The 53,033-nt window shown below is 32.0% G+C and overlaps 3 protein-coding genes across 4 annotated transcripts; 1 reads left to right on the top strand and 2 right to left on the bottom strand.

Moving 5' to 3' along the window:
- Positions 1-338: 338 nt before the first annotated feature.
- LOC130444648 (sorting nexin-16) lies at positions 339-12,388 on the bottom strand. 2 transcript variants are annotated; one of them, XM_056779900.1, is made up of 6 exons: positions 12,249-12,388; positions 11,932-12,186; positions 11,673-11,856; positions 4,371-4,679; positions 3,189-3,325; positions 339-526 (listed from the first exon to the last, which is right to left on the bottom strand). In XM_056779900.1, exons 2-6 carry the CDS (start codon positions 12,066-12,068, stop codon positions 460-462), a joined length of 834 nt encoding a protein of 277 aa, XP_056635878.1. In that variant the 5' UTR covers positions 12,069-12,186; positions 12,249-12,388; the 3' UTR covers positions 339-459. The 2 variants fall into 2 exon arrangements, with proteins under 2 accessions (XP_056635878.1, XP_056635879.1); XM_056779901.1 differs by having other exon boundaries at positions 12,244-12,371.
- Positions 12,389-13,452: 1,064 nt separating this feature from the next.
- Positions 13,453-15,914, top strand: LOC130444647 (negative elongation factor E). Its single transcript, XM_056779899.1, has 6 exons — positions 13,453-13,634; positions 13,687-13,948; positions 14,008-14,236; positions 14,289-14,343; positions 14,767-14,878; positions 15,578-15,914. Exons 1-6 carry the CDS (start codon positions 13,554-13,556, stop codon positions 15,649-15,651), a joined length of 813 nt encoding a protein of 270 aa, XP_056635877.1. The 5' UTR covers positions 13,453-13,553; the 3' UTR covers positions 15,652-15,914.
- Positions 15,915-17,582: 1,668 nt separating this feature from the next.
- LOC130444646 (uncharacterized) lies at positions 17,583-52,696 on the bottom strand. The gene is made up of 4 exons (XM_056779898.1): positions 52,431-52,696; positions 40,692-43,353; positions 28,872-30,954; positions 17,583-20,138 (listed from the first exon to the last, which is right to left on the bottom strand). Exons 1-4 carry the CDS (start codon positions 52,459-52,461, stop codon positions 17,706-17,708), a joined length of 7,209 nt encoding a protein of 2,402 aa, XP_056635876.1. The 5' UTR covers positions 52,462-52,696; the 3' UTR covers positions 17,583-17,705.
- Between the last annotated feature and the right edge of the window lie 337 nt (positions 52,697-53,033).

Here is a 53,033-nt window from a genome sequence, read left to right as displayed (position 1 = left end):
CGAATTTGAGTAAGCTTTTTTTCTTGTTTCTCTAACTAGACGTTTCGAAAAACGTGCGGACTCCACATTGATTTTTCGCCGCCTTGTCGCGAGTGGAATGCAAAAAATTATGACTCAATGTTTATCGAAAATTTTTCTTTAGATTCGAGGTTGAGAAGGTTCTTCCAAATTTAATTAAAAACAAACTTCATATGCGGATTCAGGACCTCGAAAACATGTGTATCCATCAATATTAGCCTTCAGTATGAATCTGGTTACTACTATGCTTTTTTGAGGGTGGTTGGCCACTCGCCTATATAGAATGGGGAATAAGACGGGGAAACAAAAACAGTCAAATATATAAATAAATTCGCATATATTAATATTATTTTTTATATATATAAAAATCTCATAAAAATATTTGATTTAGTCAACATATAATCACATACAAATTTTTATTAACGATGAAAGAATTAAACTTTATTTTGATATTTTTTGAAAATTCTCGCATTCTTTTTGACATTTTTGACAGCTCATCATCGAATTACTGAAAATAAAAAAAATTAAATGTTGAAATCGTTTCTAAAAAGCAGTGACTCGAAGTGCAATTTGATTTTGAAATAGTTATATACGTAACCAGGTATGAAAAGAGCGATACCTATTGATAAACAAGCGTAATTTTTGCCAAAACGAGTGTCAGCGGCAAATTATACAAGTTGAACAATAGTTGAACAATTCAAATCAAATTAATCCGAAAATGGTGCACAGTATAGAATTTTATCAAGAGTGCCATTTTGGTGTAAAATTAAATGTTTTCAAGTTCACTTGCAATTTTACTCAATAAAACTAATGTTGAATAAGTAATGTCCAATACTACTTGATACGAACCGTGTAACTAGTGCCCTTATGAGAGTCAGTCATCTTTTTAATTCCTTATTTCTTAGACCTTTTATTTAGGTGTATATTTTTAAATCGTCTTGATTTTAGGTCTCTTCTGTTATAAAATTATATAAATATGAGGGCCTTTTTTTTCAACCTACCGACGGTATGCGACGGCGAGGCTCTCGCAATACACACTCTGCTATTGTTGACATTCAGGCAGCAGTCGGCGTTGTGTTACAACCACATCAACATGTCCTTCACTATTGATGCTCCCGCCAAGTGTGATTCGTTTCCTACAGACTGAAGGCCATAGTACTGCAGAAAGCCATCGGAGAATGAGTCGTTTGTAAAGGGAAAACTTTATGAGTGATGGTGTTGTTCGTGAATGGTGTCAAAAGTTTAAAGATGGTCGTAATGTTGAAGGTGGCCAAGGACGCAAATATGTCATTTCAGATTACCTGGTTCAACGTTGACAGTATGGTTAAATAAAACCGCAGATTCACCATTACTGCTTTGTCTACAGAATTTCTAGAAGTTTCAAGGTCTGTTTTGTAATCTATTGTTACTAAACTGTTAGGCTACATTGGCGAAAACTTTCTTTGAAGAGGGTATTGAAAAGCTTGTCCACTGATATGATAAATGTCTCAATCTCTTCGTCGATTATGTCGAAAGGTAACCGTAAGGGTGCCAATCTTTTGGTGATAAAATTATTGTTTTATATGAACTTGTCTTTTATTCATAGCCATATTAATTATTCCCCAGACGATGAATACATAAGTATTCGAAAATCGGAAAATATATAAGTTGGTCCACTTTGATGTTTCATTGCCACGTTCCCAATAAGATATCTCTCATACTATAGCTGGCAAAGCAAAGACTTCGTTACAATTCATATATATATATATATATATATATATATATATATATATATATATATATATATATATATAAGTACAATTTTATAATATCATTATCTATGTTAAACAAATATGACAGTTATTAATTCATATAATGAAAAAATCTATACATAAAAAATTCGGTGCTATTAAAAATAATAAACATTCCATTTGTGCTGATTGGTGCAAACCAATTGTGTCTGAAAACATTGCAAATCTGACATATTCACTAATGATACTAAGAACAGACAATAATAAACAAATCTTTTATTTTTAACAATCTGTAAAACAGTTGTAGACAATTGAACATTTTCTATTCATATACACAATACTATAAAAACTGGCACCAATTTACGACACGTAGTTAATAATACAGGACATTAGTAAAAATTTTGTACAAATACATATCAACCATCCTATTTTTATATTTTTCAATCTATTTTGGTTCGACCTGTTGATAATACCAATAAAAACAAATGGCTAAATATCTGGGTTTAAAACTGTACATCAATCTTAGATGAAAAAAAAATACTTATGTATTGGTAGACAGGTAGGTACTCATAGCTTTTCTCTGAGAACAAATGATTTGAAACTGTTTTGATAGAATGTCCTATAACTATAAGTTTATTAAAAAAAAGCAATTCTAGATGCCTAGAAACGCCTTAAACCCTAATATTGCAGCGCCCGTCCGCTTCGTTTCGCTCGTGTCACATGATTGTTTTCGAAGCTTCGTTGCGACGGAAGAGGCAGAAACAAATGAATCACTAGTCACTGGAAATCTGTTTGTTTTACACGTGATTTTTGCTCAATGTTGAAAAATGTTTTCTCGCCGAAGCTATACGGAAGAAAAAAGTTAGAATGAAGAATATGGTTCATCACTACATAAAAGATGTTCCAGAAATTGACGACTGTGGAAAGTTGAAGAAGAAACAGAGAAACGAAAAATTGGTAACGATTTCGAAACAACGGCCCTGTATATATATATATATATATATATATATATATATATATATATATATATATATATATATATATATATATTTAAAGGGTACAAAAAAGTTGGGAGCCACTGAATTAGTGTCCATTAGGTAAATATGATAGTTGTTGAACATAAGTTAATGGTATTCTTATGAGATGGTTCATCACTAGGATACAATTGATTAAATATAAAGGATATTCTTAGTCCTTTTTCATTTAATTAAAAGATATTTAATTGAAGACATCATATCTTGATCTCTTTTGAATTCCTCTCCTATCCATGAGATTTTTGTTTGTGTTGAAATTCTATGTGGAATGCAACACGAGCGTGTTGACCTTAAAGTTTTAAGTAAATAATTTTCTAATATAAAAGAAATTATTTTCATTTTTCACTAATATCTGAAGTAATGAGTAATATTGAATTAAAGAAGGGATTTCGAAATGATATCGTACCTGATTAGTTTTCTTAAATTGTCATTTTCAGTCACTAGGGAATGTAACTTCATTTCTAAGGAATCAATAGAAGTATCTTTCTCACGAATTTGTTGTTTGAGTTCACTAATAGTATCTTCTAAGGCTTCGAATATTGCCTGAAAAAAACGACTATGTAAGAGAGTTGGCATGTTTTAACAAAATAATACAGAATTTGAAAAGCAGACCAAAAGTAAACATTTGTCCTAACTTTTTAGCACACTCACCTCTCTAACCGAATCAATATAAGTTTTCATTTTTTTATTCCCATATTTTTTTCATAAATCCGCCGTAAAAACGAAGATTTAAGAAAAAATTCATCGAAATCGGATGATTGTTCGATTTTCTAGAGCCAAATTGTTTAAAACACAAAAGAAAACAGTTTTAAACAAAAAGAACATGTTTATTGTTTCTTTTTCCAGGAAAAACACATTTTACCTACCTAACTTCAAGTTATTATTGTATTCGTTAAGATTTATCGTACACTGACCGCTCATAATGGGAACCAACGTTAAGCAAATCCAAGTGTCTCTCAGACAATTGAAGTTCAATTAACGTATCAAATTACTGACTTCTATTTTATATTGATGTGAATATAACGACCACAAATATAATTATTTATAACTTTTGTGTAAAATACGATTTTGGTACTACTATTGGGCAGCAATTTGGTACAAAGTAATTTATAATCATTAATTTTCTTGTTTGACTGAATTAAACATTATTTAAACTCGTTTTTTTGCAAATAATTTTAAACTGGTTAAAACACAAAAAAGCAGTTTTTAAGAGAAAAATATGTTTCTTGTTGTTTTTTTTTATGAAAAACATGTTTTTTTCCAACCCTGCAATAGAATAATTAAAGAATTATCAATTTTACTTCATACTTAGACAATATATATTGTTATAAGATAAATTAATATTTTAGCAGTTGGCAATTTTCCAAGAAAAGTATCAATTTTTAGTCACCATTTTTTTTTAAACTATGCAAGTCCCCTACAGATTGTATGACATAGAATTTGTATGTGATGCCAAGTGACAGCTGGTTACTGATGAATCAGTGTACCTCAATGACCCACAATGTTTTCATAAAATGAATCCATGGTCTTTAAAATAAAATGTTGCCAAGTATTTAGTGATAAAAATGTTAATTATCTAAATACTTACTTTGGTTTCTTCACTAGTTTCAGAGTATACAGGAGGTTCATTTAAACAAAAAAAGTCTTGAATTTCTTGTGATCCAATCAGTTCAGGTACATTTAAAATAGCATTCACTAAAGTTTGTAAGCCATTTACTCTTTCTTCTAAAAAAATGGGATCGAAATTATTCTTCAGCCATCTTTTTCTAGGTAAATGTTGTACTATATCCTGGTATCTGTTTTTTAGCCTGTTGCACAAACGGACGAAGTCTGTATAACGCCGGAAGACATACCAGAAACCACCCGTCAATTTATTCTCAACTTTCAACTTGTAGACCTTAAAAATGGTAACCAGGTGTGTAATATATAAAAAAGGTAGAACATTATAGATTTAAATGTTAGAATGAAATACGTATAAACAGCCTCTCTTCGCACGCTTACAAGGGCATATTTTATCTACATGTTCAATCTATGATAAGTTCACATCAACTACATATGTCGACTATGTGAATTAAATTTAAATGTAATATAATATCTATACCATTTAAAATATTTGAATGTATTTATTGTGTTGATATTGCAAACCTTGAAACAAACTAAAATATTTCTTTATAAAGGATGTTTCTAAATTCAGGAAGTGATTGCTCGTATAAAATTAAGATGAGTCAAGGAGGACCCCAACATTGGCCTCCTCGATTTTCAGAGATAAATCCTTGTGATTTCTGTTTATGGGGTTACCTTGAATCATTATTCTACATGACATCCATTGTTGATATCAACGATTTCAAGAATCGTATTCAAATAGCGTGTGGCACCAAAAGAAATATACATCAAATCTTTGAACGATGGCACATAGGATATGTTCATATATTTTGGCTCGAGGTTGTTATTCCTAGCATTTATTATGAATCGTATTACATTTCAAATCTTTACTGTTTTCTACTCATTTTATTAAAAAAAAACATAAATTATGGTTTTTATTTTTTTCACTGCAGCTATTGGTTTTGGGAAAAAAGTTAAGAATAAAAAATATTTTAGAATAAGACAAGGATTTTAAATTATAATTTTATAGCAAATGGTTCTTTTCGATGGGGAAGAGTCTGGATCACACTTTTGAAGGCATTGCTGGGCTTGTACAGTAGTTTTTTTTTTCATCAAGAAGCAATGATAAATTAACATACGAAATTGTTTTGAAACCTTTGTTTTGAAAATCACAAATGTAGCTTCACTTTAACGGATGCCACTTTTTTCTGACTTATCGAAATGTCATGAACTTTTACACATAGTCTTTTGAAAGTTGGTGCTTCATAAACATCATATGGATTTGATAATGGCAGCGCCATCTGTATGTCAGTCACACGACTTATTGAGTGATGTAATATTTAAGTCTTTGAAATAAATAACTACCACTAGAGGGTTGTAAAAAGAATTAAAGTTTTCCGTGGATATATTTGCGAGATCTTTTGATAAGTGTTCCAGTGTTTAACTCTTGGGTGCATTTACAGAAATATTCTGATTATTTAATTTTTAGGGATCGACGGGTTTTAGCTATCACTTTCTTAGAATTGATTAAATTACGGTTTTATTAATATTTGGACTGCGATTGCGCATTTGTAAGTCATCATTTATAATTTAAAGATCTTCATGAAATTCTAAATAGTAAAACTAAGTTGATTTATTGCAGAGGTCCTAATTTTGACTATATAGATCAGCCATAAGGATGAATTTCTTATGTTTTATTTTATTTAGAAGTTAATTGAACATTCTGAAAGGAAATGGAATAGGTGATGAAAAACAAATCTCATAGTTTTTCAAATATAGGTATATATTTAAAGGAACAACGATTTAGTGATCAAAAATTTTGCAGGGAATCAAGTTATTTATGAGAGTGGCTACTTCTTCTAGCCATCGTATTGATCATTTCCAAACCGACTAAGTTTTTAATTTGGGCAGATTCTCCTGCTTTTGTTTAGATAAGTTGGGTCAGTTGAGACAATTTTGAACTTTATGCGTGTATTAAAAAGAAACTGTTCAAGCTAAATCATCCAAATCAACGTCATATTTTGGGTCTGTTACTATACTATGATACCCTCTACATAAAAAATCAGAAATATAATTTCTTCTTTTGGTGTCTCAAGTCACTTCCACAGGGGCAGTGACTTGAGACACAGACTAAATTGTGTTGAAACTCAAGTATGTCAATCGTGTTTCTGACTTGAAACATCAAAAATCATTTTTAAAAAATATATCCAGCAATTTGAATAATTTTGAATAGTGTCTTTAAATATTTAAATAATACTGGTTTATTATGTAACAAAAGTACAGAACTTTTGAAAAAAGATAAACAAAAAACATTTTTTGTCAACCTCTCAGTAGGTAGATATAAAAAACTAAATAAAAAAGAAACTTTCCAAGGCACTAAAAAAAATCTAACTACTAAAATTCTACTCAAAAAGTATATCTGGCACAATGAATAGATACAGGAACTAACTTTGACAATATTTTTGTTGCCTCTGTACAACATTACAACTGTAATGTCTTCAACCTCAGTAAAATAAATATATTTTTGTAATTTGCTGACTGGCGTATACAGCACGTGAACACAGAATTTGGATCTGTTATTTTTTTATTTTTCCTATAACCTTCTTGAGAATCTTTGGCTTGGTATGAAAATTCCAACAAAACAAAGTCTCCGGTCTTTTGTTCTGCTGAATTTGCCTCATCAACATCACTGTCAGAAGAATCTTAGTTAAATTCGAGATCTTCATTATGTGACGAATCATCAGAATCTTTGTAAGTCCTGACTCTTTTAGAAGTCTTTTTTTTTCTCTTTGAATGTTGATGATGCTGAGTATACATTCTGACTTAGATCGGGTAATTCTTCTTCAAAGTTTTCTTAGATTGTATCGCCAATATTAACATTTTCAATGCTTTTTCCTGGTTCTACTTGAATTTGTTTTCTTCTTGCAGTGGTGGAGTTCTCTTTAGAATAAAGGTGTTTAGACATATTTTGAAAGCATTATTAATCGTAATATGTTTTCAACTTCCATTGGTTCTTCTAAATTGGGTGGCATCTTTTTCAGCACTTTTTGTCTGTTTATTAGGTAAATTCCAGAGGCGCAAAACACCGATATTATGTTGTTTTATGTTCTATTATTCTCGTCCAATTTTTCTAAACATTGTTTCAATAATCTGGGAAATCTATCTTTTGGCACTACACCTCTATTTTTTAACTTCCAATTTAAAACCGTTGTGGTGTTTGGTCAGGAACAGTAATAATAAATATATCTTCACATACAAAAATCACTGGGCGTTTATTACGTTAACATAGTACTTACGGCTAAGCCTTCTGACACTAAATGCACTTTTCTATAATATACGTAAAACCGACCTAATTTACTAAGTCGACGAACTACCATGTCGAGAAATCATGTTTCGATTAATACTCTCTCTTCCATATGAAGTGTCAGCAATATATATGTGTTTTCATTGCTATTATCTACTCGACAAGGCTGGTATTGTTTACCTCTAATGAAAGTGAACATGATCTGTATTTGTTTCTAAACATATACTGTTTTTAAATTCCTTTGAGTAATTTTAATAATTTAAAACATAATTCTTGTTATGACCTTTTCGAGTCACGTTAGTTCGTTTAATAATATCTAAATTATTTTATGAAATTGTTAAATTACTTATCAATTATGTAATTAATTAAAAATATATATAATCAGATATGGATTCAGTACACCGTATCTCTCCAAACTCCTTTTAAAGTACTAAAATAAGCCTCATCTAATAGTTAATATATGTGTGTGCTATTGGGGGCAGTAAGATCAATTTTATCTTATATTCTTTGCATAATTCTATAACAGAGTATGAAGTATGACTGGCTAAATTACAAGTGAGAGGTGCATTCATACTATTGAAACATTAATCCATGACAATATGGAAGGCTTCTTATAAATTATTATCACGTATCTTTCACGTTAACTACTCAAAAGTTACTTAAATAAATATTCTTTAAACCAAATATTTAATATACCGTGCATTTACTAAATTTTATTCTAAACTCAGTTTAAAAATAAATCAAACAGGCCATATACACCGAATATACCAGTTCTCGTTCGATCACTGCAGTAAATAACATTGAAATATTTGAAAATGATGATCAATAGATCCAAATATAGTTTTGGAACAATAAAAATTCTAGATATGTTCCATTCATTAATTGCCATGTTCATTTGCATAAGTCTATCTTAGTTTTTCATTACTAACAGCCTAGATTTAAGCTCTCGACATGAAATATGGCAAAAATAACTGTCTTACTGTTCAATAGTTCTTTCTGATATCAGGAAGTGAAGTAAGTTAATGAAAACATCAATCAAAAGTTAGAAAATAATGTTACATTTTAAATAAATCAAAAGTATTACCAGAAACAACTTAATGGTCTACTTGGAATTTTAACTGGACTGGACATTTACCTATATTATGTTACACTCTGTTGATTTCATTTAATTTAATTATATTCAGTAACTGCAAAATTCTTACAGTTATATTTATGTTTGTTTGTCATATGTATATACATTCATGGATTTGCTGTTAATTATTAAATTATTTATTTAATTCAAGTCTTTAGAGACGTATTTTACTTTGAAAGGATTATATATTAGTATTAGTATATTAGCATTAGTAATAAACCCTGGAGCAGAAACTCTGCGACACAGCGATGCTGTAGCAGATTCTAGAGGCAGTCTATGGACTGTTTTCTATCTTGAAAATATATGAATTAAAAATAATGATAAAATTTCACTTTCCTCGTGCAAAAGTACAAAAAAAACATAAGAAATAATAATTGCATGATGTTGGAGATCTTTCATTAGTGGTGATATGACAAAAAGAACAACAGCAAATGATGAAACTAACACATCATTCAATAAGTCGTGTGTTTAACTAAAAAAAAAACACTTTTTGTTTGGTTAGTTAGATTTTATCTATCAATGTAATCTCCTTCAAGAGCAATACAATTGATTGCTTCTTCAGTTGAGTTGAATTTCTTACTGGAGAGCATTTTTTTTGAGATCAGCGAATAGCCAGTAGCCACTGGAAGCCAGATCTGGTCTATACTGTGGATGAGGAAGTAATTCGAAGTGTAATTCACTCAATTTAACCATCTTTGCCATTGACTTGAGAATCGACGCATTGTCTTGGTGAAACAATGGCTTTTTCTTCAACATATTATCCAAAAATTCTATGTAGTATTTACTATTGATTGTCTCTCCTTTTTGGAGTAGATGGACAATATTCCATGTACATCCCAAAATACTGAAGCCATAACCTTGCCAGCTGACTCTTGTGCCTTTAGACGCTTTGGACATGATTCACTAGCTACAGTCCACTCAGATGATGATCTGGATTGAAGTGCTGGATCCATGTTTCATCCGTTTTCACATATCGGCGCAAAAATTCTGATTTATTAGGTGTAAACATGGCCAAACACTGCCCTGAATCAACAACACGTTGTTGTGTTTGATCGACTGTGAATAAACGCCGCACCCACTTTGAAAAATTTTTCTCATTTTCTCATGGTCAAAAGTTTATACAAAATGCACACAATGCCTTCTGATATCTGTACAGCCTCAACTATCACACGCAATTTCAATTTACAGTTAAATATACATATTTTGTGAAGAAATGGTTCTTTTCTATGGAGCAGAGTCCAGATAAAATTTTTGAAGACTTTGCTGAGCTTAAACAGTATTTTTTTTTTATCAAAAAGCAATATGATAAATTAACACACGAAATGGTTTTGAATCCATTCATATGAAAATAACAAAGGTAGCTTCACTTAAATAACTGTCACTTTTTTCTGACTAATCATAATGCCATAAAATTTTACACATAGTCTTTTGAAAGTTGGTACTTCATAAACATCATATGGATTTAACAATGCCAGCGCCATATGTGTATCAGTCACACGACTTATTGAGTGATGTATTAAGTAAGAGCATCTGACGTGACAGTATACATAATGCTTAAAGTCAGAAAATATTCAAAAGCAGCATTTATTGAAAAGTATGTTATTTCTTATCATAATCATTTCAAATATACTTTAGCATCATTAGTGATCTAGAGATGTATAACATTTAAAGATGTAGCCAAAATGTCAAATGACTCATCTGACATTTTAGCATGTTTTTAATAAGTATTTATTTATCATTTATGCGAATTCTGATCGTTTTTCAATATTATTTATTTATGTTCTTTCTACTCAGATTCTGTATGAAAACTAATTGACTTAATTAAATTATTAAATATTTGTAAGTTATCAGAAAATAAGTCTTTGTAGCCTTTTTTCTCATCATAATATTCAATAAAATTGTTCCTCTATTTGGATAAGTAATAGTTTTTTTTGGCATTTTCATACTAATTTGTTATTTTGTATCAATTAAGCTTGGTTTATGCAGCCAAAATTAAAACTGAATTAAAATTAAGGATAATTGTTGAAGGACTAAAACCTCCTGTTAAAACCAGTTCACTCATCTGTTTTGTTTTGACAACAATCACCACTATGGTTTCAAAGGCATTTTGTTTTCTCATTTTATTTTTGTAAGATGAGTCCTTTTTTTCATACATATGTGGAAAGCTTCTGACACTGTCTATCAGTGTACCATAGTCTAAAGGACATTGCTGACTTTTAGTCCATGCCTTTGCCTTTTTTTTATATCAGTTTTAAAAATAAAACACCCATATCAGCGCAATAATGCAGAACAATGATGTTGTAAACAAAACAATACCACCAACACAGACTGACCTGACCTCACATATTCTGTGCTCATAATGTCACAAAATTAAGGAATTAAACTAAGATGAAAGTTGGCAAACCCTTGGTATAATTGTAATTTGAATTTAGTGTTAATTTTCTACACAAACTACAAGAATCATTCAATTGTCTTTCAACTAGTAATTTAATTTGTTAGTTTAATGTTAATTTTTAATTTTGGCTGCATAAACCAAGTTTCAACATTGTAGACTAACAAAATTCTACTCTTGGAGTAATAAATATTTAATGCGCTTATAAACAAGTTTATAACTTATAACCATATTTTCAGATTATTTTATTTACTTGAGTAAGTATCCATCTAACCACAAATTAATGTTAATATGGAAAAGGTCTTGAAATATATTTAATATGAAAAATTATTCAATTCATTTCATTCAATCATTTTTATAATTATTAAAAATAACTAACTGCAGCTCCAGTTCATTCAGTCATTAAGACCAGATAAATTCAAAAATTATATTTTTAGTAATCAAAATATTCTCTACATACTGTAAATCTAGCTCTCTCTTCCATAATCTCATATCCAACAATAGGAATCTGAATATTACTTGAAATAATATGTCCATTGGGGATAGAAGTATCACCATTACCATTTTCCTCTTCGATTCTTGAATTTTGTAATGATAAAGTTATATTAGAAACATTAGATTGTGAATACTGAAAGTTTTTATATCTGTAAAATTAAAAAAAAAACCATTTTGTAAGTACTATTGACGATAAAAAAACTTTTTCCTAATAAAGCTGTTACCTGAGAGTTTCGGATAAATATTCTTCTGAATCGGTTGTAGTGTTTTCTTCTGTTTTTTCAGTTATATCATTATCCAATTTACTTATAGAAATTGTATGTTGTGGAGGAGATGAATCACCAGTTGAACTATCACACATTTTTGTAATAAAGTTAATCAACTTAACTACAATAATTACTGTATTTGTTAAAGACACATATTTACAATACGATTAAACTTTTAATTAGACAACTCAAATGTGATGTAATTAAATGAACCTAAAAAATTAATATATTAAAACTAAATAATTGTACCTAAATTAACTTTTAGTTAACTGTACTTAATAATTGAATGAATGTCACATAGTAATCGCTAACAATCAAAAAGTGCTTCGAAGCAACAAAGAACAAAACAAAAACTAATAAACTAAAAGGGGATTGAAGAAAAAGATTATTTTGATTTTTGACAACAGAGAAAAGGAGGTGGTTAAACTGGAACAGAGACAACACACTAAGGGTGCGTTCCACTAAGCGTTCACAGTGTCTGAAATACTCTTTTGGTCGTTCCACATGGCGACTACGATTGTTGTGGTCCCGGCGAAAACGACATTACGTCATAAGTAACACTCAATCAAAGCTCACAAGATCCTATGTCAAGGTAAGTTGAAGTGAATGTTGATAGAATTAGTGGACTTTTCAAAACTCAAAACGACAAAGATAACCAACAAAGAAATTTTATTATTTGATGTTTCTGAAATTGGACCAATCATTATAAAAATCACTGTTAAGACTTACAAATTGTGACTTAGCCTCTTACAGTTCTTGCTTTATTTTTTCTGCTTCCCCATTTGTGAATATTTACCTGAACGCTCAAACGCTCCATAATTCAATCCAATTGAGTCTAAAATTGTAATGCTCGAGACTTAGTAAAACAGGAAAGACCGTGATCAAGAGTACTTATTGGAATGCATTATAAATACTTAGCCGTATTCTGTCTTTGACCTACTCTTGTTGTCTGAGGTCCAATAATACGAGTGTAATTTAAGCCTCAAACGTCAGTTTAAGCCACAGATACCGTTTTTGATGTTTTATAGTTGGCATTTACCGACAAACTTCTATTTAAAAATTACCCACTGTCTTGGGGTAGTTTAAACTTAAGTTTAACATGAAACAGAAGATCGAAGTCTAAATTTTTAAAGTTGCTGACATTTTTACAATATTATAAGGGATTTTGGTAATATAATTGAGGATGATGAACTCGACGATTATGATGAAGAAGCATGACCGTTTTAGTTATTTGGTTATACTTCCACTGGCAGAAAAATGTCTGTTTAACTGTGATCTGCTTATTCTTGGTTTAAGCTAGAGTTCAAACCATAGTTTAGATTCTAGTTTAGTCTCCAGTTTTACCCTAGGTTGTGAAATTGGCTCTAAGGGCCTACCTTCACTATCCGGTGGCATTTGACGCTCTGTTTTTTATTTTTGATAATCCCATGGAATAAATCAGTTTTGGCTGGGTATTAAGAATAGTACACTGTACATTTGTCGTGTCATTGTCACTAGTGTCTAGTGTCAAAGATTTCATAGGAGTAGGATAATATGAAACTCAATAAATAAACAAAACAGATTTAATTAAAGTTTTCATAATGGTTTACATACATTTTCCAGCAAATTTTACGGAAGAGGAATTAATGCTACAGACAAAGTACCAAAAATTAAAGAAAAAGGTTTGTAATAGTAAAGTTACTGTATAGCTGTTAAAATTGAAAAAGTTTGTAGAAAAAGGCACTTCAAGCTCTAAAAGCACCCAAACCAGAACCTGAGAAGCCCATAATACCGAAAAGACCTGCCGAAGCAAGGGATGCTAGAGAAGTAGCCAAGAAACTCATAAAATCCGGGGTAATACAAGCAATATCGAAACAACAAAAACAGCCAGAACAAGGTTTCAAACGGCCGAGGGGTCTAGAAAGAAAACTCATTTCAGATAAGACTGTAAGTGGTTATCAACCATTCTCGGCTATTCAAATGGAAGAAGGTCCAGGTAAGTGTTATCTGTAACCTACTTAAAAACTCCATTACTAAATATTTATTTATATTTAGATAATCCTGAAAATAAGCCACCCAGAATCAAAAATCTCTATGACACATTTGCAAATGCAAGGGATAGAGAAGAAAGGGGCCTTACTGAGAAGCAACAGGTGAAACCTGACAAACCCAGACAGGGTAATACTATATATGTTTCTGGATATAAGATTAATGAAGAATTTTTAAAGAAACATTTTTCCACAATGGGTAATATCATAAATATTTCAATGGAGATTGAAAAAAAGTGAGTAGAATATACATTTGTAATTCAATGAATTTTTATGGATTTGTTTTAGTCGTGGATTTATTACTTTTGATAAAACAGATGCTGCAGATAGAGCTATTTCTGAGGTAAAAATACTAATTATCAATTTCTCAATCTATCATTGAAAAGATCCCTTGGCACAATGATAGTTCAAAGCAAGCTGATTAAAATTATAAATGGATATGAAACCCATAACTACCCCTAAATTGTGCAAGGGCACCATAAGATAAAAGGTTTTGGTCAGTTTTCCAGAAACTTTCCACAATGAGAGTCCAAAGCGAGCCGATTAAAAGTATCATTGTGCAAAGTTGAATAATTATCATAATGACTACATTGCTCTCAAATTTTATTCATAATTTTATCAATTACTGCGATAATAAATTATTACATGATTTCAGTTTATCTTATATACAATGTAACTTCCAAACACATAAATGTAATTGTAATATCAATCATTTACGATTCACTTATACACAATAACTATATTTTTTAATTAATAATTGCTGTAGATGGATGGTAGTATGGTCTCTGGAATACCTTTAAAGGTTTCTTTGGCTAGGAGGCAACCTCAAATTGAACCAATTAATGATGCTACTTCTTCAGCAGCATGGGCAACTCTTGGTAAATATATTTTCATTTCATATAATATGGGATGATTGAATCAGTAAGGGTAAATAGGAAACACATAAGTAGTTATAAATATCTGGTATATGTTGTTAATCAAGCATCGAAATGAGAAAAATATCATACTTAACCCTTTGCAAGGCAAGATATCCAATTAAAAGAATAAACAGTTAAATAGATAAGTGGATTCTGAAAAGTAATAATACTGAGAGCAAAAAACTTCCGAGAGCAATCAATATAAAAGTGTATGAAAGCTTTGTAAGACCAGCAGTTCTATATGCATCAGAAACACAGACAATGATACAAGAATATGAGAATAAACTGGAAATATGGGAAAGAAAAATCCTTAGAAAAATATATGAAGATGTATAAATAGATAACGAAACATGACTGAAAAAAATGGTTTAAAGTACAAACAACAATTCCTGATTACAATATCATACAGATGGAGTTTTTTAAATTATAACTGGAAAATTTTGTGATGCCACTATAAAATTACAGTACTCAAAGAATTTATCATAATTTATCGTTATGCTTTATAAAAATTCAATCTGGTAGATTGAAATAAAGAATATCAACATTTTTATGTTGCATTCAAATACTATGTGTTTTTAAAAACAAAATTCTTGTCTCCTATCTACCCCATGTATCATTATTTCTTCAGTTTATATTGTAATAGCAATTTTTTTATTTCAGCTTCTAGTCATTCACAAAAAGGCAACCATAGAGACAAAAGAGCTTTAGTAACATATGATGATATATTTGATTAGGTATATTAAAATATATATAAAAATTTTATTGTAGAAAATGAAGACTGTTTAAAAATAATTTTAGTTAAAAAAAAGATAACCAATATCTTGATATGAAGTTATACCCTAAATTTTATTATCTTATATATCATTGTTTACAATAAACACCAAAATTATTGAATGGATTTACAAAATATTAAAAAAAATGGCTTTAATTTTTTTATCCAAATCCTGAAATCAGTGTAAGAGTGTAGCATACTTTGCCAAAAGTGTAAAAATATGAATTTCGTGCCATACTTTAAGAAAAGTGAATAATTATTCAGCATTTTAAAGATAAAGATAAAAATATGTGGCATGAAGCCTTCATATTTTCAAATAAAATACATTCAACATACAACAACAATTATGTTTTGTTGTTAATTGTTTCCTATCGGTTAGACTCCAGTTTCTTTTTTGTAGCTTCTCTGTTTGTTTTTTGCTTTGATCGTTGAAAACAGATGAGTATTTTGGTTCTTGTATATATTGTATATATATAAATATATATATATATATATATATATATATATATATATATATATATATATATATATATATGTTTTGTTGTTAATTGTTTCCTATCGGTTAGACTCCAGTTTCTTTTTTGTAGCTTCTCTGTTTGTTTTTTGCTTTGATCGTTGAAAACAGATGAGTATTTTGGTTCTTGTATATATAAATATATATATATATATATATATATATATATATATATATATATATAGACCCAAAAAGAGTTGAAAATAACTTCTTCGGTACCTTATAGTAACTCCTTGCATTTTTTTCACATTTACAATATTCTCACATGATTTTTGTCTCCTTTGTTTCCCTTTAATGTTGTGTATTCATATTCTAAATTTCTATGTGCTTTTGCTTTGGTTTCTCGTATATTCTCAAAGTTTAATTTTCTCCATCTGCTGGATGGATGGACAATGGGTCATCGAATAAATTTCTTTTCACTATTGTCTATTGAGACTCTATTTTCTAATATCTCATCATTTTGGATAGTTTGATGTAGTTGGATCTTCTGAAGCAAACAAACTCTTAATATTCAGAGTGTGGTAAAGTTCAGTGCCTCCTTTGAAATATAAATTTGAAAATATGAGGGTTTATAGCCACAATCTTAAAGGCTGTTCCTGAATGCTGTGTCATACAAAATTACTTTTTTTTAATGAAATACCCGATATTTTATCGCATATTGGGAAACAGCTTGTCTTCTCCATTACAATAATATAGGGTTGTGATGTGTATACGGGGTATTTAAAGTTGTAACCAATTCTTATGAAAATAGTAATATGTTCAATACCCTGTACAAGAGAAGTTCCAGAATGAAGATCTCGCTGCAGAAGCATTCGAATAGTAATAAAATATATTTATTTCGTTAATTTGAATTCAATATGATACAGAGTGAATCAAAATACTAATACATTATTTTCCCTTTTTTTTTCAAGTGAATCCCAGTATTTTATGTGAGTATCGAGTACTACCAACATACTTCTTTTTTATCAAAAACTTTCTCTACTTAAAGTTATTAGTTCTTGAGATATTTCGATTTTTCTATGTAAAATAATGATTAGGTATATAATTTTTTTTTTATTAGTGGTTTGGTATATTTTTTAGTATTTTGAAGAATTTAAACTAGGGCAAAAATTAATTTCACTACTGATGGAATGATTGATATGATTTGAATATTTCATGTTTACAATATCGAGATAATAAAATACATTAAAATATTTTAAGTGTAGATATTATTCTATTCAAATCTAATCCATACATTAGGTATATTAGGCTGATGTGACCTACGACATATAAAACATGTGGGGTCAATATGCTCCACTACCCGTACGAATTGGGTCACTGCTTAGTTTGTATAATGGAAACTCTAATTTTCACATAATTTAGGAATTGAAACTCAGACGGTGTATGGTAACTTTATTCAAGTCTTACAAATCGATAAAATCTTATTTACAAGGTTCATTCTTAAATATTACAAAACAATCAAAATTAACAATTTCACTTCGAACATTAAAAGAAATCGATTGTTATAAATTTTTAGGAGGATTGAAATATTCCCAGTGGTGCAAATGAATAACTGTCCTTTCTTCCCCGTATCCCAACAATAACAGCCCGGCAATAAGTACTAATATAATAATAATCATTACATTCAAGTCTTGCTTCCCGTCTTCGTTGTGCAACACATTATTTAAAATGTAGTTTATCAGTCTTTTGAGTTGATTGTTGGCTTCTGAACCACAGGCTCTTACTAGTTGCCCAGAAAGTTGAACTATTGATTGATCGCTAGATCTTCTGTGATGTCTTCGAACTGTAAGAGATACTTCCGATGAATCTTCAGAACTTGACCTCCTTACTTGTTTAGCTTTGGTATGTCTTCTCCTTCTAGGCACTGTAGGAATGTTCTCGTCTACATATTTCTGCGCTCGTAACGCGTAGAAACTCGTCGGAGGTTGCGAGGGAATATACCCCATAGGAGGTTCGGGAGGTCTAGGCGGGGGCTCATCATCTACATCAGGTTCTTTCATTGATTCTTCATTGGCTGATTGAGAAGCTCTAAGTCTCTCTGACTGTCTAGGCGGTCTATGGGGAATTGGTTCATGTTCTTGAGAAAAAAATTCATCCTGGGAAAGTGATCTAGGCGGTATTATAGAAGGGGATTCTTTTATTTCTTCGGAAGGAACTAAAATTTCGGCACATTTAGAAGACACGTTAGAAGGAATTACTGGAGATGCCGTTTCTGAATCATATTTTTCAGAAACTAGTCCATAAGGAACGTCATCTTTAACCTTATCTACTTCTACATCCTCAGGAGATTCATGTTTTGAGAAAATATTCTGTTCATCTACAGACGCTTTCTTTGAATCTACTTCTTCCGAAACCTCAACATCAGAAGCCTTATTTTCCGAATTAATTTCTTCAATTCTTTCATCGGGTACAGTTTGGGATGTATCTAACAATTTTTCTCCCTTGCTTTCCGAATTGATTTCTTCAATTTTTTCATCGGGAACCATTTTTTGGTGTGCATCTAACAGTTTTTCTTCCTCTACGTAATCTATTAGAGCTAAATTGGGGTTAATCGGTGAGGTTTCAGTAGAGTAAGATTCAATCGGAGTTTTTTTTTGTTCGTCACTACCATCCTGTTGGTTATCTTCTGAGTCGGGTCTGCTTTGTATATTTTTTAATATTTGACTGAGCATTTCAGGCGGTAAACTAATTTCGCCAATTTTTAAAGCTCCACTTTTTGACGATATTTCGTTTGTAAATATACTACTGCTATCTATTTCAGAGACTACTATCTTACCTGCAAGTAATTTATTCACAGTTAACGTATCGACGTCCAAATCGGCAACTTCAAGCTTTTGTGCTTTAAGTATATCCAGTTCACCTGGTGCGGTTTGCTTGGGTAAAGTCGGATCAGTTAATTTATGAAAATTATCTGGAATCGAAGATGTTTCATCAAAATCATCCTCTACGTCCACTGGTATAATAGTTTCTTTAGGTTTTTCGCTAATATCTGAATCAGGTAATAGTTTAATACCATTTAAAGGTTCGACAAGTAAGGAGCCATGCGTAACGGTCTCTTCAAAGCTATAACTGGTAGGCGTAACAAATCTTCTTTCTACTCTAGGAGCATCTGCTACTTGTGTAGGTATAATGATTTTATCAGTTGGCTCTTGTGTTACTTCCTCGCAAACGAAATCATCTGGCAAGGGCTCTGTTTGAGTGTACACTTCTGTTTCACGTGTAACTTCTTTATGTAGCTCTTCGGTTGATTCACTCATAATATTTTCTCGAGAAGTAATATCTTGCAAGTGCTTCGTTTTTCTTGGTGGTCTTGGAGGAGCTGGTAGAGGTCTAGCTTTCATTTTTTCTATAATCTCCCCAGATTGCAAATCTCTAGTAGGCTCTTCATCTATTTCTATGTATTGTGTTATATCGATGTTTTCTTTATTTTCAACAATATCTGGTGTTACTGAGTTACGATTTTGTGCTAGAGTGCTATAATTTCTTAATGGACGCACTGGTGTTTCATCACTTTTTTCTTTCGAATCTTTAGTTCTTGGTACTGTAAAGAATTTATTTTCTTGATTCAGTTTAGTAGATCGTTTTTTACGGCCCAAAGTTCTAGGTGGAGGCAGTGGTGGATCTCTAATCTTTGATTTATCCACTACTGAATAACCCATGTAATCACATATCTTTTGAATACATGGCTCTTCAGCACAGGGGACCGCGTCTTCCACACAAGGAGTCGATTCATCCACTGTGAATGAACTGTTTTGCAAAGATGAAATGTCGAGATCTTTATGTGAAGCATTTTGTGATAATGAACCAGTTCTTGATCGAGACGCATCCCTTGATCGAGAGTTTCCTTGAGATCTAGATCGTGATGGTCTTTTTGGTGTTACAGTTTCTGTCTCTATCGGTATAATTATTTTGGAGTTGGTTCTTATAGCATCGATCTGTAAAAAGGAAATAGTAAATAAATTTGGAATAATGGAGAATTTGAAGTTATAAAATAGAGTGTGGAGACGACCAATATACCATTCGTGAATGCAAGATAATTTTCGTCCACATACCCACAGAACTGTTACCGAATACTTGGAGCAAGTGAGAATCCATGGACTGGCCTGCACGATCTCCCGATATGAACCCCTTAGAGCATTTGTGGAATAATTTATAGAGGCGTGTTAGATGTTGTCATCCTCCTCCTAGTGACTTAAATCAGCTCCAAATTGCTCTTCGAGAAGAATGAGATGCTATATCGGTGGAGTACTTTAATTTAATTTCTTCGATGCCTGACAGGTGTTAAATTATCATTTTTTCTTTATTTTGTATTTTTTTTGTAAATAATGAATAAAAATTATTCACTTTTAGTAGATTTATAGTAACCTATAAATTAACCAATTCTTAGCATAAATTAAAAAGATTAATAGATTTAACAAAATTATAAGACCACATCTATGTGTCTGGTTTTTTTGCTGTTGGGTTTAGTTACTAGGTTTTTATAAAAAAATTGGATTTATTATTGCGTCCCTAATGAGATTTAATCTACCAACTATAGGATTGTAAACCTCGTTCATGAACTATTGAGCTATCGAAGTTATTTTACGTTTGAAACCTCATTTGGTCAAAATTCATTTTACTATTGAATTTTGTAAAATCAACTCAATTTAATTAAAAATTTAATAATAAAATGACAAAAATCTAAAATATAACATTAATATGACATACATTTTTCATTGAATGACAAAGTTAGTGAAAACATGATAAGAAAATTCTATGTAAAAAGACAAACAAACTAACAGAGTAAGTTAAGATAAACAGTGTGAATAATGACAATGTTGTGCAGATAAGCCAAAATATTAGATATTTTTGATACATAAATTGTGTGATAGCCCTATAATATAAGAAGCAAAAATGGTAGGTACTTGACATTTTTGGTTCCATAGAAGGAGCATGGGTTAATATAAATCCCGTCCTCGAGGCATCATCGATTGTGTATGCCCATCATTTCAATTCCTATTGCATTTTTCTGGATTTGCATAAATCAAAATGTGTATCTATTGATTTTTGTGTTTTAAAAAATTTAAGTAATATGGAACGAAAACGTTGATAACCGATGTAATTTTTCAAGATTAGGTTAGTTTTGAGAATATCGTAGAGTTTACAAATTTATTTTTATGTATTATCATATAGAGGAAGAGCCGGTGACCAGTTTTAGGTCACGACGCACGACTAAAACTGAATGCACTCCAAAAATGTTGGTAAACGACTACTGAGAGTAAGTCACAGAAATAGGTAACTGCAATAGACCTTCTACGAATTGTTACTCCTAAAAGAAAAGAATACCTAGAATCTAGAATATTACGTGTTTTAATCTTTTCCCACAGTATCCTTGACAATGACCTCGAGAATATCTGCGTCAGGGTATAGGTCTTCCAATATCAATTGCAGATTATAAAAACTGGTTCGAAACCCTTCCCGATAATTTTGTTTGATCTACCATAGGCGTAGATACTTTATTTTATAAACTTATTATTTTCATAAATACTTTTGAAAATATGTATATCTTATGCGAGAAAGTATTCGTTTAATGCAATCGAATCATTATCGATGGAACTTGGAAAAAATCATTATTATACTTCGTTAACTTGCTACAATTGAATATAAAATTATAATACGTAAATAGACGAGTAACATGTACCAGCCTGTAAAGAAGTTTGGTTTAAACAGGGTACCAGTCGCGAACTGAGCCTTTTTGTATCCCATTCGTTTTTTTACTGGAAAACAAAATTTCAAAGCAAAAATCATAAAGGAAAATAAATTCTTTGCAAATAAAACAAAACAAAATTAAACATTTCAATTCCAAAGTTGTAAAGAGGGTGATACCACATACTCATCTTCTTTGATAATATGTTCAAGTTTTTCCAAAGTTAAAGGGTTAAATAAACAATAGTGAGGAGGAAGTCTGTTCTTTGCACAGCACAGCACAGTAAGCAATTCTTTGTTTGTTTGGCCTTTTTCACGATCGCTGATAGGAATATATTTTTAAGACATGAATGCAAAAATTTTCGCTTTGTTATTCCTATTATTTGGTATATTAGGAGTTACTGCGAGTGGTAGGTTGCGTTGACCATAATGATTACTGACTGGTGGAATTTTACGTAAAAGCTGTTCATTAAAGCACTTTTCAAATAATTCTGCTGCCATATCTTCATGATAAGACTGAATGAATCAGCTACACAGTTTATAATTTTTTTAGCAGATATTAATAAAGCATTAGGAACGAAACCGTCTTTCCTTCCAGCGTGTACTATTATAATGCGTTTCCCTTTAGAACATGGCCCATTCAAACAGCAATTTTTATCAACCCAACCGAAATTTACTACATCGTAACTCTCAAATCATGTTTCATTTAGATAAATTATGTGTCTATTAGAACTTCGGTAGTCTTTTATCTGATGCCATCGAACGATCCTTGACGATTCGGTTATTGCGGCATGTAGATCAGTGGTGCTAAAAGCACACTTCTAACTATAACATTGGAAAGCGTGACTTTTATGTACAGACTTTAGAACGGTGAAATATCTGGAGGAAAATATTTAAAGAAGGCTATTCGCATACTTTGGGCATGCAGAAGGGCTTTTGGGTGTACATATATTTATCGAAGGTTCTTCACTCTTCACACTATCGTGCTCCTGTACGGAAAAACTAAAAGTTACAGTATAACTAGATACATTTCAGCACCTCCCACTGGCAAATAAGTTTACTGGAAATTGTTCAATAACTGACATTTGAATATGACTGATTCCCTTGATACTTATAAAGAAAAAATAAAAAGCCAAATACTACTAAATACAAATTATAGAAATATACAGGTTGTTGTATTATGAATAACAATTACGTCCAATTTAACTTGATAATAATAATATTTCAAATAGACTGTCGCGTCGATATACGAAGGAAGTTATTTATATTTTTAGTATTTTGGCGGACACGGATGAGTATGATTATTGGCATCTGCAGTTAATAAAAATATTCAGTCTCGGTATCAAAACTTCATTCTACAGCTCTGTGAAAAACTAGTATAATGGATTGAAACGTAATTGTTTCTTCCAGGATAAACAGCATACATTCTTTTCTCGCCATGTGACATACTGTTGATAAAATTTGATAAAAATTCTGATGTTACACAAGGAAATGAATAATTCGTTATCATCATAATGTAAACGCACACACCTGTGCTAAATAATTAACTTTTTTACCAGTCAGAAGGTACAGTAGAATATCCACCCACCATTCAGTGGTGGATGGAGTTTTTGGGAGTACCTACCCAGCCAAAGTGGAAATGTGGTTGGGAAGCTGGTTCAAACGTATGATAAAGTATAGTAATCTTGTGTGTGTGTGTGTTAGTAGGAGTAGGGATGGCCTCAGAGTAGGCTATTGGCCACAGACATTTTTTATCTAATCGATGTGCATGATTTAAAGAACTATTCTTGCTTCCTTATAAAGTTTATTATAGTATCTAAAATAGAAATGCATAAATTAGATATAGCCACTTCATTTTTCTTGCACTCCAGAAAAATATTATTAGTATTGCCTATCGATACATTGTTGCAGCTGCAAAATGGTGACTGTAAAATACCCAATTTATAAAGGTGCACCGGAAAACCACCAATCGTGTTATTGTTGCTGTGTATTTTTCATTAGAAGCGAAATTTGTTATATGTGGAATGCTATTTGGTAGATTTAGGTGATGCTCGAAGTAGAGATTTTCAGATGTTTTGCTAAGGTTATTGTAAGCTTCTCCCCATCTGATTCTATTGAATTTCTTATGTTTGCTAATGACATCAGCATGATAAAAAAAGTTTAAATACTCTAATTTGCAAGCTTCTTTTGCCTCGTGATCCACCTTCTCGTTACCTATAATGCCGCTATATATTTTACCCATACCACAATAATTCGTTTATTATCAATTTGTATTTGATACGAGTATAAGTTGATTATTTCGAAAGTAAGCTCCTGATTATGATTATTTGATGGAGACGCTTCGATAGCTCGTACAACTGATTTTGAGTCTGTCATTATAGAAACAGTTTGAACTGGATTTAGTAAACACCATACTAAGCCCTGTACTATTGCCAACTCCTGGGCGGAGAAAACTGAAAAAAAATTTGGTATTCCAAATTTTTTAACATGATTTATATTTGAAACAAAAATGCTGCTCCTGTTCCATCGTTACATTTAGTCCCATCTGTAAATATTTTTAGTTACATTGTCTCCGAAATCATTCAGTATGGTTGTAAGTATTAAGTTATTTGAATTGGTAATTTCGGAATATAAGGGGTATATGACGATTGGCCGAAATACAGTGCTTTTGTAACTATACTTATATAAAGGTAAAATAATATGGGACAATTTAGAACATCTTAATTGGTATTTATGAAGGCATGTGCCAAACGAGGAGATGATTTTATTATCCACTAGGGTGTTGTAAGATTACAAATATTTATGAAGGCAATTGTTTTCATTCTTTTCGTATTAAATGCTCTATATATAATTATTTGTTTCTTAGCTAAATATTGTCTACGAATATTTAATGGTGGTTCTTGAATTTCTGCCAAAACTGCTTGGTTAGGAGATGACATCATAAGCCCCATACAAATTTTTACTGCTTTATATTGAAAACCGTCAATCCTTAAAAGATTTGTTTTAGATGTTCCCCTTATACTGTACACTCATAGTCCAATATGGAACGAATATAAGCCTTGTAGAATGTATACGCAAGTTGGCATCTCTCTCTATTATCCTTTGGAAACTAGTTTTAGCAGATTCATACCTTTTTCGCATTTTTTTATATATTGATTTGGTTCGTTCATAGTAATTTCTTATCTATAGTAATTTTAATAGAGAATATTTTGACAACACTGAAACTAGTTGTTTTTTTATCGTTAGACCAGAAATATACATATCAATATCATAATTCTATACTTCTATTTTTGTCTAGTACTTTATTTAGGTTCTGAATGATAAACAGTAAGAAAAATTGCGTGAAAAAAGAAAGAATGATTGATAGAGGCTAAAAATAAAGAATTTTGAGCTGCACTACTATGTAATTAGTCTGCTCCGTCTCGCCATCAACGCAGAGACATGAAATTGTATTTAGAAAATGCCAAAATTAGGTGCTAATTAGATGCCAAGTTCAAAAATTAGGTGATCTGTAATTTTCACAGTAACGGAATACTCAAAGTTGCGGTGCTAGGAAAACGTGATGCTAGCAACGCAATGAAAATAATTACGATTACCATTATATTAATTGTTGAAATAATAAATTAAGGTGCTTATTAGGTGCTGAAGAGTCAATATCGTGAAAGTGCTCGAATAATTGATAAAGGCGTTAATATCGAAAATGTGAAGAGCAACTAGATGAAACACAGTTTGGCTTCAGAGAAGGATTAAGAACTAGCTATTACAGTACTACTACTGAAGTGTAGAGAATACAACAAAAATATGTCTGTTTCATTGATTTCCAGAAGGCATTTGATAAAGTCCAACACGATAAACTTATAGAGAATTTAACAACTATCAACTCAGATACAAGCGATATACGATTAATCAAAAATATCTATTATAACAAAAGGGCAGTAGTGCGTGTTGAGGACATGGAGACAGACGAAATCGAAATTCAAAAGAGAGTTCGTCAAAGCTGCGTTCCTTCTCCACAACTATTTAATTTATATTCTCAGTTTGTATTTCAGAAAGTGCTGGAGAAGAGACATGGAAAACAAATAGAATGGGTGCAAAAATACAATCTTGGTTCAGTCATAAACGTTCAAATGGATCCAGACGATGAAATTAAGATCAGAATTTGAAATGGCTCGAAAGGCATTTGTCAAGTACTCCTCAATGTTTGCAAATAGAAATCTAAGCCTCCACATCAGAATAGGATTCATGGAATGTTCTGCTGTACGAAGTGGTAGAGTAATGGAAACCTGGATCTTGAAAGCTCAAATAATCAAAACACTTGAGGCATTTGAGATGTGGCTCTATAGACGCATTCTGAAGATACCCTTTACTGGCAGAATCACCAACGACAAAGTACTAAGACGCATTGGTTGCAATAGAAAGCTGTTGACAATTATTAAGAAAAACATCTTACATAGGACACATCTTACGCAACGACAAATACCTACTGCCCCAGAATGCAATACAGGGCAGAATAGAGGGAAAGAAAGGCATCGGCACGACAAAGAAATCCTGGGTCTGTAATATAAGAGAATGGATAAATCTCAGCGTCGGAATATTGTTTCATAGTGCGAGGGACAGAGACGCATTCAAAAAGTGATCGCCAACCTTTAGAAGACTGCATGAGAAGAAGAAAAAGAGTTAATTCTCATGAGATAATGAATCTAAGAATCAGGTATCTTTAAAATTAAAATCGATAGTCAATCAGATATCAACTAAGCAGGAACATTAGGTGCTTATGGGAAATTTCATCTGCGAACGGGAGAAAAATTCAGGGTACCTGATACTACTATAAAAAAGGCAAAATATAAAATGAATTTTTAAAATGCCGAATATTTAAGTGCTGAATAAATTCAACTTTATGGGTGATAAAAGCCATGAGTTATGCAATACGTCCAGAGGATGATTTTTTATCTTCGAAACTCTTAGAGAATGAGGTGCTAATCAAGTGCTCATGAAATAATCAGAAGACTGTTGAAAAATATCATTTCTACAGTTTTTGGAGACTTTAAAACCCCCATGCCTGACGTACTAAGTCCTAGTTGGTTCTTTTCATTTTGAAAACTGACATAAAATTGAGTGTGAAAGTACGAGAAATAACACTAACAAAAAAATTAGTAGGTTAGGTTAGATTAGGTTAATTTAGGTTAGTTTAGGTTAGGTTACGTTAGGTGTTATGAAAGTAGTCGTCGAAGGCCGTCCGAGGTGTAACATAAAAATAATATATTACATACATTAAAAATAAAAAAAAATTAACTCGTTTATTAATCATTTGGGCACATCACGTTTTCCTAGCACCGCAATTTTGAGTATTCCGTTGCTGTGAAAATTACAGAGCACCTAATTTTTGAACTTGGCATCTAATTAGCACATAAATAGCACCTAATTTTGGCATTTTCTAAATACAATTTCCTGATTTTGCGTTGCTGGCGATACAGAGCTTAATTAGTCTATTGTAGCGCACATATTTTTCCGAGGGCATTAGGAAACCAAAATTTCATTGTCTACACTTTTTATTCAATATGTTTCATGATACTATATATGAGTGTTATGATTCACTTTTGGTCGGTTAACATTTTATCACTGTAACCCATTTTTTTATTTTTAAATAACTAGATGTTATCGAAAAACGAATATTTTTCATGTAACAAATCTAGGTTAAAAATATTAGGAGGCTTTTAAATTCTTTTAGATTTTTTCTAAAAATATTTATTGGTTAATTCATTCTTTTGGATCTTTGCCACGTTCTACACAATGATTTCAACATGGTTAAATGGTCCATTGGATTCCTTATAAATACGGCGGTATTTTTTCAACATCCATATTGGAAATACAACAATTCAAAACAGTTTAAGTACAAGACAATACAATTAAGTAATAAGATTTTTTCTATCATGTTTCGGTACATTGTGGTAGACAAATGAGAAATCTTCGATTGGAAATTAATAGCTTGTACTACGAACTTGATTATCAGAGCTTGAATTTTTAGAAAAAAAAACCGACTTATGTCACCATACACGATGCAGTTGCTTGTACTCACATTATTGTGATATTTGTAGTCAAGAGAAGGTTAAGAAAGGAATGAATCAAAGGAGGAGGCGAATAAATTTTATATTTTATGAGAGTACGATTCTTCGAATCTGTCAACTCTTGACCACTGCTCCAATCAACAGATACAGATCAATTCACTCTTGTCAAACCAATAGCGTCATTTAGTAATTATATTCGACAACCCTTGAGAGCAGACAACTTCCTTGAAGAGAAAATGAAAACAGTTTCGTGTACTCATTAAACATTATAACCAAGCCTAAGCTTCAGAAATACTAAAAATACTCTACCATTAATTTCAGTGATAAAAAAGTTTATCAGGATCGTACAACCAGTACAACTACTAAAAACACCGAACGCTCTGGACGCCCATAAACAATTGAAACGTCATTGCTCGATTGGAAATTGAAAATGGGAGTGATTGTTATAGATATAGATATATCAAAAAACTAACTGATTGAATTGAATTGAATTTTGAATGATTACTTGGTTATTTAAAAAAATATTTGCTCAACATAGGTTATTGCCCATATTTCAATCAGCTTTGTAGTTTTTAGCTTTGCTCAAGCTAAAAGGATTTAAAAAAGGGACCATATTTGACCAAGAAAAAGCTCTTTTGTATCAAAATAATACATGTATAAAGCATAATTTCATATGGTTCAAATAGATCCCTCATGAAATCATTTCATAAACAAAAACCTTATTCAGATGTCCTCGATAAATCATTTTTTGGAAAGAATTAAAAAATTGGATAAACTTTAGATAAAATGAATAAGGTCGATAGAACCGCTCGGGAAAAAAGGACTACTTTTTTTTATTTTCGAAAATTAAGTGAGATTGAAGAGTTGAAAACTCTTACTACTCTATCAAATATATTTTATTAAATAATTTCTACTTACCACAGGTTCCTGAAGATTGTTCTCAGAACTGAATTTGGCTCTATTGGAGCTAAGTGACTCAACATACGATTCGTTTTCGGATATATTCAAACTTTTAAGACTTTTCTGTTTTCTTGGTGGTGCTTCAGGGGCGATGTTAATATCTCTTTCCAGATATTTGTAATCTCCATAAAAACCACCAACTTCGAACGCCGGTTCTTCGGCTTCTATATTTCCAACACTTCTAATTTCAGGTTGAGTAACATTCATATGATAACTTTTTCTTTCTGGTATAATAGCGTCACTTTTATAGGTGATGATACCAGGTTCAGTAACTCTTCTTTCGAATATTGCTTGGTGCATTTTGGGTCCCAATCGGAACATAGAATCATTTTCATAGTGAGTTAAACTTTTTAAGCTTTTCTGTCTCCGAGGAGGAGCTTCCGGAATATGTTCTTGATTTATTTCTTCTTCTGCTTCTTCTACTTCTAATTCTTCCTCTTCGAAACCGTAATTTTTATAAGGGTTAATAATTTTGATTTCTGGTTGTTCTTTACCTTCCATTATTTCGTTTTCATACATCATTTCTCTTTCATCGTCAGCAAAGACATCTACACTTTCTCTATGTTGAACCATTCTTTCTTCTGCCGAATCAACTGGAATAGTTTCTTGGTATGGAATGAAATTTTCATTTGTTTTTTTCTTTCTTTTGCTTCTGCGCTTTGGCCTAGAAGGAGGAAGAATATTTGTTTCGTCGTCAGCAGATTCCTCGTCAGCGTAAGGCATTTTTTCATGGGAAGCATGTGGTGTCTTCTTCCTCTTGGGTTTTTTAATGGGTTTAGTTTTGTTAGTTATTTCTGGTAATGACGTATGGGAACCTTTAATGGTGAAGTTGTTATCATCTTCCATTTGCAGCAAGGCATTTGTTGGATTTCTAAAAGCCTCTCTTATTTCTGTGCTCAGATACATCCCTACTTCGATATTATCTTGTGATATACCTTTTTGTCTTAAAAAGAACTCATCCGGATTTATTTCTTCTAGAACTCCTTTCCTGTGAACTCCCAAAGAACTTCCCGAAGAATATCTTTGTTCTTGTTGGTTATCTGGAGGGAAATCGTACCCTTTATCATCAGGCGAATCTAAATCCGTTATTTTGGTATTTATTTGCTTTTCTACAAATTCATCAGGATTGAATCTTCCTCTTTCCCATCTACTTAAAAAGTCTCTTTCATCCATCATTTCTCTATTTTCTTGGTCAAACTCATCTTCACTATCGATACCTTCATTATATCTGATGTGAGACGGCTGTTTTATATCGCTAGAATCACTAGGAATATCTCTTGCTGTTTGTAAAGTCTCCCTATCCATTGAATCCTCGGAATGAAGAGGTATTCTAACGGAATCGGTGGCGCTGAACCTCGAATCTCTGCTATCTTCAGTCGTTCTACTATCAGGTTTCTTTGCTCTAGGTACTGTGGCGAAGTCGGAAACTGCTTCATCTGATTTAGGCTTCTTTTTAAATATTCTGGGATACGTACCAAAGTCGAATATTGGTTTCTTGGAATCACCTGCATTAGATTCCGTCGAGACGTTTCGTTTTATAGATTTCTTAATTTGTATATGCGGTAGATTAAAGCTTGGTAGGTTAATTTTTGCAGTGTCTGGAATTTTTGGCATATTGAATTTCCTTTCAATTTTGAACTTTTGGAAGTTAGGTTTGTGGAAATTCGGCTTATGGAATTTGGGTCTTTCTGGCATATTTATATGCGGCCTCTTCATATTATGTAGCTTATTTCTTATATTATCTGCTTTCTGTTTAAAGACCATTTGAAATTTACTCGGACCTTCTTTTGGTTTTGGATCGGATTCTGAACTGTGTGAATCTGTGGTTGTTGAAAACGCAACTCGTTGTGATTTGGGCGATTTTTGTAAATTTGAAGTTTCATTTTCTGTGGAAGGTTTACTCAATGTAAAACTGAGTGGGTCTGGAGTACTAAAAGCTTGCGCAGTGTCTATTATACAAACGGGACTATTGTTTAAAGTAACAGTTGGAATTATTTCAATATTATCTGGTGGTGGGTTCACAGGTTCATACTCATGGTCACTGTAATAGAAAAAAAAATGGTAAGTACTTATTTATAATGTGATAAAGTATAGTTAATATACTGGATTATATAGAAACTTATATAGATCATTCGAATTTCACTTTAGTCAGGTGAGAACAATCTAAATTTCTGCTCACCAATTTTAATGATGGTTCGAAGCTTCAATTTCATTTGAAACTCAATAACGTAACAGCAACAATTGCTGAAAATTTAATAGACTGGATTTAGATAATTAATCATTAACACGTTGAGCACTGGAGGTCCATAGGCCCGCAACTGAACTTTCCCCACAGCCCAGAGCAGTCCAGTGAACCAGACGATGTATTTTATTCCAAACCTTCTCCAGTGCCCAAGGGAAAACTGTTTTACAGTTTTGTTGGAGTCACTTATTTCTAAATGTTTCAACACAAAATAATAGCAGATAAGTAAATAGGACCTCACCCGAAAGCATTATTTTTGATCTGTTATAAAATTTTTTACACTCTACATAAAAGTATAAATCATCATTCAAAGGATAAAGGAGCGAACAAAACTTTGGGAGTTGCTTCAAAACATCATTATTTAGTTTTCATTTGAAATAAATTTGAACTCTATTTTTCTTAGGATCCACATCCAATATGGAGTGTAAAAACATAAGAAAAATTCGCACAAAAAAAGGTTGGTTGGGGCTAAACGAGTTAATTATAATGGAGGGAAGTGAATCTCTCAAGCAGATCAGAAAAGGTGATTGAGCTCGTACCATAGACCCCGAAATTTCAGTGAGAAAACAAAACATTTCCATTGTGCATATGGCACTACAGAACAAAAATCTTTCTATGAGGGCTGCTATTTAAGTTTTGGGATAGAGAAATATAATTGGATTTGGCTTTATTGATTTTCAAAATATTCTCATTTAATATCAATACACTTTTGCAATTTCCGAAGCATTATTTCCATTCAGTTTGAGGTATTTCCAAACTATGTAATTTGAAAGTATCAACCGCTTCTTAAGATGTAGAAAAACGTTGATTCGCAGTTTGTTTTTGATCTATGGGGATAAAAAGAAATTTTTGGGTGCCAAACAAGGATTGTACGTCGGATGACCCATCAACTCGATGCTTTAACTGTTCAAAAATGTTGTTGGTTTGGACTGATGAGTAAAAGATCGCATTGTCTTGATGGAGAATGATTTTTCCTATTTGATTGATTTCCTTGATTTTTTCAAAAACTTCTGGCAAACAAATGCTGGTTTACAGAATTGACCATTCTACGATGCTTTAATGAACCGGTGGCGACATGTTCAGTTATTTCGAAAAACAGACGACCATTTGCTCCGAAGTGCTTCGTGCTTTGTTAGATTTGGCTTGTCTTGTTGTTTAGTTTCGGGTTTATACACATAGATCCCTGATTCGTTGCCTGTCATGATCTTATAGACGACTTTTGACGCGCCGTGATTAAATTTTTTATCATCAGATTTTTTTTCTCACCGAAGTAAGTCATAAAAACCGTTTAAAAAAAATTCTCAATGTTTTTCACAGGTTGCATTAATAATGGGTTTAATTGGAGCCTGCCGCATGAACCAGTTACATAACAATTGAAGATATACAAGACTACTAGTCAATATACCTGTGACAAAAAACATCTAAATCGTTATGGTGTCAGGTGAATTTGTATCAAGTATCTTTCACTCCATATCAGATGTTGGCTGCTAAAGGCACATAAATTGGAAAGTTTCTAAATAATCCTGAATATTAACGGGTTATTCAATTCGTCGATCATCGCCAACCATTTGTGTGAATAGAGGTGGGAACAGCACAGTTTTGAAAACACTAGGACAGTGGAAATCAATGGCAATTCCCTAAAGTTACATCGACAATAACTTACATAACAAGAGAGAATAAGGAATACAAATTATGGTAGCAATTCACTTTTTCACAAGATTCTTCGTTAACTTCACTCAAAATTTTAACTTCAATTGACTTGATTAATTTTACTGTAGAAGAGATCGAGCTACTACTCAAGTTGATTTGAAAAATGTCTCGAATTGAGAATTGGTTTTAAGTTGTTTCGCTGGGATCATTAGAAAATGATCCACGTGCGGGAGATCCCGACATGGTGTTTTTTGCGTGTTTTTCTAATGTTAATGTTGAAGTAGTCGCAAGTGGGAGAAATATGTGTTGGTCTGAAAATTATAGCAAGTTGTATTGCTAATAATTATTTGGAACTTTATTAGAACGTAAAGAAACCGGCCCTAAATCTTGAAAAGCATCCAATTTAAATATTTAATTATTTGTATGACGAATATTTCCAAAAAGGAGGTAATCAAATAAGAGTATAATAAACAAACAAACCACTTTTGATGTTTATTATCAAAAGTTTCTACTAAACTCTTTAATTGTGACTGTCTAATAACTTATTTGGCAAATAACTCGATTTACTCGGAGGTTTACTTTATTAGAAAGTGAAGACATCGAATTTTTGGTTATTCGATAAATAATGGTTAGTAGGGGATTTATTAGGAAGTGAAGGCCTAAATCTAGCTTTTCTCTTAAGTACAGATGTTAATATTTAATTTATTCAATAACAGATTAGAATCACGTTGAAATTTGTCGCCGATGGTTTGAAGGAAATCTGATAAAAATATGATAAATATAAATGTAATAAAATAATGAGAATGTTGAGGATCAAAATCACAGTTCTTTTCTGATCAATATTTAATTTTTTTAATCTTTTTTCAAGTAACAAATTCAAATTTTTTTTTCGAATACGAAAAATGGAACTGTAAAACAAACAACTGAAGCTATTGTCATACTAAGATGAGAAGAAAATCAAGTGAGATGAGAAATGTGATAAAAGTAGTACTTAATCATACCAAAGATATTCTCTTGATTGAAAATGCACACACCCACAATTAAATTAAGTTGCAGTTCCTTTCCTATATAGTTTAATAAAGAAATGAGAAAAATGCCAGATGGTTTCAATACGCGAACGTCATTTTAAGAGAAAAATATCAACATTGATATCAAATTTTGTTTAAATAATATAGATAATTCCGATTTAATATAAAAAACAGAGCTTTTGAAGATTGGCTGTTTTACGTATTCTTTGACATGAATATGAGGCCCAATAATATTTTATATTCCCTTCGAAAGAACTTGTGAGCACACAAAAGTCAATTGAGCATGTGAACATTAGTATATGTCACTGTATTCATATATTATCATCAATTATTTATCAAAAATAGGGTTAAAGTAATTTTTTCTACGTCTGTTATAATATTAAAGTTTTTTTCATTCATTTGCATTCATAAACTCTCACACTTTTATTTCTTAATGTCCGTTTTGTATCTAATTGAAAGGAGTGTAGTATTATTATTAGTGATGGAAAGACATAGTGAAGAAAGTTTAAACTGCACACCAGAAGATGTTGTTGAATCGTGAACTGCAGGGACTATGTATCTTCTCCCTGAGAAATCCAGGGAACAGTATTTAAAGGAATATAATTTGTGAAGTGGCGTACTAAAAAAGGCATAAACAGCTTCACAGAAAGTGTTACTGGATTACTTTGAAACTAAATCCAAAATGTATCTTCAACACTTTGGTTGACTCATTCAAAATTGAATAAGAACCCTAATGGTAAATGACGAGGTAGACATTAGTAAATACTCGAAACTCATTGCACATTTGAAAAATAAATCAGTTTGCTATAGACCTAAAAATCTAAAACCTTTGCCCGTGAATAAATTAATAAGTTTCTGTTGCAAGCTCCAGATGATCATTATCTCATGCATGAGGTATGACAGCAAAAAATTTTAAAGTAAGCTTAGATATTATTTGTAACATCTTTCAGGTTGCTTTAATATTTGGAATCGCAGGAGCTCTGTGGAGGGAGGAATTATATAAAATGAAGTGTAACGATATTAATAAAACCGGAACTGTTTTAATTATCACACAAAAACTCATGTTCAACGTCGATTTATTGTTATTAGTGAAATATCTGACAATAGATTAAACTTGGTAAACATTTATAAAAAATATAAAAACCAACGACCCACAAATTTCAAAACAGATCATTTCTTTTTGCAGTATAGAAATGGAAAATACAAAACTCAAGTTATATTAATACCTTTTCAAAAATTCCATCGCTTATCGCGTCATATTTGAATTTACCTAATCCAAAAAACTACACTGGACATACATTTCGACGCTCTTCGGCGACTCTATTAGTGAATTCCAGTGGTGATATAATTCAACTAAAGAAGCACGGTGGGTGGAAATCCAACACAGTTCGGAGGGTTACGTAGACGACTCAATAAAAAACAAAATGGATTCCGCAGTGAAAATTTGAACGGAAACAACTAGTTCGACTTCAAGCAACATTATAAAAGTTCACGATCCTACTAACAATCCAATAAGTACTAATACAACTATAGACGATGTTATTTCTTTGAACTCATTAAATGTTGCCAATTCAAGTACCAATGCTCGCAGTTGTACATTTAATATTACTATGAGAAAATAAAAAGTTTTGTCGAATTTTTTTTAAGTCTACTGACTTGGAAAAAATTTTGTATGAAACTGGAGAGTAAACTTTTATTCACTCGTAGAAATTGGTCAAACCCTACTCGTGAAAAAAAGTATTACTTTACTCACTTGTTCCATAAATAACTAATTTTTTCCTTGTCCCACTAGCTTTAAATATTAAGAAACTTTATTTGTACTCTTTGCCAGATATTCCATACACCAAATCAAGCATTGGATTAACTTTCTTCTACTTATGTTAAAGAAAATTATATCCATTAATGTCTTCTATTCATAAATATGAATATTGTATATTCAAATAATTTCTGTCCTTTATAAATAACTCACATACCGCACGGTATTGGCACTGAATCTAACTATTGGTCGACCAGCAGTTCCCACCGAGTTCACTTTATTTTCAACATTAGCTCCATTCGCTAATTTGTTGGCCATCTTGGCCGCGATCAATGCATCGCTTTGGAAATATTGACAGGCACATCGTACGTCCAATGATTTCACTGAAGATTCTGAGGACGGCTCTCTCGAAACGTTGCGCTTTTTTGAAGGAAGCCTTCCACCTTCCGACACGGATCTTTGATTTTTTATTGATTTTTCTTTACGTTTATAGCCGACGAGTACCCGTTCAGATTCCATATTTTTTCCGCGATTTTTTAATCACATTTTTGGCAGTTTTTAAATGCCCGCCAAAGCGACTAGCTCTAGTATCTTTTAACCACTAGTTAATTTAAGTCTATGTCTATTGTTAGAATTAGAATAGCGATAAGTTCCGACGGTTTACGTTTTTTTCCGATTTTATTTTGGTTTTTTGGCCTGGATCGCAACGCAAAATAATTTTTCGTTTTAGTTTATGTTCCTTTCGGATGTGTTGAAGATTTGATAATTTGCCAAAACGGAGATCTTGAAAAATATTATTATTCTATTGCTGTAATTAAATGCTTGTTTTTGTTGACATTCTCGCAGTGGTATCTTACAGCGGTAGCATGCAGCTTCCTCTATTTTTAAAGTTATATATAAATTAGGTATGTCTTCCTATTTGTTACGTAACACTCTTTTTTCTGGTTAAAGATGGTAGGTATGTTAACTTGTTTTATACACAGTTATTTATCACATCAATCTATATTAGTCGATTAAAATTTAATCATATGAAATTTTAAACAAAAATTGATTAAAATTTGCTACAAAAAAAAATAATGTACGTAAAGTAGCCATTAAAAACCTTGATTCAATAAAATTTTGTAATCATTCTGTGACCAACTTAATATTTGGGGTAGCAGAAGGTTGATTCATAAACTTGCTGCTGTTAAACTAAAACTTTTATTCTTTTTAACGTGTGTACTGCTTTTATTTATTAATATTTTTCTGTTAACCCGGTATTTATCGTCGATATTAAGGAAAATAACGAAGCTCTTAACGGCCAACTTCAAATTGCATCCTCGCCCACCGTATAGTCCAGATCTGGTTCCCAGTGACTACTGGCTATTCGCCGATATCAAAAGGCTCACCGGCTAGAAATTCAGCTCAAATGTAAAAGCAATTGTTGAAATTGAAACCTATTTTGATGCAAAAAACAAATCCTTTTACAAGCACGGCATCGAGAAATTAGAGAAGCGTTGGAATGATAGTAATGCTCTTGAAGGCAATTACATCAATGAATAAAATCGATTTTTGTGGAAAAATGTGTTTTTTTTTTTTTTTAGTTAGCCACACGACTTATTGAGTCATGTGTTAGTTTTATCATTTGCTGTTGTTCTTTTTACCATAATACCACTAATGACAGAGCTCCAACTTAACATCATGCAATTATTATTTCTTCTGTTTTTTTTTGTACTTTTCTACGCGAAAATAAGAATTTTGTACCCAAAAATGTATTCATGAAGAATAACACGTTAAAGGCAGTCAGCCCATCAAATTAAAGTAAATAATTAAAATGTTACCATTTCAATAATCTGACAATTTGAGTAAAACATAAACCAGTGAGACCGTGACACACTTGCAAATCAGGAGAAGAATATATTTTTAAATTATTCGAGGAAGATCAATTACCTCTATCAGTTAGCATCATAACGGATAGTAACAAACATATTGATTTTGACGATTAACATCGACCTCAAGGAAAGTTAACAGATGAAGAGAATTTTCAAGAACTAAGCTCAGTTCTGTTTCGGAATCTTTCGTTTCCTAATATAAACTTGAAGTTAAAGTTTGCTCAATATCCATTTCTTCAACAACAAAATTTTTGAACAGCCTCAGTTTAATTGAGTCATGAACGATAAAAATGTGTATTGTAGATATGTCGATAAAATGTGGATGTTTAGGTTAAAGGAATGTAAGATTTATCAAACTTCTGAGATATTGTCAAATCCCCTTCATAAACTACTATGTTGTATCGTTGCCTTGTGTATAGTTGAAAATCATTCATTTGTACTATTTCCTGTATAAGATTTTAGAGGATTATACTACAATTACTATGTAACAGAGGAGGAGATCCAATGACTATACATCAGAGAAGGATTAGAAAAGTGATATCGTTCATAACCTTGAACTTCTATGTTCATATACATAATTATTTGATTCATATACACAGTGATTTACATGCTAACAGTCTTGCGATTTTTGTTACGTTTACTGAAAAAATGTTCAATAAAAGTTTTTTCAAATAAGTCAGATCTTTTGAATAAATTTATCAGGTATTTGCAGGACGTATCATTACTCCACAGTTTGCAGGTTGCAGTCGTTTGAAATTGAAATCGAGCTTCCTCAGATGAAGCTTTACATGGAAGATGAAAAAACCACATAATAGAATTTCCTGCCAGATCTATCGATTTATCGAGCTCTTGGGATAAGAGCAGCGATTTTATACCAGCTTTTTATTATAGAGTTGGGGATGGTCAAATAGAACAAGATAATTTGAATATTTATTTGTGCCAAGTAATATATGCAATATGACCTTGTATGTTTCTAAAACTGAAAAATCTTGAACTTTATACGGGTCATACATTTCGTGAGCAACAAAACTATGAGTATGAAAATCAAGCGCTGCTGCCGAAGGTTAGGTCGAAGACAACATAAATAACATTAACTAGAACGAAAAAGGAACAATGTAGAAATGTTTAACAAGAATAATTATTGTACTATTTACAATGTTGATAAGATTACAAGTACAAGTACTACAGAAAATACTATGCTATAATATGATGAGTGAGGAACATCTTTAACAACTGTAGTAATAATACTAATAATTATAATTACCGTGCTAAAAGAAATTAATTATATAGCGTGTTTTCTCATGATAGTGGTAGTATTTTTTACCGAGTTATCGCTATTACCAATTCGGATAAATGAAACCACTCGTGTTGTAAAAATATGTGTAATTCCTAATTGAATAACACAAGCAATTTTTTTTTTCGTACCCTATACTATAGCAAAGGTAAGGTTTCCATTGAGGTACAGCAACGAGGAACAGCGCTGTGGGTGGTGGTTCCCCCATCCAAGATTAGCTACATTGCTTAGTATTCGCTTGGCAGCCATCATAGAAAGAAGTATTGGTCACTGCCCCTACAAGTACGAGGCTCCAGCAGTAATTACTTTTTTCGATGTAAGGAAGTTACTTCCCGTGATTATTCATCGACAATTGACTGAAATTTATGGTGAAGAATAAAGGAGTTTCTAGTGCGATTGTCCAGAAGATCAACATTGAGCGGCTCAAAGATCGAAAGGTTAAAGTCCATAAACTGTGTGTTGAGCGCATTCCTGAAGCTGCCCATGGCATATTCGAAAGAACTTCAATAGAAACATTAAGTTATGATGAATGTGTTTTGGGAATATTCCACATCGATTCAATGCAACCTGGGGCAACAATAAACTCGAACAGATATCGTAAAACATTGACAGAGCACTAGTGAGCAATCCAGTGTCGTCGGAGAGCATGACTGACAGAGGGAGTGGTACTTCTTCACGACAACGATCAACCCCTCGTCGCTCACACATGAGATTTCGAAGAAATTTTGGTAACAACGTCTTCAAAATTATATAGAAAAAAATTGACACTTTGTTAACAAATACAGGTCAGTGTAAATTTTTAAACATATATAAATTAAGAACAATAAACAATATTTTCTCTTTGTGAAAAATTTGAAAACCGTATTTTTGGTTCTTCTTAAGTTTATCATTCTCCCTCTTTGCGCCGAATAGAATTTGACAAGACCATCATCATCAAGCTTTTCAATCCTTTGGATTATGGATATCACTTATAGCACTTTGATTTGACAAGATGGTTTTTTATTATTTAAGTTTGCAAGTAGCAGAACTGCGTCAGCTGGAATCTGAAAGGTACCGTCTATTGCTTGAAAACCTTTTGACGCAGGCTAACACTATTCTCATTGCAACACATGCAGATGATTGTTATTTTCATATTTTCAATCATTAAAACAATCACTTAGTTAAATTTTATCCAAAGTAGTATAACTTTTTTTACGTATTAGGGAGCAGCCGAAACTAGTCCCTCGTCCACCAAGCGGCTGACCATTTTTTTTTCAGCTCAGTATAACACCAACTATTTATAAAACTGCAGCCTTCAGGACTTTTATATATAGAAAATTTACCTACATATCTACGACCCAGAAATTTTGTTCGGTTTGTTTTCTGTTTAATGAAAAACCTTGTAAAAATAATAGATGTAGCTAAGATATTTTCAGAATAAGGGAGTTCGTCGTTCATTGACATCAAGTAGCGGAAACCAGTTTCAATGTAATAAACAGTATGAAAAAAATAAAATAAAATTGTTTATCAGATAATATTATTTTAATTATGAGCCATGGACGCGTTGACAAATCAGTGAGCATAACTTGCTTAAGTTTTTCACAACTACTTCTTCTAATTGGGATTTGCTCTAGTTTGTTGTTTTAAGCGCGATTAGAGAATAGAAGTTTCATCTGATGAAATAACGCAAATAGGTGAAACACCTTCAAAACACAAATAGAACATAAATTAAAAAACATTATAAAGATAGGGTAGAAGAAGAAAGCATGAATAGGCATAAGTGAAAAATATAAGCCCAAAATAGCGAAGAAAGAATAAATCAGTAATTTCCATTTACATTCATATTAATAGGTTTGATCAATAAATAGGGGCATTGAAAAACACATAAAATATTGCTTATCAATGTAAATTGATCCCATTCATATCTCATACTTTAAGCAATAAACAAAATAACTAACCTTATTTTAGACCATCTATTACGTTTTTCGTCATTAGAGATATCTCTAACTGTTTTCTCCTCCATGTAAACATCTTCTTCTTCTGTCGGCATTGATTGGAATTTCTCAAATTCCTTCTCCTTTTCTTCTGTCTCTGGTATTTTTATATCTTCATAACTACCGTTTTTACTCTTCACTTTTCTCTTGAATGAAACCCTCTTCTTCATGATGGGAGAGCTAGGACTTTTCAATACAGATTTTAGTTCTTCTCCTTTTTTTTCATCGTCATCGTCATCTATCTCGGCTTCCTCCAAATCTAAAATTTCATCAGATTCCATAGAAATGATCTTCATATTCTCTACATTCTGTACACCAGTATCTATTATCGCTGGTTTACTTTCTTCGGTTATTTTCATTTCAACTGATTCATCTACAATTTTATTATCTGAATCTTCCTCTGAAACCTCTTTTAACTTACTTTCATTCAATCCATCTTCTTCGTCAACAGTTACACGTTCTGAATTTTTATCAACAAGTTTTTCTTTTTCTACAACTTGTTTTATAATATCCTCTACACAACTTTTTTCTATCTTTTTGAATAATTTCTCTTCCTCCCTTATTGCATTTGAAATATTTTCGATAGAATTCTTTGGACTAGAGGTTTCTTCCGTGACTGGGGCCAATTTTGTTGTTGAACCTGTTATTTGATCAACAGCACCTTTAGCGATTTCCTTAAGTTCGTGAACTTTACTAGGAAAAAAAACTTTATTTTCTGATGATGGTGTTTCCGGAACATCCGAACTGTTATAATCTAATACCTCATCATCGGAAGGAGCTGTTAAAATTATGAATTGGACATCTCCCCGAAGTTTATCCGGACTATCTGGTGTGCTAGATGTGGTTTCAGTTCGTTGTATTTCTGATCTTGATTCATTTTCTAGTTGAGAAAATTCATCTGTATTACCATCGGGTGGTTTTAAAGGAATGTGAATGTATACTGGTTTTACTTCCTTCTGAGGCTTCAAATTCTTCTGTTTTTGTTCAATTTTAACCGGTTCCTCAACTTTAACATCTTTTTTGGAACTAGCTCTAGTAAATTTATCTTTAATCTTATCTTTTGCATCTCTTAGTTTTTTCAAGATTCCTAATTTAGATAAACTTTTTCTACTATAACTACTCTCTAGAGAGAGCTTCCTTTTGCGTTCCGGCTCCGCAGACTTTGATCGTGTTTTTCTCCCTACTATTTCAGAGTCTGTTCTTGGCCTAGATGCTGATACCTCGAATAATTTATCGAATAAATCAGTCTCGGGGGTTGAACTTGTAGGAATCTCATCACTATTATCAACTGCAACTTCATCCGTATACTTTTCTTCGATAATTTCGAACTCATCTTCCTCGTTAGTTTCCACTTTTTCATCAGTTTCATCTAATACATCTTCTGTTTTCATTTTTTCATCAACTATATTTAATTCAGTTATCTGAAGTTTGTCACTTGTTGTGTGTTCATTTTCTGAGACTTCTTCTGTTAATTCTATTATTTGAATGGTTTCGACATTCGCTGGTGTACTTTTGTCTTGAGGATCTATTTTTGGAATTGGAACTTCGTCTTCTTTATCTGGTATTGGAGTTATATTCTCGCGTTCAATCACCTCACTACTTTCATCTTTTTCGCACAGTTCTTCTTCTTCTTTCAATTCTTCAATTGACGGAGGTGATTCATGCTCAATTTTATTTTCTTGAAGTTGTTTCAAATTCCTTACTAAATCTTTGAAACTATTAGGTTTCCTTACGGTTCTAGCTTCGCTTTCTCTTTGAAATTGATCTATTTCTCCAGGTGGTGGTTTCAGAGGAATATGAATATAAACGGGTCTAGAATTTTGTGGTGAAAAAACTGAATGTTTTTCAGCAGACTTTTTCAATTCTGGTTGAGGCGATTGTTTTTGTTTTTTGTTATTTTTTTTAATTTTAGTAGGAAAGCTTATTTTTGGTATTTTCATTTTTTCTTTTGTGTTTTTCAATTTTTGCAAAATTGCTTGTTTCCCAAAACTTATTTTACTACGACTACTTTCTAAAGATAATTTTCGTTTTCTGCTAGGACCTTCTTCTTCTTCTTCTTCTTCCTGTGAAATTTTTTTGTCATCTTTGTTCAACTTTACTGATGGTCCGCGCTCATCTTTATCCAAGTACTGACTTATGTTGTCCAAGCTTTCTTCCGAATGCAGGAAAAACATTCCAGGGCTTAAGGAAACTTTTTCTACTACAGGGTTTGATTTTTCATCTTTCTCCTCATGTTTTGCATAATTGGTTTTTGTTATACCATCGGTTTCTTTTGCATCACTAACATCACATTGTTCTTCATCAACTATTAACGAGCTACAACTAGTTTTAATGGAATGATTTTGGGGATCTTTTATCTCTGTATTAGTTATTCCTATTCCTTCTATCATATAAGAGGATTGGTTATCGAATGTAGAGACTTCAGAAATATCCATATCTTCCGATTTACCCATTGTGGAAGTACTTTTAGCTTTACGCATTCCTTCCATTGTGAATTGTTCCGGGTCCAAATTTTCTTTATAGGGCTCTTTGTATAAATGTGTCCAAGGGTAACCACCTCGTCTTCTAGATCTTTTAACGTCTTCCCACTTGTAGGTTTTGATTGGTACCCGCGGTAGCTTCTTTTCTGAAAAAAAGCGAATATATTGTTAAATGTTTTTAAACTAGAGATCGGGACCGGCAACTAACATTTTTGTGTGTTTTCTATCACATCATGAAATGAGAATATTATGTTATCATTGCAAAGTTAATTAGTCTTTTTAGTATACTAACAACTGTGAATAAATAAACTTAGTGAAGATTTAAAAATAGTAGGTAAGTCCGAAATTCATTTGATAAATCTGACCTTTAAATTCCTTTCAAAGCATGCAGTGAATTTTATTTTTCACGTTGGCTATCTCAGGCTAGCATTTTGTAGAGACAGCCACTAAATCATAGAAATAGATGGCTACTTGTTTTTTGTGTTGGTTTATTTACAGATAGGCATACATTCGAGCGGAAAAATGCTAACGAAGTACATCAGAAGTACATAGAATTTAAATCCTGGATACTGCAAAATTGCCGCATCTGGAGTGAAGACAAGCCAGAAGCATTACAAGAGCTATCAATGCATCCCGAAAAAGTCAATGTTTGTTGTGGGCTATGGGCCGGTGGAACTTTTTCAAAAGCGAAGATGGACGGAACGTTACTGTGAATGGCGAGCGTTACCGTGTGATGATTGACGAATTTTTGCCCAAAATGGAAGAATTGGACATGCCTGACATGTGGTTTCATCAAGAAGGTGCCACATTCAACACGACCCGAGAAACAATGGCCAAATTGAGAGCCGCCTTCGGTGAACAGTTCATCTCACGTTGGGGGCCCGTTAATTGACAGCCTAGATCGTGCTATTTAACGCTTTTGGACTATTTCTTGCCATGCTAAGGCTAATTTCTACAGGGATAAACCAGCAATGATTGACGCACTGGAAGCCAATATTGAAGCACTTATTCGTGAAATACCGGCCGATGTGTTGGTAAGAGTGTACTAAAATTGGACCTTGCGCATAGGCTATCTAAACCGGAGCCACGGCCAGCATTTGCATGAAATCATCTTCAAACATTAAATTATACTGATCGTTCTATCGATTCTAATAAAGATTTCATCAATTATTTTACGAAAAATTATTATGAAATTCGAAGATATATAGCAAAATGGAATAATCTGTACATATAAAAAGTAAAATAATTAATTCATGTCATATTATTTAATATTTCACCAAAATTTTGAATCTCATTTAAAGGCAAATGCAAAATATATGCGAAATTTCAAATCAATCTGTTGATTTAAAATTGAAAGAAGGAAATTTATGTAGAACATTTCACCCAAGCAGACAAACTAAGTAAATTGAAGTGTGTTCATAAAATACGAAGGAACCACTTCAATTCTAAAGACATTTTTAGGAAAAAAAGCTTTTCATACTCCACAACTCAAATTTAGAACCAATGAATGAAGCAGTTCTATTTTCTCAATGAAAATGTTTTAAAACATTAATTGAAGATTGGGTAACTGTTTTTATTTTTCAATCAAATCGAAAATTATGACCTGATAATTATTAACATTTGTTTAAAACTTTAGTATTTTATGAAGCGGATATTGAACATTTACATCAATGTTTATGCTTTTTATTGGTATTATAAAATATACATTGCAATTATCAAATAAACAACACTATAAATAAATTTTCAGACATATATTTATTGAGCATAACAATAAAGATACATTCTTGGCAAAATTCCATATAATATCATCCAAAGGCGTACTGACATATCCATACGTTCTCCATTACAAGCATTTTTTGATTTCGAATCTTTCTCTATGTCTACTAATTGTTAATATTCATCATATCATAGACCGTATCGAGCAATTCATATCAAAGATTGTCTAATTTTTTACAGTGTACAAACAACTTGAAGTATGTCGTTTATTTAATTTGCTTATTAAATTTTTTTTACACACCAGGGATGTGTAGGTGTTTAGGAATACATGGGATCATGAAATTTAAAAATTACAATGAACTTAATCATGCACAACCTCTTAATTTAAAGTATTTTACAATACGTCATATTTAGAGCAGCACATTCATAAATCTCTATTCTCTAGTACAAACTACGGTACAATTGAACATTTTAAATCAATATCATGGGAAATACCAAAAAGTGTTATATTATTAATTAATTTTAACATATTTTATCGATGATTGCCATACATATTTCCAATATCTGTCATGGCACCAGAGTAAATAATACATATCAATTTATGAGCCACCGCTAAGCTGGATTTGGTAAGAGTTATAATCCAATTATTGAAGAACACGTGCCTCTAGCATAGATATGAAGAAAAGAGTTATACCTCCATTTTCATCAACATGACAAGATTAGTATGTCATGAACAAATATATTTTCTTTTTCTTCTTCTTATTCATTTTTAACATCTAATGATCTGTTAGTTTTACAGGTTCCTCTGTATCAGTTCCTGGGAGGTAGACTACCAGCCATCCATCCATCTCTTAGGTGGTCGTCCGGGTTCCCTTCAAGTACGATGCGTAGCAGTCTACTTTCTTCCATTCGTCTCACGTAGGCGTACTAGTATCTTTGTTCACTGATGTCAGTGTTCCTGATTCAATCTACTCTTGATTTTCCCACTATAGTCATGAGCGTTTTCATTTCGGCTACCCGAGCATGCTTTTCGTTTTGTTGGTTTCATCTCTGACTTCTATTCCGTATGACATGATTGGCCTGATACAAGTCTTATAGATCCTAACTTTGGTATCTTTTCGCATGTATTCGTGCGCCTATATTATCTGCCTTAAGCAGCACGATATGGCAGTCGCTGGCTTCTTAGGTCCTTCACTGGGTCGTGATAACTCAATAGGTTCATACCCAGGTATTTAAATTGTGAGACTTGTTTGATGATTTTGTCCTGAACTACCTGAACTACATATTTTTTCCATTATACTAAACTACAAGGATTAGAAAGAACAGACCCACTTAGAATAATGAAATTCTGCCAATAATGACTGTATTCCTATATTGTTTATCCATCATCTCTCAAATATTATGGACAAATGATGTTGATTCCATTTCGAACATTCATTATTGAAATAATGAAATTTCAAGTCTACATTTGAAAAAAAAATTAGAAAGATTATCCAAAACCGACTTTAAATGGCTACAATTATTTGTAGTTGCAAAATGATTTTCATACTTTTTTAGACGCTGTGCCAATTATAGACTGGAACTGGTAAACGGTCATTATAGTCAAATTGTAGATAATTGTAGTATATAATTGTAGATAACTAGATGGTACGGCTCGACCCATAACATGATCTGATCTATCTCCAGATATTACATCTATGGATTTTTATATCAATTGTGTAAATTAGAACAAATATGTGAATAAAAGTATCAAGAACTGAAATGAGACGCGACGAGCTTAATATTAGAAACGGATGTTTATATTTCAAATATCATCATTAAATTATATTAATATAAAAATGAATTTGATAATGTATAATCATGCACATTATTGTATTGTACCATAGCTTCAAGTAAAAAGATCGCTATTGCTACAAAATCGATTCACCAAGTTCAAGATCTGAAGAAAATTATGGAGAGTACAAGAAAATATTATATTCACATTAAAAAAAAAATAAATACCTGAAGTAAGAAAGAATGAATTGACTACTCAACTTAAATAATTATCTAAGCTGGAGAAAACATCTATGGGCCATTATATTGACACACAAGAGTATATATTTGGTTTTGGATAGATCCTAAATCAAAATTCAGCTAAGAAAAAGAACTTCAAAACCACGATTTTTAAGTACCCACTATAAAAGAGACCATAAGCCTACAACTTAGTAGTGCAGCGAAGGATCAGAAGACTTAATAGACTATACAACAACTAACTATGAAGACATAATTTCTAGCGGTGATAGAATGGCACAAAATTATAATTCCTTTGTTAGGAAACATTTTCAGAACAGATTTTTTGCTTCGAAATAATTTCTGTGTAAAATAATTATACATTTTTCATATATGGAATAAATAGTTGTTTGTTCTTTGGAAATATCTAATCATACATCGGATTGGCGTTACAGAACACAGGTATGATTTAGTTCATTCGCGTACGCCTCAAAATGATTTATTAGCTCCATAATAATTTTGTTCGTTAGTTCAAATGAAATTGATGCTTAAAATGTGAGTGTATGGTGAAATTAATAATTAAGATGATCAAACATTACTCGGTTGAGAACTTTGAGACTTGGTTCATGTTGTCAACGTAAAAACGTTTCTACTCCTACAAACACTACTCGCCTTAGAAGAAAACCAATCCAATTTAAGACTACATACGTTGATTAAGTAGTACTAGATTCCAAGATAAACTAAAAAGTATATTCGTAGAGTAGAATATTAATCAGACTTTAACCTCTTTGAAAAAACGGATAAGAAAATAACAATAACAATGAATATATCGCCACTTTCGTTTGCATCTGTCTTTTTTGAAGTTGTATATTTTGGAAAAGTATTCAAATTCAACTATTTCGCGTGTTACTGAAACGGTCGTTGCGCAAGCTCGTCCATGTGGTTTTCAATACTTTATTACTTATGTCACGTTCAGAAGCGGTTGTTTGTTCTCAAATGTATAATCAGAATGCTTTACAGGAAACTTATTTTTTTACTCAAGTGAATATACTACTTAGATGTCAATATTGATGTTTCAAGCATCCGTGTCATAAGCACTGGTCAACAAATATTAAAAATAAATGAATATCCTTGGTTAAATACAATAAAAAATTAATCAGACATTATTTATGGATAAAGTCAAAACATTCTCCCACGTAATATCAGAGTTGTTAAAGACAGTTTTAACAGTGGTACATTGTCATTTTCACTTTATTTTTGAAACAAAGTCTACAACGAAGGTGGAATTTTTGGAATCGTTGGTGATATTTATAGTGAAAACACTGTTTACATTACCACTACACAAACACTCACAATTAAGGCTCTACTTTCCGTTTGTAGTTGCCGTTCGCGGGTGACGTTTGCCGTTTGACGTTCGTAGCAAATTCTACACCCTATTTATAAACTTGAGTTTGTTGTCATTAACCTGAAAATGTTGTTATTCTTTATGACGTTTGAACTGCTTTTTCTTCTCGTAATATTTTTGTGTTTTTATTTGTAATCCGGTATTTAAGGACGATATTATTGAAAATAATAAAGTATAAAGTATAAGGCCTTATCGTGTGTACAATGGCAATAGCAAAACTTAAAAAGAAAATGAATATGAGAGCGTTCAAAGTGAGACCTAATGTCATACGTCGAAATCACGTGACAAACGCAAACAGATGTGATAGACTATTTTCTATTGCTACAATCGGCTGAAGGGAAAAGATAAAATTTGTTTATGTCGAAAATCACCAACGTCAGACGGCGACGGCAAATGGAAAGTCAAGTTTAAGAATCTACTTCTTCACTGTCCGACGTAAACAGTTTACCATTAGTCTTTGAAGAGGATAACTCGGATATCGAAACGCTCAAAGTGTGTTCAAAGTCTACAAAGATTTGTTCAACTTTTTTTGTTTACAGATTTCTGTCTGTCAATGTGACGTTGGGTGATTGGTCAAAGCAGTTTCAGTCGTATGACTTCACTATTCAACAATTTTGCTAACTAGAAATCAAAAAGTACCAAGGTTCAAGAGATCAAATTATATTTTGTGTTATTGTAAGTATGTGCTAAGTAAAGTTATAAACGAATTAATAGTCTATTTTTAATGTATCAATTTTCTAAATGCCGTCTTCAAGGCTACCAAATGTATGTATATTTAACGCATAAACGTAAACAGAAGAATTTTAACATAATGTAGTTTTTCTGAGTAAAACAATCGAATTAATGCGAATAAAATTAATTTGAAATACCAAAATAATTGTAGTTCATTACAACATGACCTTAATGTTCAATTTAAACCAAGGTCCGGACTACATCTAATATTGAAAAGTAGGCATGCTACCTATCTGAAGGTAATATGTATACCTAGGATATTATAATATCAAGATAGACATAGAGCAATTATTAAACTGTAGGTTCCTTCCCATATTGATAAAAACCGCTCAGAAGTTTCTCACGATCGTACGCCTCTGCATCGCTAATCACAGAACAAGGTTGTTCAATATAAATACGTCCTCTACTCCTAACCAAAGGTAAAACAAAACATCTCATTGATCTGAACTACTCCTAATAAACAAAACTTTTATATAAACGACAGACATCTTGTCTTTTTGGAAAGTAATTAACCCAATAAATGTTGAGACCATGTTTTCAACGGATTTTTAGTTTCGAACCCACCCAAAAGAAAGTGGAAATCGAAACAAAATATCGAGGCGAAGCTTCTTCAAAACACAAAGCTGGTATTTGATGCTTCGAATAGTTAAAAAATTTGAGCAACAGGCCTAGAATTGCCAAAACAATGGGTTATTATGTATTCTTGACACATTACAGACCACAGCATTCCAATCTGTTTGTTAGCATTAATTTAGCTATGTACAGAATTATTGAGTTATCATGAAAGAATAAGAAACTTCAAACGAACAGGGAAGTAGATGGCATGACAATCAATGTAAAATATAAAGAAAGGCAAATAATAAAAAAAGGTAAGATTGAAATATTAATTTGGCCGTAGGGAATATATAACGAAAGAGCAGTGATTCCCAAAGTAGTCCAGGTACACCCCTAAGGGTCCACGAGAAGCACTACAAAAGGAGTGTACTCGAATTTCCATAGTTAGATCTGATTGCAAATGTAGTAATTCCCGTAGAGTGGTCAGTAATGTCGGATAGAAATCATCAGTTATTGTTCTACCCTTATCCAAAAAATCAATCATGATTACTCCATGGCAATCCCAAAAAACTGAAGCAAAAACTTTTCCAGCAGATTTTTGGACACGAAATTTCTTAGGTTTTGGCGAACCAGAGTGTCGCCATTCCATCGATTGTTGCTTTGTTTCTGGATCGTAGAAATGTATCCAAGTCTCATCCATAGTAACAATTCGGCTTAAGAAGTCTACATCGTTTTCAAATCGAGCACAGATCGAACGCAATGCTTCTACCCTTGCACGCTTTTGGTCAACATTCAAACATTTGGGGATCCATTTTACAGCAATTTTTCTCATGTCCAAATTGACGTGAACTATGTGATGAACGTCCAATTCGACGGTCTGATAAAATCATGTCATGAACTGCATCGATATTTTCGGGGACTGACACAGAAACTGGCCTTCCCGATCGGTCATCATTTTCAATGGAAACTTTACCTCTTTTGAAGCTTGTAGTCCAATTTTTCACGGTCGCATACGAAGGACATTATTCACCAATGGTATTAAGCATATCTTCGTAAATCTTCTTACCTCTTAACCCTTTTAAATACAGGTACTTGATGATGGCTCGATACTTCAAGTTTTCGATTTTCACAATTTCAGTGAACAACTTTTTTCTTTTAATTTATTGCGTAACTCTGGTTTACTTTTTTGATGTCAAACTTTACACTGACACTTCTATTTGTTTTTTATTTTGTTTATGCATGGAATTGGTATAGGCTAACTAGATATCAATATATCCTCGCACATGACGAATCATACAACACTTCGAGACATCCAGAATAAGCTGGGAATGAATACGTAAAAGGACATGATAAGGTGTGCTCTTTTATTCACTTATATTGATAAAGAACAAGAGCTAACAATACCGGATGACAACCACATACATACAGACAAGACTTTCAAGTGCTAACAGACCAGACATTGTAGGAAAAACAAAATAAACCAGCAATGTACTCTGATAGATATTTGTATACCATTTGATGACCATGTCGATCATAACTGAGTCAATCCTAAAATACGGAGACCTTAGTATAGAAATCAACAGAATGTGAAATGATAGAGTTGAAATAGTGAAAATTGTTATGAATTCACTAGAAAACACAAGAAAAACCATCGAACAATATTAAATATACATAAACAATCTACAAAACGTGGTATGTTTACGGTTGGCACACTATATACAATGGTAGACTTTCTTTGGGAGAGCCTAATAAAGATAATAATAATAACTGACTTTGCTAATGATAGACAATTATTAATATCCAACATTAGTTTATTTTATATCTGTTTTTGCTCGTTTTTTTAGAATGTTGATATATTCAAGTTGCCTAACAATGAAGACATGACACGTTCCTATTTGCTTTCTTTTGCAGTTGGTAAACAGCATTACTTTCATCCTTGGCAGTTTGATGTACTCTATATATTCTATAAAAATGGCAAGCAAAATGACAGCGTTGCCATTTAACATAATCAACTATGATATCATGTCTCTAAATTGGGACTCCTTGTGTATATTATCGTATATCAAAAATAGCGATTGAAAGTATTCAGGTTTGGCAATTTGGTAACAAAGTTACAGCATCATCCTATATAATATATAACCAAACATTTCCACAGCAACGTTATGACTTTTCAAACTACATTGAGATGCTGTTGATTGTAAAATTAATTGCAATTATTATCAATAATAATTTTGACAATCGCAAAAAAAATCCTAGTGGCTAAAGCGAGGGCAGTGGAAAATATTTTTTATTCTCGTGGTCGAGGTATATACTTCTGGTAATATTTAACAAGAGGTAACAATTATGCAATCAGTTGAGTTTATTACAAAATTAATACAATAACAAAGTAATGAAATATAAACATTTTCTAGCTAATAAAAACATATGTTAATTGAAACACCACAGATTTAGGGCCCAAAAAACAAAAAATTACACTATAAGGTTTTGTGGAAATGCAGCAGTAGGACTCCTTGCTAGTAGTCGAGCTACTCGGATTGTAAAATCGTTTTACCGAAACAATCGATCGATTCGATACGAAAATTCTACAGGGATTCAAGTGAAAATAAAACGATTTCAATTGCAAATTTAACGTATTGTGTAGGCGGTTGGACGGGCAAAGATTTCATGAGACAAAAATATATTTTGAGCAATTCTGTGGTGTAAAAGTAAAAACATATTCAAACTATATTCAATTTTAATTATATACAAAATACACGTTTTGTTTTATAATCATAATATTCTTTACTGTCGATGCGAATTTATAATATTAGAAATTGGATCACTCACCTTTTCTAACTTTCTTATTACCACTTTCCATTTTCTCCACCACTTGTTGATACGTAGAGATTTTTATCAACAGTTTCCATGTCTAAGTGTTTCAAAAAAATTCCATTAAACCGATGCACTTCTGCAATTCGTTAGAAGCTTCAGCTCTGAAATGTTTTTCGAATCTCTGTTGGCGTGATACTGAAAAACTTTTTCGGTTTATTCCTGGCTGTGCTATTTTTGAGAACTGACGTTATTCAGTTCGCTTTGGTGCAAATCTCGCGACTACCTAATCGAATGTATACTTGATTTATATACTAGCTTTTCATTACTCTTATTACTTTAAAGTCCTTTCTATAAGTACAACATGCAAAGATTTGTTTGCATATTGTTTTCTTAAAGGAATTTCGTTCTATTATATCCGATAAGTTTGGTTATTCTTATCAATTTAATAGTCTTAAATGTTTCTGACATATGAAAAAAAACATTTTTTTCTCATGATCATTTTAATATTTCAACGGAGTTTTTGAAAATCTCTCTCCTGCAAGTGAAACTTTGAGGTTAGGAAACAGGAAAACGCAACTGGCGACTAGATATGGTCGAAACGGTGGGTGATCAACCAAT

The sequence above is a fragment of the Diorhabda sublineata genome, chromosome 5 (assembly GCF_026230105.1).
Source record: "Diorhabda sublineata isolate icDioSubl1.1 chromosome 5, icDioSubl1.1, whole genome shotgun sequence".
Lineage (NCBI taxonomy): Eukaryota > Metazoa > Arthropoda > Insecta > Coleoptera > Chrysomelidae > Diorhabda > Diorhabda sublineata.
This window is presented reverse-complemented; position numbering and strand designations above follow the sequence as displayed.

Coding starts and splice junctions, on each gene's coding strand:
- LOC130444647 (XM_056779899.1), top strand. CDS start 13,554: ATGGTTTACATACATTTTCCAGCAAATTTTACGGAAGAGGAATTAATG. Junction 13,635..13,686: donor ACCAAAAATTAAAGAAAAAG/GTTTGTAATAGT, acceptor AAAAGTTTGTAG/AAAAAGGCACTTCAAGCTCT. Junction 13,949..14,007: donor TCAAATGGAAGAAGGTCCAG/GTAAGTGTTATC, acceptor ATTTATATTTAG/ATAATCCTGAAAATAAGCCA.
- LOC130444646 (XM_056779898.1), bottom strand. CDS start 52,461: ATGGAAAGTGGTAATAAGAAAGTTAGAAAAG. Junction 43,354..52,430: donor TAATAAGAAAGTTAGAAAAG/GTGAGTGATCCA, acceptor GCTTTTTTTCAG/AAAAGAAGCTACCGCGGGTA. Junction 20,139..28,871: donor ACAATCTTCAGGAACCTGTG/GTAAGTAGAAAT, acceptor TCCTTTTTACAG/ATCGATGCTATAAGAACCAA.
- LOC130444648 (XM_056779900.1), bottom strand. CDS start 12,068: ATGTGTGATAGTTCAACTGGTGATTCATCTCCTCCACAACATACAATT. Junction 11,857..11,931: donor TATTTATCCGAAACTCTCAG/GTAACAGCTTTA, acceptor TTAATTTTACAG/ATATAAAAACTTTCAGTATT. Junction 527..3,188: donor AATTTAAGAAAACTAATCAG/GTACGATATCAT, acceptor TTTTATTTTCAG/TAATTCGATGATGAGCTGTC.